The 72,089-nt window shown below is 30.6% G+C and overlaps 2 protein-coding genes across 10 annotated transcripts; both read right to left on the bottom strand.

Moving 5' to 3' along the window:
• Positions 1–7,954: 7,954 nt before the first annotated feature.
• LOC129302181 (TMV resistance protein N-like) lies at positions 7,955–11,627 on the bottom strand. Of its 9 annotated transcripts, XM_054940867.1 has the most exons (9): positions 11,479–11,621; positions 11,249–11,322; positions 10,633–11,138; positions 9,776–10,488; positions 9,627–9,682; positions 9,491–9,512; positions 9,097–9,161; positions 8,788–9,015; positions 8,300–8,656 (listed from the first exon to the last, which is right to left on the bottom strand). In XM_054940867.1, the coding sequence occupies exons 3-9, from the start codon at positions 11,121–11,123 to the stop codon at positions 8,468–8,470; spliced, it is 1,764 nt and encodes a 587-aa protein (XP_054796842.1). In that variant the 5' UTR covers positions 11,124–11,138; positions 11,249–11,322; positions 11,479–11,621; the 3' UTR covers positions 8,300–8,467. The 9 variants fall into 9 exon arrangements, with proteins under 9 accessions (XP_054796843.1, XP_054796842.1, XP_054796840.1 ...); XM_054940865.1 differs by lacking the exon at positions 11,249–11,322 and having other exon boundaries at positions 10,633–11,204; positions 11,479–11,627; XM_054940864.1 differs by having other exon boundaries at positions 10,633–11,322; positions 11,479–11,620.
• A 27,666-nt stretch (positions 11,628–39,293) lies between these two features.
• Positions 39,294–43,101, bottom strand: LOC129304066 (uncharacterized). The gene is made up of 3 exons (XM_054943698.1): positions 42,448–43,101; positions 42,049–42,112; positions 39,294–39,646 (listed from the first exon to the last, which is right to left on the bottom strand). Exons 1-3 carry the CDS (start codon positions 42,589–42,591, stop codon positions 39,516–39,518), a joined length of 339 nt encoding a protein of 112 aa, XP_054799673.1. The 5' UTR covers positions 42,592–43,101; the 3' UTR covers positions 39,294–39,515.
• Positions 43,102–72,089: the final 28,988 nt, after the last annotated feature.

Here is a 72,089-nt window from a genome sequence, read left to right on the forward strand (position 1 = left end):
CTATATTGACAGGTATATAATATGCAAATGACAAGTATTATTGTCATGTATTTTTGACAAGTATATAATCTAAAAGTGACAAGTATTGTTATATTTTTTTTACGAGTTTATAATCTAGAAATTAAATGACAAGTCCCCTAATTAATTTGGCAATGCAAGTATATAATGTTTACGATTTGTCTGAAGTTTTGATAAAGAATATAATATGAGAAAGACAAGTCCCGTTTCCATTTTGACAAGTATATAATGTGGAAATGACAAGTCCCATTATGTCCTACTAACAAGCATATAACGGGCATGATTTGAAGTTCTGGGTAAGCATATCATTTTGTAAAAACAAATCTAGTTGGTATTTTGACAAGTATTGAATCTAAAAATGATAAGTCCTATTATTATTTTAACAAGTATATAATCTACAAGATTTGGACAAGTATTCTGCAAAAGGCAAGTCCTATAACTATTTTGACAAGTACATAATTTAGAGATAACAAGTCCTGTTATTTTATTTTTGACAAGTATATAGTATACATGATTTCTTTAAGTCATGGAATTGTTAATATGTGCAGTGGTAGAAAAATGGCTGATAAAGATAATAAGGTTCACTTGACAAGATTTAAGTTATTTAAGAAGGATTTTTATGCAAACAAGAAAGAAAAGTTTAAGAGCTTCCAAGATGCAGAGAATGGTGTTAGACAAGCTTGGAAGAGAGTAAATGAGGAAGAGAAGAAGAAAGACAAAAAAATGGCATTAGAAGGAAGAGTAGAAATCCATAAAAAGTACACTTTACCATTCCTAACTAGATGCTTACTTAATAAATTTATAGAAGTTGCTGAATATGCGAAGAGGAATGAAAATTTAAATAAGAGAGTGGAGAAAATTAGGTTTGGGAGGTTGTTAGATATTGGTTGCAGGAGATTCCTCAAGAACTTGTTGCAAAGGTAATTAATGCATATGATCCACCTATTAAAAGGATTACCATAAGAGGGAAGACTATTAAAATCAAGCTGGTGGATGTTGAGCTCTTATTGGGGCTACCTAATAAAGGTAAAGAAGTAAAAATAGTTGCTAATAAGGAGGTTGTAAGAGAAATGAAGAGAGTTTATTCCCCTTTCTCTTATAATGAAATGAAAAGGAAGATAATGTTGGAGAACATGATGATTCCTTTGAGTTTTTGTTTGTGTTGTATAAATTAGTACATTATCGTGTTCAAGCGCATGTTTTGGTGTAAGTGATCATCTATTAAAAGTTATAACTTGCACCAACAATGCATGGGCATAATATGATTGGGTCACACCTGTTTTCAATGAACTAACAACTTAAATTGAAAAGTACAAAAAAGGCTATTAAGAAGGGAAAGGTTCATAGAACTAAAAATGTTGGAGGCTATGTGTCCTTCTTGCTGGTGCAATGTATTTGTCATTTTTATGAACTAAGTTAGCCTTTTTGAGTTATGTGCTATGTGTTTTGTTTTCAGATGCTATTCTTCCAATATTTCCCATTAGTTTATGGTAGCCTATCCTTAAGTAATGCTTTAAAGCACTAAAATGAGGAAAGAGTGAACAAAAGAGTAGACATAAAGAGAAAGAGCTACCACAAAATTGTATATGTTCCAGGTACTAGTGAGAATACTTCTTTAACAAAGTTGCCACCAATAAGATCATTTTATGACCAGGTTGGTATTAAAGTTAAAATTAATAATTTATGATCAAGTTGCTACCAATAACAGCATGTGTGTTTTGCAAGAGTTAAAAGAGGCTTATTTAAGGATTAACAACTTTTTTCATAAGGAAATGATGAAGGTACAAACATTTATTGATAAGAAGCTACTAAAGCTACAAGTATAGAGGGGTGCCTTAGAAGAAGAGGAGGATAGAGATGAGAAGAAAGGAGGGAGTGAGCAAGAAGAGGAAGAAGAGGATGAAGAACATAAATTTAGAGATAGTAAAGAGGAAGTAAACAATGAAGAAGAGGATGAAGGAGAACATAAATCTAAACATAGTAAAGAGAAAGTGGACAATGAAGAAGAGGAGAAGGGAGAACAAAAATCTAAACAAAATGAAGAGGAAGATGATATAAAAGATGAGAACAACTTAAAAGAAATACATAGCAATGAGGAGAAGGGAGGTTCAATCAAATCAGAACACAAGGTTGGAGGTACTTTAAGGAGATCAAAAAAGGTAAAAAAGCCTAGCACTAAATCTCCATGGTTGGCTTATATTACTGAGAAAAGGAAAATAAGTGAAAATGAATGTTTATTTGCTTTTTGCTCTAAATTCTATGGAGAAGACCAATGACAAAAGTAAGTTATAACCTCATGACATGTGCTAGTCAAATTTAGAGTCAATTAGTTACAAGCACTAATATATTATTTTCTACATATAGGGTGTTTGTCCAGATATTTGGATACCACCTCATAAAAGAAAAATTGAGAGATCTTGGTCCTAGGAAGTGGATTAATAATAAAGTAATTGTGTCTTAACTTGCATGACATATAATGACATATAATATATAGATCTAATATATTTGTATCATATGCAGATCATGTTAATGATAGCCATAACTTTGGTTGTCGAGCAAAAGGCACAATCTTTTATTGTCAAGCATCACATATTTGACTATGAGTTTATAGAGAAAATGATTGCTATTCCAAAAGCTTGGATAATGTCTAGCCACTTAAACAAAATAAATCCAAAAAGTATTGGTTATAACATAGGAGATTGTGATTTAATGTTTGCACCAATAATTGTTTCCTTCCATTAGTTCTGCATTATTATGGATACAAGGACATTAAAATTCTCTGTGTTGGATTTGTTGAAAGGAAGTAAGAGGAATCCATCGAAGAAGAAAGATATAATATCTTGTGGCAAGCATATGATGGCAAGTGATTGTGTAAAAATCTAATAATTACTAATAAATTCTTTTTTTATTTCTAATGACATACATGTAAGGTACTTATAATATGTTTGATGATGTAGAGGGATAACTTCATTGCAATTATGAGACATGTTAAGCTAGAGCTACTACCACTATCTGATAAGGATGCTGAGTCTGAAATCATTTATGTAGATGTTCATTTACAAGAAAATAAGTGAGCATGTTAACAAGTGTGTTGGAATATGTTACAAAATTAGCAATTGCTATGTCAATTGATAGGAATTACCTGTGTTAATGCAGGGATGATTATGAGCTTCATATAATCACATGGTTAAAATGGTGGCCCTATACAAAAGATAAGGATTGATCAGGCTGCACAATGCCAAAATATTCTAAAGAAGAGATACTTGCTATGAGGTTTAACCTAATATGAGGGTTAGTAGATCATCTTAACAATAAAGTATCCTTAAAGGTCCATTCACTGATCTCTGAAACCAAGGCACATGCTAAGAAGCAATAATAACTTGTGGAATGTTGTAGTGATGACAATAGCATACGCTTTTTTGAGGTAGGACAGTTGAAATAAACATATGTACATAACTGGTAGTATTCAAACAAATGACAATGACTTTGACTAGTGAACGAGTAACCATTCATGAAAACACAACTCCCCCTCCCTTTTTAACAAGTTATTCTATGTGGTAGATTTAATTCCTCATTTGCTGAATAAGACACCATTCATAAAAACACAACTCCCCCTCTATATTTAACAAGTTATTCCATATGGTATATTTAATTCCATTCTCAAGAAAAGGTGCAAAGGTTCAGGGCTGGTGAACAAGTCATCATTCCTAAAAACACAAGTCCCCACCCTATTTTAACAACAAGTTATTCCATGTGATAGATTTAATTCCATTTTCAAGAAAAGGTGCAAGGGTCTAGGGCTGATGAACAAGTTGGCATTCCTAAAAACATAAGTCCCCATCCTATTTTAATAACAAGTTATTCTGTGTGGTAGATTTAACTCCATTCACTAATATATAACTAATATTGATGCAGATAAAATGAAACTTTTGGTATACAACTTTTATTATAATAAGAACAAGTTAACATTAGTATGTAGACAGCATCAATTCCACCTAATTTCATATTGGTACTTGTCATGGTAGCATCAAGTACTCTCATAGCATCAAGTACTCTCATTTTTCATCCATTTATATCATATTGCTGCACAAACATATACAAAAGACATATATAGAAGACAATTAACCCATTTCTAAAAAAATAGTATATTGGGTTATTGGTTTATAAAAGCTACACTCCCCAAATTTCTAAAAAATACATGTTGGGTGACTTCTATATACAAAAGTAAGTGCAGTTGTATGTGAAACAAAAAAAATTAGCATGATCTCCCATTTTTTAAGCTGGATTTAGGTTTTTGCAAGTCTTGCGAGTGTGATTGGGCTCCTTGCATCTAGAACAATGATAAACTTTTTTGTTCTAGAATTGTGACTCTAACCTCTTACTTCATGGCCCCCCTAGACGTCAGGTGGTCAACAATGATTAGAGGAAGATTAATGAACATAAATTTGACATTGTGCTTGTATTAGGCCTAGGAATGTCATGTGTGTCTATTAGCTCCATGGTCCTACTATACATTCTCTCTTAGGCACTACCTCGATAGCACTCATCAATATATACATATATACTACAATGGTTTAATTTAATGGCAGCACATACATGGGCATAAGGCAAACTTGTCATTTTCCAAGCAAGGTAAGAGCACTCGTGCACTGTAACATTAACATGAACATCACCTCACACAATTGTCTCTCTAAATGTGTTAGTGCCATAATGTTGTACTTATAAAGTTTTAGCTCGTAGGACGTTTTGCATTAGCTTAGCCTTAATATTCGATCCAACTCCATTTCTCTAACTTCCAATAGCCATTTTGCTTTTATACAATTTATTTGCCAATTTTTCCCTATGCTCATGTATTAACATTGGAATATGGAACTTCCTCTCCTTAACAAGCCATGCATTGAATGACTCTACAATATTGTTCGTTGTGTTGTCCCACCTCTTGTAAGGGAACTTATTCCAAGCCCAATGATTAATGTCTCCATGTGTTTCAAGCCATAGTCCCAACTCTGGATAAAAATTAATTAAATTTCCCATTGATTCATTGAAGTCAACATTTAGTCTAGCATATGTGATAGCATCAAGTAGCTTGAATGCAATGTCTTTTGTGTGTTCAACCTTCCTTTTACCCCTTATGATTTTCAAATATTTCAAGCTAAAATTCTCCTTCACATGACGATAGCAAAAGGTAGTAGCAATAATTGAACGATGTCTATAAAAAACAATTGTGGTTTCCCTTGATGTAGTTATTTCTTTACATTATATAGAAACCATGACCATTCATCAAAAGTCTCCCCATTTATAATAGCATGTGCTAATGGGAACAACCTATTATTTACATCATAAGCACATGTACCAAGCAAAGTTCCTTTATATTATTCAAACAAAAGACATCTATCCACATATAGTATCGATCGCGTACCTTCATTAAAGCCTTTTATGCAACAACCATACACAATAAACAACTGCATAAATATATTATCTGGTCCTGCAACCTATTCAGCCATGGTATCTGGTTCACTCTTCTTTAGACTATTACAAATCCAGGGTATTAACATGTAAGACTCCTCTAGATGACCATGCATATCAATCAATGCTTTCTCTTTCTATCTATATGCTTGGTCATATAAAAGCCTTACACCATATTCTCTATGCATGTCTACTCTAATTTCATTAGCAGACTTATTAATGCTTGGCCTTAGCTCATCTAACAAAATAGATGATGTCAAATATGCTCTAGTCTTATGGGATACTATGAGGTTGTCTTATGTAAAATGTGAATGTTCATTAATGAAACTTCTAATAGACAAGAATCAGTTTTATTTCCTCGCCCCTTTATATGCTCCAACTTTCTACAAATACCCTTTAGCCACACACTCTATAATGACTTTGTCCCCATCATTCTTTTAGAATTTGTATCCAAACTTGTTGGCAAGGCTATATTTGTGTAATGCTTGTCTGAAAGTCATTGCATCAAGGAATGTCTATCCTATACTAATAAGCAAATCATTGCATTCATCTTTGGCATTGGAACTAGAATTCTTTCCATAGCTAAAGTTTACTCAACAAAGAATGCTCTCAAGGTTTGAATCGGAGGTGGTAAGCTTAACATATCAAATTTCCATTCAGTTTCATAAGTGGAAGGTGCTTCATAAATTTCTTAGACATTACCTATGCTGCATTCAAACAATTAAGGCTCTATATTAAATGTCACGAGGCTTAAAGCAATAAAATTGATTTTGAAAATTAGTATTTATTACTTACTCTTGAGGACAGTCAATTAGTGATGATTGTGTAATGTCACTTGACCTTACACCAACATAAACATGACCACTATTGCCATTAAACTCAATAAGTTGTGCCACTCCAACATCATCTACAAGGTCTATCATTATGGTTGTGGAAGTTTTGATATTCACTTTAAACTTTAGGTCTATCTCTTTAATTCTAAGACACATTTTAGCTAATATCAATCTTTTAAATTCATTATATGTCATACCCTCTGTTATTATTCTAGCAATTACATTCCCTCCATCATATTTGACATTTCCTTCACAAACTCCCCCATACTGGATGAAACCAAATAATCCCTTTCTACTATTGCTTCCCATCTATCATGTCACCCTGCAACCATATCAAACAAATTTTACTCTATTTTTGAATTTACAATTACAATTCAAATATCAATAATATTTTATTACTATCTTAACAACACAGAGTTCAATAGTCCCAGATTTTAACTAAATTTTATTCTACTTTTTAATTTACAACTACAATTCTAATATTAACCACATATTATTACTATTTTATAAAAAAAAGTTTCTTACCTCTACAATTTTCTTTCGAGCTATCACAATAGCTTAACAAGAAAAACATAACCAAATCATAAAATAACAACTACAATCACCATTTTAACAACAACATGCTATTGTATTTATAACACAACATTCCACATCAGACTAGAAAGCTGCTATGATTGCCAAGAGAGACCCACATTAAATGAGATAGATTAATGCTACTGGATGCCATTATTTATGCCAGACTCCTAGCTACTTTTTTCCCACCTTAAATGCATTTCTTCGATTTCATAAGTATATATTGTAATCAAGAATGTCATAGCTAACATTATTCAGGGCTAAATCATTTATACTAATGACACCATAGACTTTAGATTTAACTGCCTATCTCTTCAAGTATCTCAACAACAAGCCTATGATACGTAGAAAACAGAACCAAATACAAGTTAGGTAAAAGAAATGATGCAAAACTAGTTCAATAAGGAAGACAGGGATGGAGGAAGGAAATTTACAATTTTTAACTTATTAGCTCACACTAGCTGAGCCTCTGAATGTCTTTGCATGAACAGTAAAGTTTCAGCTAAGTTCCATGATTCATTTTCTTTCCATTACAGGGGCGTTTTCATCTTTTCTCAGTGCGAATTAATTTTAGTTAGGGCTTCCCAAATTGCAGTGCAATTTCAAATTCAATTGGTCCTCAACTGTGAATATCTTTATCCAACAATCCTTGGTTGTAATTTTTCCATAGGAGAATTGAAAGCTATTGTTTTTTTTTGTTGCTATTTTTTGAGTCTATTTGTCTTTTCCTTTAGGTTACTTTAGTCCATGTTTAAGCCTTCTAGATTGTAGTGGCTATGTTCTTGCCCCACTGGCTGTCTATGTTGGTCTCCCTTTTTCAATTAAGGCTAGGTGTCAACCAAACTCTCTGGTTAATGTCTTGGTATTGGCTCATGTGGATCAAAATCATGTTTTTAATTCTAATTACTTATTTGATATATCATTGGCCACTTTGATTTGGTGTTTATTGGCTTTTCACACTACCTAACTTGATTCCCAAAGAATATGTGGCTTGTGAGTTCTTTTTTCAGCGCATGAATTCAACATTATAATAATTCCATTAGTATCATTACGTAAATAGTGGCAACTCTAAATTCTGAAGTCTTTGAATATATATAAAGATAAGGCATGCGTATTCAGTGTAAGCATATTTGGGAAATAAAATTGTAGTCATAAAAAAGAAAATTGCTTATTTGGACTGCCCTGCCCAATTTTAGTTTTTGGTCTCAATAAACGTGCCTTTATTAAATATAGCCTATCATCACATCCATTTAGAAGTGATGTAAGTGACTTTTTTTTTTTAATTTTAAAATTATGATACCATTTCTTCCATCGACACTGTTACTAGTGAGATCAAGGAAGTAGTCTGTGCTCCCCAATAGTGCTAGTTGTAATGCAAATCATGTGAATAAGGTTTCTGCATGAAACAATTTTCAGTGAATTAAAATGAGCCAAATCTTAACTAATTTGCCATCAAAACATGAGGAAATCAAAACCATTACAAAAGTCCAGAGCCTAGAATTTATATCTAACAAAGGAGTTCAAATTAAAGAGTCCAATGATAATTCATTTTAGTTTCTTGTAATGGAGAAATATGATTAAGAAGAAGAACAGAGCGAGGCTACGAAAGTCAATAGATTAAAACACAAAAACCATGGATGATCTCTTCTCTGCTCATGTGGATCCTTATTATTATTATGACTTATTTCTTCATATTCACATTCCATTGGATCCCATGTCATGCTGCTTTTGCTATTTGAGTCATATACGTAGTCTTGTCCGATCATCTAAACATGCAATGAGGGGAAAAAAAGTTAATCAACTAGTAGTATTTCCTAATCCCTCACCTGAAAAAATACCTGTAAAAAAATTTCCTGATTAGTCTTCAACATAATATGTAATTAATTACAATGTATACCTTTGTTATATTGTTGCCATTAATGGGATCATTTTTGTAGAGTACCATGTCTTTTCCTCTGCCACTTATGACATTTTCAAAGCTCTCCGTGATTTGATCATTGATTGAAGCTTCATCTTGTTGATGTGTCATATTCTTACTTGGCCTCCTTACTCGAACTGATTCTTCATTTTCTGTACTTGGAGATTGAATGTCTATTGTTTGCTTTTGGCTTTCGTATTCAATTTCCTACATAATATTTGTGAAAAGTCAACAACATTTATAGACTAATCCACTAAAAATCTAATAAATCTAAATGAGCTTAATTACTTGTAGTAGTAGAGTATTGCCATGGAAATCCTTCTTACTTGAAACATGGGTTTCTTCTTCTGTTTCTGTTAAATATTAAAAGAACTAAATATCATTGTTTTCAAAAATATGTGAAAGATAAATTGGAATATACACATACATTCACAACATTCTAGAATTTGATCAACACTGCAAGAAATTTACTTGAAATAAAAGGATGGATATGGTTGTTCCATTAAATTTTTTGGAAGTTGGATGCATCCTAATCATAATTTTCGGAAAAATAAAGAGAACTAGAGCATCACCTTGGTTCTCCTTTTTTTTTTTTTGTGTGTGGGATGAAAAAGAATATTATATTAGCTAATCAAGAAAGACTTTGAAAGGAAATTGGCAAGGAACTTGACAAGAGCATCACCTTGGTCAACACCGATGGAATCCTGAATGTAAAATATCAAATAAATTGAAATATAGTTAATTAATTAATATGGAAGGTAAAGGCTATGTAAAGTAATTTAACAAAATACAAATTCAAAAAAATTATAAGAACTTACTGAAATAATATGGTTATCTTCCACCAACCGCCTCTTTTTTAGCATTGGTTGCTCTTCTGTAGAAGGACCATCATTATTGAGATGCATGCATGCATATATAATTAAGTGGATAGAAAATTAGAATGTATAATAATTAAAATCCTTCTTACTTGAAATCGGGGGTTCTGGTTCTGTTTTTGCTAATAAAAGACCATGGGCATAGGGTATCACACGATCCATGACTTCATTATAACTTGGACCTACTTGTGTATTTTTGAAGGCATTCCAAATTAATAATTGAAGAGATTCTTCATCAGTGCGTGCCTCCATCTCATATGTTCTTTCAACCCCATGTCTTTTAAGTAAATGTTTGTCCCTTGTTGTTATAATGATTATACTCCCAGAACCAAACCAGCCACAATGGCCAGCAAATTTTTGTAATTGCTCTTGTTCATCAACATTATCAAGAATCAACAAAATTGTCTTTCGTCTAAATCTCTCTTTAATTATTGCAACTCCTTCATTAACGTCATCAATTTTTATGTCCACTCCTAAAATCTTTGAAAGCATTCTCTCTTGCATTCTTTCTAATCCATATTTCCTTGAATTTTCTTTGATATCATGGAGAAAACACAAACCTTCAAAACTATGTGCTATTGAGTTGTATAATTTGCGTGCTAATGTGGTTTTACCTATTCCCCCAATTCCATAAATTCCTACCATAATGGCCTGATCATTAGTCCCACGTTGTAATAGAGAGTATAATTCATCCATATGATTATCTAATCCAATTGGATATTCTGCAACATGTAAAGGAACCTTATTGATTCTGCACAGTATTTCTTTCACAATCACTTCAATGATTTCATATTCATAATCGTGCCTGGAGAAGTACAAAAATCTATGTCACGTCAAATTAAATTCATCCTTTATATGCAAAAAATTTGTAATATATATATATATATATATAAAGCTAGCTAGGTAAAAATGAAGAAGGAAAATAAGGTATATAAGTTGTGAGAATTACCTAGGATCGAGACATATGCCAGAAAGATTGGCTACTTCAAATAGTGCAACCTTCCACATTTGTATCCTCTCTTCACAAGTCCTTAAATTATGTTCATGCATAGTCATTGCTTGTCCGTAATTCCCTTTTTGACGTCTCACTTCAGAAGGATCCACATCATAAAAAATGGGAAAAACTAGTTGTCCCTTTTCCTTCATATTCTGACAGATCAGAATGAGTTCGTCGAGGCAATATCTTGAGAAAGCATAGTTCTTAGAAAATACACAAATGACAATCCTAGATTCTTCGATTGCTTGGAGGAGTGTTGGTGTAATTTTATTTCCTTTTCTTATTTCCTCATCATCAAAGAAGGTGTAAACTCCCTTTTGAGTTAGAGCATGATAAAGACTTCCTGTAAAACCATGACGAGTATCTTCACCTCTAAAATTGAGAAAAACATCATAGGTGAAATGATATTGGAATGAAGAAGAGGTTGATGCTCGTCCTGTCATGACGGCTAGCTTGTGCTGGCAATAGAAAACATTGACATCTGAGTTACAGTGTGAAATGTGAGGAGAGATGATATACGTACCCTGTAGAAGAATAAAATGATAAAGATCTGAATGAGTTGACTAACAGCAAAATCTAAAGAAGGTCGAAGCGAAGCAACTAAGAGGAAGAAAGGAGGCGGCTAGATTTGCTTTTCTGCGTCTGGATGATATCATGTGGAAAGGATGAAAATGGAAGGCAGAGAATAATGAAGGGGTGTTAGAAAAGTAACGAACATCTTTAATTGATTATAGAAAGTATGAATCATTTACAAGAATGTTCTCAGAAATAACAAAACACAAGGGCTGTAAAACGAACCCGTATAAGTTCAGAACATGTAGATCAATCATCCTAACAAGTGGAAATTAATTGCAACGTAGCATTAATTGACTGAAGAATGGAAGTTTGGTAGCTAGCATGTTTGAATTTTCTGAAGAATTATACTAGAAAAATGAGTTCGTTTTTTTTTTTTTTAGGCATAAGAAATATACTACACTAGAGTTCATTCTTTTGTGGAATATATGGAGCAAATTTAATGGTCGAATTTTTTTTTTTAAACCAACTGCTAGATAGGTTGCTATGTAAATAAAAATAGCTAGCTAGTAGTTTACACAAATATATATATATATATATATATATATTAGCTTGGTAGTACGTTTGATTTCACTTTGCAAGAAAATTCTGGGAAAGTGAGGAATATACGAAATAGTTGTAAACAGCTGTAAAGATAAGTGGGAAAGGAAAAAGTACAATCATTTGCCATGCACCCACGGTCTCAACAGACCCACGCGTAAAATACACGCATTTAATTACAGTTTTTTTAAGAAGACATTTGTTTGCTTATCTTTATATGTTTAATATATTTCTATCTAATTAAATTAAAATAAATAAATTTTAATGTACTAATAATATTAATAATAAAATATTATCATAAAATAAATAATATATAAAAAATTCATATATGAACGTTAAAAATACTGTACAATGTTTAAAAAAATTATGTACATTTTTATTCAATCAAATTAAAACAAATAAATTTTAATATATTAATAATAGAAACAAATAAATAATGAAGTCATCTAGAATGGATGAAGATTGAAGGCAGAGAATGAAGGGGTCGTCTCATAAAGTTGCTGGAGGAATACTAGAGAAGTAACGAAGAACTTCTAATATTTACAATAAATCATAGAAACAAATAGCAACTTGTTGGACAATAAAACTTGATTCTGGGTGCAAGTGCATTCAATCCATTATTCAAATTTATGTAAATGAAGGGAAACGTGAAAAATTATTAACCATGTCCTATATTAGTCCACCAAATTAGAAGATGATAAATATTTTTCCTAAAATATCCTGCAGATTTTTTTCTTTCTTTCTTTGTTTTTTTTTTTTTTTTTTGAAAAAGAAAGTGAGGTTCTCTGACTTTTCACATACGCATTGCTCATCAACGCTAGTAAACAAACCAACAAGAAAAGTAGGTCTTAGGCAAAACAAAAGGAGTGGAAAAGAAAAAAAAAATACAATTGTGAACACCCCATTTTGTCTGGGCACTCACAAAAAATCAAGGAATAAAAAAAATTAAAGAGCCTTTTTTGAATAAAATAATAAAAAAACGAAATTAATAAATAAGAATTAAATGAAAAATCCCCAAATTTGTCACTTAATATGAGTCTTCAATTAGGGGAAGTCAAATAGAAATTCAATCCTCAAAATTGTGCCTTAATTTAAAATAGTAAAGTCAAATAAAATTAATCACAAATTGAAATTTGATGTGATTCAACCATTAAAATGGGAAGCCCTAATTTTCATCTATAAAAGGATGGTGATTAAGGCAAAAGAGGAGAAGAAAAAAGAGGAGGCAACAAATAAAAGAGTTTGAGAGAGTTTGTTGTAAAGATTGAGAATATTTGTCCTCTTGCATCATCTCCACTCATTATAATATAATGTTAGGATTGGGCAGGGATGCTTTAGATAAAATAATACTAATTGCTCATTATTCTAATACCCTAAGGAAAGCCAATCCTCTAGATAAAATAATACTAATTGTTCATTATTCTAATACCCTAAGGAAAACCAATTCTCTCATTTGAGATCACATGTATGATCTTTAAAAATATTGAAGGCTGAAAGGTATAAGATTAATAATGATTTTGATGATCTTTTTTATTTCCATTTTTCCCCTTCGAAAATTGCTGTGTGTGTGTTCATATATATTCATATGGGTCCCCTGCGTCGCATTCCCTTTCTCCTCTTCCTGACTCACTCTTTTTTTTTTTCCCCTTCTTTCCTTCACCACCTTATTCTAAATCTCATTTTCGAAAGTGTATCAATTTTTTTTATGTCTTGTGTGTCCTGTACGTGAAGCATCCTTTTGACATGGATATATGTATGTTTTTCATTCTTCTCTCTTTTTGATTTTAAGTCAACATGGCCCTCTTTAACTCCATTCCTTTATTTATTTTTCTCTTGTTTCCTTTTCTTTTTTTTTTATTTTTCTTCTTCTTTCTCCTCTCAATTATGTGAACCATCAGTATCATTTTTTTATTTTTTTTATCCCAAGTATGGCTTTTCATTCGTGTAAATAAAATATATGTGTGTGTGATTTTGTTCTAACAAGCAAACACATACACTTAAACACATGTGTTGGTTGGTTATTTCTTTTGTTAGAAGATGGAGATGATTGGAATAATTATCTAAGTTGTGACAAGTGGTAAATCTCCAAAGGTTTGATCTCTTGGTTAGTTTTTTTTTTTTTTACAAACCATTTATATTATTATGCCTTTCTCTAGCACACATTACACCATATGATTTTGCGACTTTTGTGTTTATATTGTATTTTTTTTTATTTATACCATGTGAGATTTTTAGAGTTTTCGCAAGTAACTAGTTTATTGGTATGCCGTGTGTGGCAATGGACCATCACAAGAACAATAATCATGATTCTTAATTGATTTGTTTCTTAAAAAAAAGACAGAGCCTTTTTTTTTCATAAATATAGATAGGTCAAAAAATGATTTCTATGCTATGTGAGATTTTGAAATCTTCATAAATATAAAATAAATTAATTTTCATGTGAGATTTTTGTAAATCTCTACTAGAATTTCAATCTATTTTTTGAAAAAAAAATCCTTTATCAAATAAAGGAATAAGTTTTTTTTTCTTTAATTAAAAGATACCAATGTAATTAAAAATCTTTTTTAAATAAAAAATTATTTTTCTAAAAAATACTAACAAACCAACACACATTTTTATTCTCGAACTACGTGGGTTTTGATCCCTATAAAGGGTACATAGGCCTTAGATTCTAGGTCAAGTCCAACTTGTAAATAAATAATTTTTTAAATTATAATTTTCTTCTTTTTCCTTTTTTATTAATTAATGGTAACTAAATTTCATTTAAGGCTATATTAATTTTGTTTAGTCAATTAGGATAACCGTTCTCATGAACAGGTGATATGGGGTGCCTAACACCTTCTCCATACATAACCAACTCCCGAATCCTATTCTAAGCATTTTATTTTTTAAAAGGTTTTCAAAATTATCTTTTAAAATTTTGATGGCGACTCCTATATTTATTGATTTTCTTTTCTTGAGAGATCACAATATGGGTGCGACAATAATTGATGGTCACGGTTAGGACGTTATACGTATAACACGAAGTTTAAGAGGGTCAAATATATGTGAAAAAAACTAAAATTTAAGATATATAATTAATGGTTAGGCAGTATTCATGGAGATTTGAAAATTTAGGAGTTCATTTTTAAGTTTTAAAGATTAAAGGGTTGCTTGTACGTCTGGTTCATGGGTGTCTTGTGTAGTTTAGCCAAAATAAATAAAAAAAATTGAAATTGAATTTAGATGCAAGTTCATTCAATAATGTTATTAGGATCTATTCAACAAATATTAGTTTGTTTTTGGTATAATATACAATGAGGCTCAATGGCTAAAAATAAGAAAAAACAGACGTAGCTGAAACAAAAGAAGACAGCACAATGTGTTTTTTAAAATTAAGTATGATGGAGTCATAAAATAATCCACTTCGATCGAGTAACTTAATATAGAACTTGTGGTTTTGGAGATGAACATAAAATTGTCAAATTAGATAACTTATGCCTATAATATATACACAAATAAAAAATTCTCCAAATATTATGCTGTATAAATGTAAAATTTAACACATTTAATGTTTTTTTCCCCTCCAAACAGACAAGTATCCATCCTTAACTTTAGTTATAGCATCTTTGTCAGAGATGGATGTGTAGATGATTTAATTAGAAATCAAATTGTAGATTATATGCATGACTAGTCATATAGTATTATAAAACTCATGTTTAATATCTTCACTATCAGGTTTTTTTTCCCTATTTTTTAATTTCGTCAATTTGAACATCATGATCAAACTTAATGTAATGTAACTATTCACATGTATAGGATTCATCTTTTATTTCAACAAAACGCTTCTCACGAAGATTTCCTTATTTCTTTATAATTTGAAAAGCAACTGTTCCTTTAATTTTCCATGGGCAACACGTATTATTTACAATAGGGGATCTGTGAGTGACTAATTAGCAAAAAATTAAATTTTCCACAACTAAATTAACAAGGGATATGTAAGTTAACGCGTAGAATAAATAAAAATGATTGGAATTTTAAAGTACATAGCAGAACTAGTAATTTGAGCAGACTAGGGTTATTAGGGCTGGGCTCGATTCCAACCGAGCTATTCACATCAGGCTTAACGTATTTCACCTTTTCAAAGAAGCTCATATGTCAAGCCTAGCCCTAACCAGCTCAATTCAAGCCTAATTTAAAATATCTTATTTTTTGATAAAGTTCATAAGTCAAACTCAATCTTTTTTTTTTTGATGAATTCGAGCTAATTCATAAAGCTTGGTCCAAATTATTAGGTCTACTACATGACAATAACCTCAAGTCGCAGCATAAAACAAATTTGTAGCATAGGATACGTTTAGCGTGAAATATAATTAATAAAAAATGGTTTTAAAGGACATATCAATACGTTGGATGAATAAAATAAATAAATTATTCACCCCACCCCAAGTGGCAGCATTAAACAAATTTGTGGCATTATTGACTTCAACTCAATTATCGAAGAAGAGGTGATGTTAGCGCGTGAAATATAATAAAGCAATAATGGTTGCAATTTTGAAATAATACACCTCAAATGGCGACATACCTAACATAATTTGTGTCCAAAACAATAAACAAATTGCAACAATCTGATTAGAGAAACCACAAAGAAACTGAAATAATCCACCTCAATATGTATTAATCGCTCAATACTCCAAAACTTAATTCAAGTTTTCAACAATATGACGAAGATTTTTAGTTTTGCATATAAACTGGAAAGCAAAAGGTGCTATTTTCAATTGGCAAATCGTGTTGTTTACGTTAAAGAATGAAAAAACAAGGAAAGGACGAGGGCCGTGATTGTTTTAGAAAGCGATGGAGCAGCCAAATAATGCACCACAAAGTGGCAATATATTTATATACATAATTTTTGACGTCGTAAACATAATGTATTTGGTATAATATAGAATAAGATATAATTAGGGTTTAATTTAACATAACAAAGTTATCTATTAGGGATATTTAAATAAAGATATTTATCCATTAAAATCAAATTTATTATTTATTTTAGTGTTATCTTAGATATCAGTGTCTCTAAAATTAGATTTAAATTTGGGATTTAGAATTTGAATTTAAATTATTATTATTTTATTATTTTAGGAATCTATAAATAGAGTTAGGATTGAATAGTGAATAATAAGAGTTTCTATTTTTTTGGCTTCCTTTCTCTCTTTCTCTCTCCCTTCTCCCTTCTTTTTCTCTCTCTTCCCCTTCCCTTTTACATTAGTATTCATATGATTCTATTTATAAGTTTCTTTCAATATATTTTATCAGAATCAAAGAAAACCTTAAAACTTATTAAATCTATTTAAAAATATAGTAAGTTATAAGCTTTATCCTTATTAAATATATATATTTTAACAACATATCTTTTCTCTCTAACATTCAATGGATGGTAAATGAGAAAATTTGTAGTGAAAATTTATTGTGACTTATAAATATGATAAAAAGAATCTCCTCTCTCCACCTCTAATTAAGATCAGAGGGAGTAGCAACTTACACAGAAAAAAAACACAAAGAAATGGAGACCTGGAGATTGGCAACACATGATTTTTCTCAAGGGTTAAAAACCATTTTTCCCTTACCTTATTTTAAAAATGGTACCGGGTATCTTGTATTAATAAGTGGGGCAATTTCTCTTAAACTAATTTTTTGAGAAGCAATTTTATCCTTTCTTAAGAACCCATCAATTTCACCATGATTTGCCTACCTGTATTATGTGTAGGCCTTGTTAGACATAATAACTTATGATATTATATTTAGTATAAGTTTTAACGGTGACAAATATTAGAGAAGTTGATTATATTTATGCCTAATTTTTTTCATAAATATATAGTTAGCTATAACTATGGAACAAGTATTTTAAAATATTTTTATTTTTACCTATATATTATTCCACATTACATGAGATTTGGAAAAAAAAATATGTGCATAACTTTACTATATTATAGTTTTCTTTATCATAAAATGATTATATATCCAAAAGAATTAAAGTGTTATTTTTTATAACTTAGATATTTACAAAATAATCCTCTGGTCCTATAAATAGGATAGAGAAAGAAAATGAATTTTTGTTCTATTTATAGGGCAATTCACTATTTTTTTATATTCATTTTTACCTTTATGCCCTTATTAAATACCAGAAAAAAATATTAAAAATAGTTCTTTTTGTCTTTATTGGGGATAAATCAGATGTGAAAACTTATTAAATTTTAAGATAAAGTTAATAAGATTTAAAGTTTTCCTTAGTTTTTGGTAAAACATGTTGTAAATAACTTGAAAATAGGATTAAAGAGTATAAGACTTTTATATGCTTAACATAATAACCTTTATATTTACTTTTATGCATATTAATACTTAGAATAATTTCTTTGTTCACAACATATTATTAAAAGTTGTTCAAAATTTAAAAAAATGAGCGTGAGCATAAAGCGTAAGAAATGAAAATTATGATTACCTGGAAGTTGGTAGCTAGTATGTTTGAATTTTTTGAAGAATCTATATATATAAAAGTAGAATCGTAAGTAACATCTAATGATGACATGTGTCCTTGATTATATTATTTATTTATTTATTTATTTTTTATTTTTTAATATTTAAAAATAGATAAAACTACCTCACCCTCAAATATCTACCCATTATCTCAACTTCTTCAAGTGAAGTTATTTGTATTAATTTTAAATTTTAAAAATAAATAAAACCACCTCACCTCCAAATATTTTTATATTATCCCAACTTCTTATTAACTTATCTATATATCTATTTATCTATATGTAAATAGAACTGTAAGCAACATTTTGGAGATGACATGTGTCCCTTATGCAATTTTCATTTATTTATTTTTTAAATTTTAAACATAAATAAAGCTACCTTCCCCAAATATCTCTATATTATCCCAACTCCTCATTAATTTATTTATTTATAATCTCAAAATTTCTAACTTTAAAATAATAAAAAATTATCTAAACCTTCCTCATCTCGAAAAATCCCTCCATCATCCAAACTTTACAACTTCTTACACATAATTATAAATTTTAATTGTAAAATTTCCATTTCAAAAATTATTGAAAATTAGATATTTTAATTTTTAATATTTGTTGAAATTACAACTATATTTATATTTAAATTTTAAAAACATTGGTAGAACTACGAGCAGCATCCTCTCAATGACTTGTTTTTGATGTAATTTTGCTTTATTATTTTGATTGTTAATTTTTAGATATAAATAAAACTACCTAACCTTTCTAATATCTCTACATTATCTCAACTTCTCATTAATTTATTTATTTTTCTAATATAAAAGAATAACGAAATTAAGTATATCCTCCTCATCTCCAAAAAAATCTATTCATTATCCAAACAGACCAACTTCTAACCCATAGTTTTAAATTTTAATTTTAAAATTTTTGATTTTTAATTTTTTTGTGAAATTTTAATTTTATTTTAAAATTTCACAAAATTACTCATAATTTAAAATTTAATTTTTCAAAATATTAGTATAATTTTAATTTTAATTCTATTCATAATTTAAAATAAATATAAAACTACCTCTCTATATTATCTCAACTTGTCAAGCCACATTAGCTTTAAATTTAAAGTTAAATTTAAATTTTTTAATTAAAACCAACATGTCTAACGTGGGTAGTGTAGTTATACGAGATAAGGTGGTTGCAGAATAAAGTGTTCAATGGTGTTCAATTTTTCCTAACATGGATTGGTTGCACTAATTTTCACTTATTATGCAAATTATAAATTTATAACTACCATCTTCATTTTATAACTCTTGCAGTTTGAAGGTTACTTCCTTTTCGTGACCATCGATGAAGACTAGCCATCTTCTATACATTCAAAGGTAAAATCATCTGTTTGAATTCTCAAAATTCTCTCTCATTTTATCAAACAAGGTTTGTTTTTTTTTTTATTCTTGGTGACTTTGCTTTCTTGTACAAATAAAGTTTGTTCTGGGATCTCATCCTTTACCATAAAAACTAAATTAAAGATGCCACAGTCATAATTTCTAAAACTTTATTGTGAATTTCCACCATTTTCCTTTGAAATATATACAAAAATTTCCTAATTATAGTTAATGTTGATGCATTGAAGGTGGAGATAAAGATGATGGAGAAAGTGCTTAGGCTCTATATCATGTGAGCATGAGTCTATCTTATTCTATGACTTTGGTTTTGTTTCCATTCAACTATAAGTTTAATAGATTTGGATTGGATCATATTATTCTTACAAACCCTCTTCATATGCTTATTTTGTTGATTTGCATTTATTCAAGTGATTGTTTGCTTTGAAATTTTGGTCATTAACATAGAAATACAAATAAAGAAATTTTCATATTTTGCCATAAATGAAAATAAAGAAATGGATTTTTTTATATTAGAAATATGTTTTACTTTATTGTCTCTTTTTAAAATCATCTTTTTAAACATTTTTTTTTTATAATCGATTCCTTCAAGTTCATCAAATCATCTATAATTACTTTTTTCATAACCATATTTCAATGTTTGTTGTTCCTTCCTTTTGGTTCGAGGTTCAATGTCAACACATTAATGCATTTGGGATATATTATAATTAATTTGATTGTTTTTTTATTGTGAAATCTATAGCTTGATGAAATGTAATGCTACTTGAGTTAAATAATGTATCTCTTTAAACTAATTGTATGTTTTCAACTTTTTATTGAAAAATTGAATTAAGCGACGTTGAATATGAGAATGTAATATTTTTTTTTTTTTCGATATCAACCAAAACATCAACACCTTCTAGAGTCCATATATCTTTAAAAAGTTCATAGGTAAGGAACAATTGTTCAATGTAGCCTTTTTTAGGGAGGCTACTTCATCGTACCTTATGATCAACATAAACATTCTCTATCTATAAAAATCTATAATAGTATTTGTTTTAATATTCTCACAATCTTTCTTTAACTATTAGTATTTGGTTCATCAGATCTAACTAAAATACTTTTTTGATGCTTTCATTTCTTATTTACATTATACCTTGTCATTCATGTTAATGGTCCGTTAGTTGTAGGTTCTCATGAATTAATAACACATGACTTTGATTATGAATGGACACCACTACTTACTAATCTCTTATCTTTTACATGCAGATGTTACATTGCTTCATGATGTCCTCCTCTTTTTGAAAGTGAATTTCGCATGTGCTTTAAAATGTGTAGTACCTAGGAATTTTTGCATTTTGAATTTGAAGGTGCAAATTTTTTCTAGCTTATTAATAAGAGACAAGCATAGATAAGCCATCCCATTTGAAGAAAATGAGCATGCATTTGCCGCTACAAATATTTCCACCAATGCTAAAAAGACAATTCAGATGGAGTTGGTGGATTAGTAATGGTGTTTCCCTGTTTACATGTTTTTGTGTTTAACTAATATTTATTTATTTTTAGGAATTTAAAATTAAGTTTATGACTCTTGTTTTTTTTCTTTTTGGCTGCCAACAAAGTTCAAGATTTAAACATTTTTTTATTTCTACGGTTTGTTGCTGGCGCATGCATTAATAATATTTCCTTTTATAATATATTTACAATTATGTTCTTCCTTACTTTGTGCCACTCATTTCCATGTTATGCAATAGTCATGGAAAATCTAATTTACCCATATTTTTTTTAATTGCAAGCTATTTTATTAGAACATGGGTGGTGCTTTTCATTTCAAATATCAATAAAGTTACAACACCTTTTCCAAAAAAATTATTTATATTATTGATAAGTTTTAATCAATTTATAAGTTTTAAATATTAAGAGATCCCTCTCCCTCTCTCCCTCCCTCCCCCGTGCGCACACGCAGGTTATAGTAAAAACAATTAGTAGGAGTAAAGTGACCATAAAGAACATACAGCAACAATAACAATTTCTATGATATATATATATATATATATTAAAATTTATTTAAAAATTAGTAAAAAATTATTTTCACATAATAACATTTTAGATTTTTAATTTTTTAATTATTATTATTTATTTAAATTATTTTTATTTTTTCAGATTTCATACATTGCACGAGCCACATACTAGTTATATTAAAAAAGCAAGTTCATTTTTTTATTAGGCTTAAGAAATAAGAAAAATTATATATAGGTCCTGTATAGGGGATTTATTTATTAGAGTTGGAAATATAAGTCAGGTTATATGGGTTGATTTAGGTAATTGCAATATCACTCAACGAAGTTTCAAAAAAAATGCTGTCACTGATTGAAAGGCTTTTGGTGATCCGTATGCATGTTTTATAAAATTTCCTGCTTTTATATTCTATTTAAAATTTAGAAATTTATTATTGCTACAAAGAAAGATATTTCCTGTAATATTTCAAAATGCTTATCATATAAATATTTCTAAGAGCATTAATAAATAAATACTTAAATATTTGACAAAAAATGATATATAAAATATAATTGACATAGACTTAAAATCCAACTCAAAGCTATCAGTTAAACTGTTAAATCGGTTTATACCAGTTTGATCCGATTTGATTATGATTTTAGTTATTAACTCTTAAATCAATATTTTAACCAATTTAATAATATATTGAGTTTTTAGTGCCTTAGTCCTCTTAATGCCAAACTTTTCACTAACCTTCTCTGCATTTGTGACGTGCGTGCATCACCACTGGTTTTTGTAGGTGCTATGTTATTTCTCGAAACTTCGATGAAAATTAATGTAAAATTTTGACAAGACTGGAGTCAAGTCATTAGGGGACAGCCTCAAGTGAAGCTGCTTCATGCAGTGTTCCCCATGTTCGTGCAATTTAATTAATAAGTAATAAAGAAGCAATATTACATTCTACATCTTACTATTTCCTCCGTTTCCTCTTCTTTTTAATGTTGTGTGTGGTGTATATCTCAGAAGGTGCCCGTTTCCTAAGATATAAATCATTTAGTGGTTTTTAAGAGTAATTAATAATAAAAGAATACATGTTTTCAAAACTATTCGTGTAAAGTTCAAAAAAACTATATATATATATATATATATATATATTAAATTACTTCAAAATAAAGTGTCACAGAAAACTTGTCCAATATGCCTGCCTTCTATGAGAATTGCCTCCAATGGGGGATAGTTACAGAAAACCAAAATATAAAATAAGTATATAAAAATGATTTTATATAATTAAACTTATTTTTTTCTCTCAATTCTTTTTTTTTTTTTGCCAACATTTTGTTCTTTTAATTCTGTGCAAGCGTCAAACATAAAATTATTGCCTGGAAGTAGTAACTTAACTTCATGGTTTCATATTTAATCCCATAGACATGTTGACATAGCTCGAGCTGATCAATGCTATCCTTCCGTGGACTAAATAGAAACTGAGACTTTCTTAATGCAATTAAAAAAAAAAAAACTATCCGTGTACTGAAAGATGAATGGATATGAGAATCAATTTAGAAAGTAAAATTTTATGTGGATTTCACTTTGAAAGAAAATAAAAGGAATAATTACTTATGGCATAGAAGAGAAATGTCGGAGGTAGAGTAAATTTGGGATTATATCCACTTGATGGTAATTTATTACTTCGTCTTGTTTCAATTATAATATAATTTTAGACAAAATTACACATATCAATAAAATTTATTAAATAAATTGTACAACTTTATTTTTTTAAAAGAAAAATATAAACTTTAAAAATACCCTTAATTATACTCCATTTAAAGAGATCTAATATAATGAAAATTGTAATATTAGAAAATCATTGTTAATGAAATCTTGCTTTTGTCAAAGTGTTTTATATTTTAGAACACCAAATTTTTCCCACAAGCATCTTATAAATTAAGATGGAGGTAATATTAATTATAATATCTCCCTTCAGTCTTCTACTTGTTTATATATATATATATATATCTCTCTCTCTCTCTATATGTCTATATACTTCATCTTCTAGAAGGAATTCATAATATTTTTTGAGTCACTTTGCATAAAAATGTATATAACTAATAACTTTTATTTTTCTAATTTTACCTTTTCACAATCTCTATTAAGAGTATTGCCAAATGGAAAGAAATCATATGACAAAAATTTTGATGGATTGGTCACTATTACATCTACTAAAATAACATTTTTTTCTCACTTTAGACTACTAGATGTCCTTAGTTGATGAATTTGTGAGTATTTTTGCCCTCTTTTTTAGTCCACATCAATCAAAAAATGGTCAACATTTGTTTGGGTGTCAGCTAGACAATTAATGTTTAAGAGATGTAATGAATTAGTCATTCTTGCACTAATATATATGGATATTTCCCCTTTCCTCAATATATTAGGCTATTGAATGTTTCTGGCTGATGACTTCATGACTATATTTTACCTCTTTGCCCTTCAAAAAATTAGTGATCGAGCTATATATCACGGGATGTGGACCAAAGTAATTGAGCTAGGGCCCTCTAACATATTCTTTTTTAATGCCTCTTGTCATCCCAACTTTTCAATTTCTCAACAATTGTTAGGATTAGCCCTACTTGTTTCAAGGCTCTACTATACTAACAGTAGACTCTTTCTAGACAAATTGGTAGGTACATGAGAATTGTTAATACATTTGATTTTGTACTTCGCATTGAAATCCTGGGAAGTGAGGAAACAAAAGAGTACTTATGCACTAAATCATGACTAGTACAAAATATGAAATTTATGGGGTACTTTTTACATCGGTTGGAAGGCAAACAGTGTAAAAAATAAAGGCGATGATATTTTATAATTATATTTAATTATTTGACACTTTTTACACTGGGTGCCTTGCCACCTAGTGCAAAAAATTGACTTTTTACACCCGATGAGTCCACCCGGTGTAAAAAGATATCTTTTTACACCGTATGAGTCCACTTGATGTAAAAAGTCAAGTTTTTTACACCAGGTGGCTAGGCACCCAGTGTAGAAAATTTGTTAAATTTCCTCCTTTACTCTCCTTTCTCCATTCAGTTCCTCTCCTCCCTCTCGCCGCCCTCCCCTTCGTCTCCCCCTCCCTCACCTCCCCCTGCTCCTCATCTCCCACCCCTCGCCGTCCCCTTCCTCACCGGCCCCCCCTCGTCCGCCCCGCCCATTCCCCTCCCCCTCCCTCGGCTACCCCCTCCCTCTCCCCCTCGTCCCCGCCCCCTCCCCCTCCCCCTCCCTCACCCGCCCCCTCCCCCTCTCCCTCCCTCTCTTGCCCGCCCCACTCCTCAGTGCCTCTACCCTGCCACCACTCCTTCTCCCCTTGTCACTCTCTTAGTGTTGAGCCGTTGCTGTAGCTGCTGCCACTCAGGTATGTGTTGAATATGAATTTTTAAATTTTATAATGCTTAAATTTAGTTTTTAAAGATATTGATTGTCGTTGGGAGTGCTGTTAGTGGCTTCATAAGGTCTCAAGTTATTGCATGTGATCATTTATTTGGTTTAAAATTGTTAATTTTCTCGTGTAAAATTTTCTAAAACTTTTGGGAAGTCCAATGTTTAGGGGAGACTCTATCAAAATTTTTTTTGAATTCATTCTTTCCTCTAAATTGCTTAAATTTAGTTTTTAATGATATTGATTGTTGCTGAGAGTGCTGTTAGTGGCTTTGTTGCTAGAAGATATTTTTAGAAGATCCTAATAAATGCTTGGTTTCTCTTAGTAGCATCTACAACTAGGGGTCAACCATCCACCATAAGAAAATTCAAGATGATCAAGTAAGAGTGGTGGTTGCAGATCCAAAAGTGCCAGATGCTTTGGTTCTATTCCGTATTGATGAGGTGGAGACTGTGGTTGAAGCTGTTGGCAATTTTATCTTATGGCCCAAGAGACTTGCAAATCTGGTTCAAGCTATGGTATGAAATTTTATGAATTTTTATTATATAGCAACTTCCTAATATATATTTTTTATTAACTATTTCTTGCCTTTTTATTATGTAGAAGCTTTCCTTACTGAATCTCCCGAAACTTTCACAACCCTCGTTGACTCTGCATTAGTGAATGATCTTAATGGTGTATGATTTATCATTTGAATTCAAGAGTTAGAAATGGATCCGGAGGTTGTGGGTAAGAAAGACATGATAGTGACAATTGAATGAAAAGATTTGGTTTGACTTCTGTCGAATAATCAGCTTACCACACCACACATTGAACTATTTATGATGTAAGTATATTTTTCTTTAATATAATTGCATTGTTATAAGTAAACTTAATCATCAAGTTTAGTAAACTAATATAATTGCATTGTTGTAGGTATCTTCATCATTTGTGTATTACATCGGGCAAAGGTGATAAGTTTGGATTCCTTTGCCTTCATCACATGACAGAGAAAGGTAATACTCTAGAGTTAAGGGCCAAAGGCCACATACCTCCAACAGAGAATATGTGAAGTCAAAAAGGACATTTTTATGGCTCCATATGTGTACTCATAAGGATTAATTTATATTAATAGTTTTTTTAATATGGATTTACTTTAACTTGTATTATATTTAGCAGGAACCATTGGCGGTTATTTGTTCTTTTAATGAAGAGTAACACTGTCATCTTTTTATGCTCCCTCTATTACAAACTTAGGAAAGAAATGAAGAAGACGATAGACTTGTAAAAATACTTTTACTAAACTATTTAATTTATCTTTTTTGAATATTTTTACTAACTCAGTGATCTTGATCATAGGGCAATGAGAATATATCAAAATGTAATCTTACAAAAGTATGGACATGAGCTCAAGGATCTCACACGGATTGAGCTAAAGGTGATGCTATACTTTATTAATATGTTCAATTATTAAGATTTCTTACTAATTTTTTATGATTTGTTCTTATATAGAGTTATGGACAACCGGTGAGGACGAACTTGTACGATCTATATGTCATGAGACACATGCTCAATATTATCACATTAGGCATGACCGAATTTACAAAAAAGGTAAATATATTTTTAAAAGTTTTATTTTATTATGTTATTTGAGATTGAGTAATACGCCTATTTTATGAATCAAATTTTAGATGCTCAACAATTCGGATGCATTTTCTGAAGCTAAAATTGAAGACATCCGCATACGTTGGGCAACCTATTTTGTGAAGAACTTGTGAGGTTTTTTGTTACTTTTAGACATGTTTTAATTTTGATAGTTGACACAATTTAGACAATTGTTAGTTTTTTTAATAGTTAAATAGTTTTGTATAGTTGATAAATACTTGATAAATAATTGTAAGTGAATTGAGCAGTCTGATTTGGCAATTTTTATGCACAGGAATGACAATTTTGACAATTTAGACAATTATTAGTTTTTTTAATAGTTAAATAGCTTTGTATAGTTGATAAATACTGATAAATAATTATAAATGAATTGAGTTGTCTGATTTGGCAATTTTTATGCACAAGAATAGGTAAAATCAATAAAATAAATATAGTATTAAAAAAATACTTTTTACACCGGTTATTACCATAACCGTTGTAGAATATAATATTTTTTACATCGGTTATGGTAATAACCAGTGTTAAAAGTAGACTTTTAACACCAAGGTACTTTTAAACACTGGGTGGGCTCTAACCGGTGTTAAAAGTTAAAGTAAATTTTTTTTATTTTCTTGTATATAATTTTTAACATCGACTTTATAACCGATGTAAAAAGGTAGACTTTCTACATCCTCTGGAACAACATCGCCTCTTTAACTGCTGTAAAAAATCATTTTTAACCACTGTAAAAAGTTATTTTTGTATTAGTGTATAAGGGGCCTTTGATATTGGTTTGGTTCCAAGAACCAAATTGATTAAGAACTTAACTTCCCTTTCAGGAAGTAATCCAGTCATTTCTTTTGAAAATACCTCTGGGAACTCACTTATTACCCCAATCTTCTCGATCCCACCATCATACACCATGTTGGTTGTAAAGAATACCATATAGGCATTACAACCTTACCGGATCAACTTCTCAGTACTTACTACTGATAGAAACTTAGGTTGCTCTAAGGATTCCTTAGCTGTACACAATACTGGTAGTGAAACCACCCTTTTGGCACAATTAAGCGTAGCATTATTTGCTGCTAGCCAATCCATGCCAATTATCACATCTATTCCTCTCATAGGAATACAAATCAGATCGATCTTGGACACTCTGTCCTCAAATTGAATTTTCACATTCTGATAAACTTGACTTGTAATACTAGACAATCCAGAAGGTGTTGTCACTTTAATGAGCATAGGCAATTCTTGTAAAAATAATTTCAATCTATACACACATTCCTTAGACACAAAAGAATAGGTGGCACCCGAATCAAACAATGCCTTTACTTTGTGACCATTAACAGAAATCATACAAGAATTAAAGGTACAAGAATTGCCAGTCTACCTTCACACACTCATAATTTTGCCCCCTTTATGTGCTCATTTAATTTCATGCTTTTAGATTTTTTTTTACTTCCTATCTTGGCTATTTTGTGAGAGAACTTTCACAATCAAGACGGAAATCAGTTGATCAATAATGAGTTACCAGTGTTACAGACTTACAGTAAAGAAATTATAAGCAGCGGGCATTGGTTTTCTAGCTATATATAACTGAAGCAGGTAGTGCTAAGATGTTAAGTTTATCTAAGTGAACATGTGGAGAATACATATATGTGTTGCACCTGGAAAATGCAACGTGGACAGCGTGCGAGCCGGGGTTCCGACCTTCACGACAGGAACCGGAGAAATGGGAGTCGCCACCAAAATTTTGAGAAATATCTTGGAAAACCATTTAAAGGAGAATAAAGGTGGTCTGTGAAAATAGAAAATAGGTTTGGGAGTCAATTGAGTATGGGGAAGGTGTATCGCACCCCACAACACCCGTTCGTAAGAACGGTTACCTAAAATTTGTTGTGCTATATAAATATGGTTTTAAAATTATTTGAATTATTTCTTTTATATTCATGTGTTTGATATAAAAATGATAAGAATTAAGTAAGAAATATTTATTTATTTATTTATGAGGGAGGACTTGACTCAAAATCTAACTTTGAAGCCTACGTACCCTATGATAGGGATCAAAGTCCATGTAGTTTGGGCTTATAAGTTTGTTGGTGAAAATATATTATTTTTTTTGAAGAAAAATTAAGCAGAAATAATTCACCATTTTGCAAATAAAATAATTTTCTAAAATTTTGAGATGTGTGTTTTAAATTGCAAAAAGTGATTTAATTTCAATTATTTTCTCTATTTTTTAAATTTTTTGAATAAGAAAAAGGTAAAGGGTTTAAATTATTTTTTTATTCTATGATTGAAAATTTAACTGCTATACCTGCAGAGCCTTATTGGCTCACACGGTAATACAATTATTCTATATATCTGCGAAGAATCCAAACTCTCATACGATAAAAGAGTTTAACAACTTAGTTTATTTACTTAAATTTTTAAATATTAATAATGTCATTATTTTTTTAGTACGTTCATACATATATAGTTTTTTTAAAAAAACTCTTAATCATCATACCTGCAAAGCCTTATTAACTTTTACAGTCATACAATTACCCTAAATATCTTTAGAGATTCAAAATCCTCACACAATAAAGGATTAAGTAATATATATATATTTTAAATATATTTTAATGCATAATTGTACAATTTACATTTTTAAACATAGAAATCTTAATCGCTATACTTGCGAATTCTTATTGACTTTCACAGTAAGATGATTATTCTAGAGGTCTATAAACATTCAAAAATCTCATATGATCAAAAGATTTAATACATTAATTTAATTAATTAATTTTATTATTAAAAAATTTATAATTTTATTTATAAAATTTATTTATTTATTTACAATATAAATTGAGAATCACAAAATCTGCAAGAATTTATTATCTCACATGATAATGCACTTAATTTAAATCTCTATAGAGAGTCTTGAAATCTCGCATGAGACATAAATATTTTTTTTAAATTAAAAAAATAATTAGTTTTAATGATGGGACTTTGAAACCTATATTATTATATGCAAAATTAATCCTCACACCTGCAAAATCTTATTGATTTTCACGATATGAGATTATCCTAAATATCTGCAGAGATTCAAAGTCTCTCACAATAAAAGAATTAAATAATATTTACTTTAAATATATTTAATTATATAATACATATTTTAAATATAGAAATTTTAATCATCATACCTGTGAAGCCTTATTGACTCACACGGTAGTACGATTATCTTAAATGTCTAGGGAGTTTCAAAAAATCTCACGTGACCAAAAGATCTAATTAGAAAATATAATTATAATTTAAATTTATTAATTTAATTAATTATTATTATAAAAAATTGTTTATTACTTTATTTACAAATATTTGTTTATGTATTTACCATACAAATTGTGAATTACGATATCTGCGATGATTTATTATCCTACACGATAAGACAATTAATTTAATTCTCTACAAAGATTATTGAAATCTCACATGACACTCAAATATTTATTATATTAGATTATAAAAAGAGAATTAATTTTAGTGGTGGGCCATTGGAATCTATTTTTAATATATATATATATATATATATATAAGTTGGATTTTCATACCTGCAAAATCTTATTAATTTACACGATAGATAATCATTTTAAGTGCCTATGGAGATTTTAAATTTCTCTTGCAATATTGGTTATTTAAAAATATCCCTCTTTTATTGTCTATCATCCAAAAATTATTGTATTTCACTCTACAAATGAATTTTAAGAATGATAATTTAAAGTTTTATATATCAAATTGCACATGTAGAGAAACATGGATATAAAAATTCAGCTCAAGAATGTCTCTGTACAGGAAGAGAAAAATTCATCAATTAAGCTATAGGTTGTAATGAACCAATAGAGGAAAAATAAAAGCCAGTATATTTGACCGTGTAAATGGGCTCCAAAAATCATAAAAATTCTAGGGATTAAACTAAACAAGAAAGGGAATATCTGTGCAAAATATCAAGTACCATGCAAATGCAGATATAGAAAAAAATCAATAAGGTAGGCTGTATTTCAGTGGTAAAATTAAAATAAAGAATCTCAAGACAGCACTTGATATTAACTCACATCAATACATTTTCAAACTTCCCATGTTGACATATGATCTTAAGGTGATACATGAAGAGCCATTCAATCTTGAATTTTCAGCAAACAAAAGGAAGGCAGAGCAATACAAGTTGGCTTACTGGGCATTATTAAGACATTGTGTTCAAGCATTGCACTGAGAGGAAACCACACCTTTAAGCTTTCCTATGGTAAATGCTCCAGAGAATATCAGTTCCATGACTGCACCATTATCCCTGAATCTTGCTCTAAACTCTTCTCAGTTCTCTCTCTTATTCGTTGTCGCATCCCATGCTCTGTTTTTTTGCATTTTCATTTCTCTCCCTCTGTGCTCCATTTTCTCATCCGTTCCCAGCTCTCTCATTCCTCCAGTTTTCCTCTTCTTTTTTCTAGTTTTTTTTCTTCTCCCACTCTTAGTCTCTTTTTTTTTTTCAGAAAACACTCCCTCTCGGACTTTCGGTCGTCTCCCCTTTTCAACCAAATTCTTCAGCCTTATATAGAGAATAAAAGGGATGAATGATTACTCACCTGCTCTGCTTCTTACTTTTTCCTTCTCTTCCGCTGCATTTTCTGTGTATGTGCTGAAAGCTCTCGTCTCTAGCTTTGCCGTCTCTTCTTTGCCTCTGTGACTTTGGTTTTATGTGTTCATTGTGCACGCTTGTTCTTCATTTTTCTGGCATTTTGTGTTTGCTTCTCTCTCTCTCTCATTCTCCATCTCTCTTTCTTTGTCTTTGTTTCTCTGCGTTTTCGGCGTCTGTCTCTTTTTTTTTTTTTTTTTTTTTTGCGTGTGGCATCTGACTTCTTCATTCTTACATGTGTGGCTGTGTGTTTTACTTCCCTTTCTTTTTTTCTTTTCCTTCCCTTAGTACCTCTCCTCTCCAGTTTTTTTTTTGCCCTCTTTTCGTCTTTTGTCTGTCTCCGTTCTCGCCTCTCTTCTCCATCTCTGTTTCGTGCTTCTATTTTTCTGCTCTCTTTTTGTCTTTTGTCTATCTCCGTTTTTGCCTCTCTCCTCCTTCTCTGTTTTGTGCTTCTGATCTTAGTCTCCTCTCTCCTCCAATCTCTGTTTTTTTCTTCTGCTGTGATGTGCATTTGCATGGTTGTGTTTGGCAGGTTCTTTTTTTCTGGCATTCTCTGCTCGTGTGTCTTTTTTTTTTTTTTCTGCGCCTGGCCGAGGAGCTCATTTCTTTTGGTTGTGCTGGAAGAAATCTTCAGCTGGGTGAGAATTTCACCCACCCTATTTCTATATTTTTTTTATTTTAATGCCTTTTTTTGTGTTAATCAAATTAAGGGAGAGAGGGAAAAATTTAATTTTGACATATATATTTATTTTATTTTATTTTTATGAAAAACAATCAGATCTAAAAAGTTGACTTTCAAAAATTGATTCCCAATATTTTGAATAGTTGGAATGATTTGAGAGAGATTTTTAAAGATTTAAGCAAGATTTTTTTTTAAATTTTGTTAGATTATTATTATTTTTTTAAAAAAATATAATCCTTAGAAGGATTAACTTTTATTTTTGTATTTTTATATTTTTTGGGTTATTTTTTAATGAACTAAAGGAAATAAGATCTTAAGCAACAAAAGATTATCTAGGTTAAAATAAAATTAAACCTATTAATTAAAGATCTTTTTTTTGTTTGAAAATATAATCCTAAAAAGGATTAAATTTCATTTTTGTTGTTTTTATTATTATTTTGGTTATTTATTGTTATTTTTATTAAATTTTAAAAAAATGTTCGGATAAAATACAGTATTCACAGTTACCCCTATTTACTTGTTTCTTATGTTAGTATATAAAAAGTATGTTTTTGAATTCTTACATAAGTGGCAAGTAAAGATAGAACATGTATTTTGGTACGCCATGCAATACATATAAAAACACCTAATTGCCCCTAACACGATAAGATATGATTAAATGCAAGACTATTGGATAACAAACATAATGACATAATTGTTTTTTTTTTGGCAATATGATGAGGTGATATGATGCAAATGAAAATGATCAATTGACAAAGATCCAAACACAATGCATGACTATTATATAATAAACACAGTAAAATAATTTTTTTTTACTTTTTGTTTTTGTTTTAGCAATGTGATGCAATAAAAATAACCAAATAATATAAAAGAATGCAAGACTATTGGATAACAAACACAATAGAATGATGATTTTTTTTTGTTGTTTTAGCAATGTGATGCGAAAGAAAATGACTAAATAACATAAAAGAATGCAAGACTATTGGATAACAAACACAATAGAATGATGAATTTTTTTTGTTTTGGCAATGTGATGCAAATCAAAATGACCAAATGATGCAAGATTATTGGATAACAAACATAATAGAATGATTTTTTTTAGCAATGTGATGCGAATGAAAATGACTAAATGACAACGATCCAAACAAAATATATGTTGACTAGATGCCCCATCTTCATTTGATTTCTAAGTGAGAATTTCATGAGATGATATTCTTATCTTAGAAATGAATGAAGGGAGAAATATGTATTTTGTTTAGAGGCACAAGACTCTTAGGTACCTACAACTAAACAAAAAAACAAAACAAAAACAAAATAAAACAAAGGGTTTAAAATGAAATGTGATTTAGGAAATAAACAAAACAAAACCTCAATGGAGATAAATTGTTTATGTTCCAAGGGACTTGGTTGGATGCCTACCTTTACAAGGTTTTAAAGAATTATGCTAGCCGGTACTGGGCTTTGAGGGTGCCTGCCATTACAGGGCTTTAAAAAATTATGCCAACCGATATTGAGTTTTGAGGGTGCCTGTCTTTACAGGGCTTTAAATGGTAAAGAAGTGCCTACCCAAGTAAGGCTTTAGTGAATGCCTGTCTTTATATGGCTAGGTACCTACTATTATAGGGCTTTAAAGAATTGTGCCAGCTGGTATTGGGTTTTGAGGGTGTCTATCTTTACAGGGCTTTAAATAGTAAGGAAGTGCCTACCCAAGTAGGGCTTTGGTGGGTGCCTATCTTTACAGGGCTTTAAATGATAAGGAAGTGCCTACCCAAGTAGGGCTTTGGTGGGTGCCTCTCTTTACAGGGCTTTAAATGATAAGAAAGTACCTACCCATGTAGGGCTTTTGGTGGGTGCCTGTCTTTACAGGGCTTTAAACGGTAAGAAACCCTGTAAGGCTTTTGGTAGGTACCTGTGTTTACAGGGCTTTGAATGGTAAGAAAGTGCCTACCCATATAGGGCTTTTAGTGACTGCCTGTCTTTATAGGGCTTTAAATGGTAAGAAAGTACCTACCCATGTAGGGCTTTTGGTAGGTGCCTGTCTTTACAGGCTTTGAACGGTAAGAAAGTGCCTACCTTGTAGGGCTTTTGGTGGGTGCCTGTTTTTACAGAGCTTTAAACGGTAAAAAAGTGCCTACCCATGTAAGGCATTTGGTGACTTTCTATCTTTATAGAGTTTTGAATGGTAAGAAAGTGCCTACCCATATAAGGCTTTTGGTGGGTGCCTGTCTTTATAGGGCTTTGAATGGTAGGGAAATGCCTACCTATGTAGGGCTTTTGGTGGGTGCATATTTTTACAGGGCTTTGAACAGTAAGGGAATGTTTACCCATGTAGGGCTTTTGGTGGTGCCTATGTTTACAGAGCTTTGAACGGTAAGAAAATGCCTACCCATGTAGGACTTTTGGTGGGTGCCTATCTTTACAGGGATTTGAATGGTAAGAAAGTGCCTACCTTATAGGGCTTTTGGTGGGTGCCTGTTTTTACAGGGTTTTGAATGGTAAGAAAGTGCCTACCCATGTAGGGCTTTTGGTGATTTCCTGTCTTTAGAGGGCTTTGAATTGTAAGAAAGTGCCTATCCATGTAGGGTTTTTGGTGGGTGCCTATCTTTACAAGGCTTTAAATGGTAAGAAAATGCCTACCCATGTAGGGCTTTTGGTATGTGCTTATTTTTACAGGGCTTTGAATGGTAAGAAAATGCCTACCTGTGTAAGAGTTTTGGTGGGTGCCTGTCTTTACAGGGCTTTGAACAGTAAGGGAATGCCTACCTATGCAAGGCTTTTTGGTGGATGCCTGTCTTTATAGGACTTTGAACGATAAGACAGTGCCTACGCATGTAGGACTTTTGGTGGGTGCCTGTCTTTATAGGGATTTAAAAAGGGGTGTGAGAATGGGTTTCATCTCATGTGGAAAATATGAGAAACTCACATGCGAGGTTTGTTATTTCTTCTCTTACTTCCTTAGGTTTTGTGGTTTTTGTTTTGCCCCTATCCAAATGGGACATACTTTCTATGGCAATGTATGTAATGGGGTGATGTGCAATGCATATATATATATATATATATATTTGCCCCAATATAAATGGAGGCAAATTTTTGTGTTGAGCATGTAATGGATGGATAATGCATAATGCATGATTTTTTTTATCAAAAGTTCAATTCTTTTTCTACCTCCAATTTAAATTGTGGCAATTTTGATGCAATGTATGCCATGGAAGACTAAATGATTTTCTTTTGATTTGCCCCCATCTAAATTGTGGCAATTTTTATGTGAAGTATGCAATGGGTGGATATGATGCAATATTGACTATTTTTTTAAAAAAAAATTCAACTCCTCATTTGCCCTAATCTAAATTAAGGCTTACTTTGATGTGAAAGATGTAATTTTTTTCAATTTATGTGAAGATGTGGAATGCTCAATGCATTTAAAACTGTAAAATGTATTTCTTTTTATTTGCAGGATTTTGATGCAAGAGGGAAACAAAACTTGAAATTAATGAAATGCCAAGGTCTTCTTGGTCATTTACAATAGAAAAGTTGTTGGTCTCCCTAATAAAATTACAAGTCAATGACTTAACAACTTTTTCCACAAGAATTGGGCATTAAGGGGTCACACTTTCAGATATTTAAAACTATTTATTCCACCCATATTGAAAATTTTCAAGACAATTTGTTTGCCTATATGAAATGCTTGTTAGACATGGATGTTTCATCTTATCTATCTCTATCATCAATGCTTATATAGCCAATAAGTGAAATTAGTACTGATTTTTATTTAACAATGTTAATGTAGACAATCATTGTAAACAAAAGGTGATATTTGAAAAGGAAATGGAGTGGCCAATCAATGAAATGTTGGGAATGTTTAGAGGCATCTCTATTTGGGTGCAGGAAATGTGTGAAGAACAGGCATCATGTGGATAAGATAAAGTGTGAAGTGGAAAATGATGGAATGGTAAAATTGAGGACTACTCAAAATTTATATGATGTATCTTTAGATAGTATAGAGATGAAAGGGAATGAATATGGAAATTAAAAGGAAGGTCCCTCTTTGTTTGGTATGTCCCTTTGAAAATAACACAATTTTTGAGTAAAAGATCTTATGTTGAGCTATAAGCTTGCTCCAATTTCAACATTTTGCATCTTGGAATGATCTCCAATAAGAAAAATGCTCCAATTATATTCGAGCAAGTCAAATCTCAATAAGAACTTATGGGGTTTGTAATGTGACTTGGGTAAATTGGCTTATAAAATAAAAGGATATTCAGTTCAAAAGTTATATGCCCCTATGTAAATTTTTCCTTCAACCTTTTTCTTCTTCTACTCTAACATAAAATTATGTTAAAATTCACCTAACAAGAGAGGATATTCAAGGATTGTGATGTAACAAAATAGGATAAAATTGCAGATTGAAAATAGAAAGGATGTGATGGTCTAAACATAGGTGCAAAATCACAATGGAATTTATTTTTTGGACATGTGATCTTGCAAGGCTTGGCATTTCTATAGAGTTATCATTGGAAAAGGAAGAAAAATTCTCTTCTATTTCTTCTTCTTCTTCTTCTTCTTTTTTCTTCCTTCCCTTTTTAATTTTCCTCTTCATGTCCCATTCAATGAGTGAATGCTAGTGGAGCGATAATCTCCTTTTTTTTCATCTACAGTAGTGCTTTTTTTTTCTTGTTTCTCTTTTTTTATTTATTCTTAGCTCTTGAGATTTTCTTTCATGAGCTTGGAAATAGAAAGAAATTATTTGAATGGATAAATCTGGAGGGTAAAAAAAAAAGCTTCAATTAGATGAAAGAAAGTCTTGATCCTCTCTTGAAATTTGAAAATTTAGTACAAACATATGTTTGAGTACCCTACCCCAATGATATTTGTAAACAGGTGAATGAAAGAAACACTACTCCAGGCTCAATGTGGGTGACTAAGGGGAACTCCTTCGAGATTTAAGAAAAAAGAAAAAAAATGCCTCATATCTTTGACTTAACTTGCTAATGGCACAAGCTATCTTATCTCTCTAATCAGTCTCTTTTTATCTTTAATTTCTTTTTCTCTTTTTTTTAATCAATTCATTCATTCTTTTTCTTTCCTTTTTTTTCATTTTTATATTTTCATGAAATAGGGGTATTTTCCTCAAGTTAATCTTTTCCATATCCAATGTGATTTTTTTCATTGAGAATACCAAACATTAAGTGAGTAATGCATAGGATAAGAGAAGTTTTATGGTCAAGGGGTAGAACAAGCAAATAGGGGTGTCAAATGGAGAAGTATGATTACGACATTGACAAAGTTAAACAAAATCATTTTCAATGATAGAGTTTGACCATACAAACATTACATAATGAAGATATGACACGTTAGAAACAATATCTTTGAATTCTCTCTTTAATGGTGAATGATTTTATTGACGAATGTGACATTTGGACTTGATTTCTTTATCTCCCCTCTTTATTTTTTTTTTAACCTCACAACTTGATTAGGAAAACTATGCGCCCCAAGTGAATGCTAGCATTCACACCTACTATATCATTTTTGATGGTCAAGGTAAGGGTATGAAAGTATATTGTGAAATGTTAATTTGCTTTAAATGGATGAAATAATGACAATAGGCAAGGAGTGAGAAAATGATTGGCATTGTGGCAAGTAAGGTGAGGGACCATGACCTTCCCATGTAAAGGACTTAAAAAAAAATTCAATATTTTAAAAATATCAAAGTCTTTTGATGCAAATGCATTTGTTTGCTATATATGGCCTTGCTCTAATGAATGATTATTGTGAAATTAAGTGGGGGGTCGAGATGGGAAGATGTAAAGTATAGTATTAATTTATTTATAACCTTGCGCTGGTGCAAGGGACAAATTGAGAGGAAAAAAAATTGAATATCACTTAGAGATGTGGGGTTCGTGATTGAATTAGGAGAATTTTGAATATCATTTTCGCTGCTTGTCTATAAACAAGGGTTAAATAAGTAAGTGTGCTTACTTATGCTTACTTGTGTCTTAAACCTTTATGCTAAGGAAAGCACAAGATGATTCGGCAATCCCTATAAAAGGGTTTGGATATCCAAAAAAAATATATTGTAATTTTTCACACTGTCTTAAGTAATTACAAGGCTACCTCATTTATGCCAAACAAAATTTCCTTTCCTCCATATGCTTATTGCATCATAGGGAAATAGAAAGAACTATTAACCTATAAGGGACCCAAATCCCTACATGATTAAAGTTATGAGAGTAATAGCCTTATGATTTGTTTTTATTTTTCTTTTTTAGGAAGAAAAAAAAATAAGGATAGTTGGTTTTCAGACATTCATGCACAAGAGTTAACTAATTTTTGTTAAATAAAGTTTAATTTGTCATTCGGGTAAATGAGAGGTTTCCAATCTCCTCCAAGTGCTTATTGCACTATAGGAAGAAATGATTAATAATTAGCCTATGAACAGTGAAAACTAATACATGGTTAATGTTTAACTTTCAAAATGAAACGTGTTATTTTACCCTACAACAAGAAAAGCTATTTAATAGGAGTTTGTTGACAAAATGCCTCAACTCTTCAATGTTATGAAATGAATTTATAGTCACTGGGGTCAAAGACCCATGGGCAAAGCTTAGTTGTTTAATGCTAGCACCATCTTTATAACACATTAACATTGATTAGTGTAATGACATTCAATACCCGCTCTAGCATAAGGTACCCAACAGCTGTTTTCCTTAAGGTAGCATGCACAAATGATATGTCATGGTGATGATAATGATGCAATAAAACATGCTCTCACTTTATGTCCTATTTAGGAAGCTTAAGTCTATTTATCTTTATAATCATCAGGTATGAGCTAAAATGGTTGGCTACTAACTCTCATCTAAAATGTGTAACTCTAAGGTAGATTTATAGTCCTGATAGATAGAAGGTTCCCAAGATGCCCTCACCACATGGTAAAGACCTTACTTAGTAAATTTGACCCTCTGAGAACATAAGCTCTTCAGGGACTGAATTTACTGAGTAAGTAACAGCTTGAGTGAGGTATTCACAGTAACCTCCGAGACTTCAAAAACTCTTCAAGGAAACCACTATTAACCTCCACTAACCTATGATATTCACAGACCCAGGTATAGGGCCCAAAATGTGTGTGTTAAATTGTGTGAGTGCACAATGTGTGATAAGAGCATGCAAGCATGTTATCTTATTTCCACATGCTATCCAACCCTCATCTGTTAATCAAATCAAACAAAGAGGCAATTATATGTACAAATAAAAATCTTCTATCCTAGGATTTATTCTACATGTTATCTATCCCAAGACATGTTATAAAAAATGGAGAGAAAAGAGGAAAAGAGAGTAAAAAGGCACACACAAATTAAAAGGGATAATAATAATAATAATAATATGTTATATTTGGATCACAACAAACTTATATAGGCTTGACTCTCTAACTTGTTCCCAGTAGAGTCGCCAACTGTCGCACTCAAAAAATGCTATGTGGACAGCGCGCTAGCGAGGGTTTCAACCTTCGTGGTAGGAAGTGAAGAAATAGGAGTTGCCACCAAAATTTTGAGGAAAATCTTGAGAAACTGTTTAAAGGAGGATAAGGGTAGTCTGCAAAAATAGAAAATAGGTTCAAGAGTCAATTGAGTGTAGGAAAGGTGTTTTGAACCCCACAACACCCGTTCGTAAGAACGGTTACTTGAAATTTGCTGTGCTATATAAATATAATTTTAAAATTATTTTAATTATTCCTTTTATATTCATGTGTTTGATATAAAAATGATAAGAATTAAGTGAGAAATATTTATTTATTTATTTACGAGGGAGGACTTGACTCAATATCTGACTCTAAGGCCTACGTACCCTGTGATGGGATAAAAGTCCACGTAGTTCGGGCTTATAAGTTTGTTAGTGAAAATATTTTTTTTTTTGAAGAGAAATTAACCAGAAATAATTCACCATTTTGCAAATAAAATAATTTTTTAAAATTTTGAGATGTGTGTTTTAAATTGAAAAAAGTGATTTAATTTCAATTATTTTCTCTATTTTTTAAATTTTTTGAATAAGAAAAAGGTAAAGGGTTTAAATTATTTTTTATTTTATGATTGAAAATTTAACTGCTATACCTGCAGAGCTTTATTGGTTCATACGGTAATACAATTATTCTATATATCTGCAGAGAATCCAAACTCTCACATGATAGAAGAGTTTAACAACTTAATTTATTTATTTAAATTTTAAATATTAATAATGTCATTATTTTTTTAGTACGTTCATACATATATAGTTTTTTTTAAAAGACTCTTAATCATCATACCTACAAAGCCTTATTAACTTTTACAGTTGTATGATTATCCTAAATATCTATGGAGATTCAAAATCCTCACACAATAAAGGATTAAGTATATATATATATTTAAATATATTTTAACGCGTAATTGTATAATTTATATTTTAAAACATAGAAATCTTAATCGCTATACCTACAAAGTCTTATTGACTTTTACGGTAAGATGATTATTCTAGAGGTCTATAGACATTCAAAAATATCATATGATCGAAAGATTTAATACATTAATTTAATTAATTAATTTTATTATTAAAAAACATTTATAATTTTATTTACAAAATTTATTTATTTATTTACCATATAAATTGAGAATCACAAAATCTATAAGAATTTATTATCTCACACGATAATGTACTTAACTTAAACCTCTATAAAGAGTCTTGAAATCTCACATGAGACATAAATATTTTATTATTTTAAATTAAAAGAAAGAATTAGTTTTAATGATGGGACTTTGAAACCCATATTATTATATGCAAAATTAATCCTCACACCTGCAAAATTTTATTAATTTTTATGATATGAAATTATCGTAAATATCTGCAGAGATTCAAAGTCTCCCACAATAAAAAAATTAAATAATATTCACTTTAAATATATTTTAATGCGTGACATTTTTTTAAATATAGAAATCTTAATCGTCATACCTACGAAGACTTATTAACTCACACGGTAGTACGATTGTCTTAAAGATCTATGGAGTTTTAAAAAATCTCACGTGATCAAAAGATCTAATTAGAAAATATAATTATAATTTAAATTTATTAATTTAGTTAAGTAGTATTATAAAAAATGTTTATTACTTTATTTACAAAAATTTGTTTATGTATTTACCATACAAATTGTAAATTACGATATCTGCGAGGATTTATTATCCTATATGATAAGGCAATTAATTTAATTCTCTATAAAGATTATTGAAATCTCACATAAGACTCAAATATTTATTATATTATATTATAAAAAGAGAATTAATTTTAATGGTGGGCCATTGGGATCCATTTTTAATATATATATATATATAAGTTGGATTTTCATACCTGCAAAATCTTATTAATTTACACGGTAGATAATCATTTTAAGTGCCTATGGAGATTTTAAATTTCTCTTGCGATATTGGTTATTTAAAAATATCCCTCTTTTATTGTCTATCATCCAAAAATTATTGTATTTCACTCTACAAATGAATTTTAAGAATGATAATTTAAAGTTTTATATATCAAATTGCACATATAGAGAAACATGGATATAAAAATTCAGCTCAAGAATGTCTCTGTACAGGAAGAGAAAAATTCATCAATTAAGCTATAGGTTGTAATGAACCAATAGAGGAAAAATAAAAGCCAGTATATTTGACCGTGTAAATGGGCTCCAAAAATCATGAAAATTCTAGGGATTAAACTAAACAAGAAAGGGAATATCTGTGCAAAATATCAAGTACCATGCAAATGCAGATATAGAAAAACAAATCAACAAAGTAGGCTGTATTTTAGTGATAAAATTAAAGTGAAGAATCTCAAGACAACACTTGATATTAACGCACATCAATTACATTTCCAAAGTTCTCATGTTCACATATGATCTTAAGGTGACACATGAAGAGCCATTCAATCTTGAATTTTCAGCAAACAAAAGGAAGGGAGAGCAATACAAGTTGGCTTACCAGGCATTATTAAGACATTGTGTTCAAGCATTGCACTGAGAGGAAACCACACCTTTAAGTTTTCCTATAGTAAACATGCCAGAGAATATCAGTTCCATGACTGCACCATTATCCCTGAATCTTGCTCCAAACTCTTCTCAATTCTCTCTCTTGTTCGTTCTCACATCCCATGCTCTGTTTTTCTGCATTTTCATTTCTCTCCCTCTGTGCTCCATTTTCTCATCCGTTCCCAGCTCTCTCCTTCCTCCAGTTTTCCTCTTCTTTTTTCTAGTTTTCTTCTCCCACTCTCAGTCTCTTTTTTTCTAGAAAACACTCCCTTTCGGACTCTCGGTCATCTCCTCTTTTCAGCCAAATTCTCCAGCCTTGTATAGAGAACAGAAGGGACGAATGATTTCTCACCTGCTCTGCTTCTTGGTTTTTCCTTCTCTTCCACTGCATTTTTTGCGTGTGTGCTGAAAGCTCTCCCGCCTCTGGCTTTGTCGTCTCTTCTCTGCCTCTGTGACTTTGGTTTTGTGTGTTCACTGTGCACGCTTGCTTCTTCATTTTTCTAGCATTCTGTGTTTGCTTCTCTCTCTCGTTCTCCACCTCTCTTTCTTTGTCTCTGTTTCTCTGCGTTTTCGGCGTCTATCTCTGTTTTTTTTATTGCGCGTGTGGCATCTGACTTCTTCAGTCTTGCGTGTGTGGCTGTGTGTTTTACTTCCCTTTCATTTTTTCTTTTCCTTCCCTTTATGCCTCTCCTCTCCAGTTTTTTCTGCCCTCTTTTCGTCTTTTGTTTGTCTCAATTCTCGCCTCTCTTCTCCATCTCTATTTCATGCTTCTGTTTTTCTGCCCTCTTTTCATCTTTTTTCTATCTCCATTCTTGCCTCTCTCCTCCATCTCTGTTTCATGCTTCTGATCTCAGTCTCCTCTCTCCTCCAGTCTCTATTTTTTCTTCTGCTATGACGTGCGTTTGCATGGTTGTGTTTGGCAGGTTCTTTTTTTTTTTTTCTAGCGTTCTATGCTCATGTGTTTGTTTTTTTTTTTTTTTCTACGCTCGGCCAAGGAGCTCCTTTCTTTTGGCTGTGCTGGAAGCAATCTTGGATGGGTGAGAATTTCACCCACCTCATTTCTATATTTTTTTTTGTTATAATGCCTTTTTTTGTGTTAATCAAATTAAGGGAAAGAGGGAAAATTTTAATTTTGATATATATATTTATTTTATTTTATTTTTATGAAAAACAATCAGATTTGAAAAGTTGACTTTTAAAAATTGATTCCCAATATTTTGAGTAGTTGGAGTGATTTGGGAGAGATTTTTAAAGATTTAAGCAAGATTATTTTTTTTAAAATTTTGTTAGATTATTATTTTTTAAAAAAAATATAATCTTTAGAAGCATTAAATTTTATTTTTATATTTTATTTTTTTTGTTATTTTTTAATGAACTAAAGGAAATAAGATCTTAAGCAACAAAAGATTATCTAGATTAAAATAAAATTAAACCTATTAATTAAAGATTTTTTTTGTTTGAAAATATAATCCTAAAAAGGATTAAAATTTATTTTTGTTGTTTTTATTTTTTTTGGTTATTGATTATTATTTTTATTAAATTTAAAAAAATGTCCAGATAAAATATAGTGTTCACAATATGTGTGTGTGTGTGTGTGTAAATTCTTTTAATTAGTCTTCTGTAGACTACATATATAAATAAGGAAGAAAATTAATTAGTAATTAACCCTCGAAGCAATTTAATTTTATAAAAACACTGCTGATAAATTAACATAACAAGTGAAGTTCTTGTTTCAATAAATATCTAATTTATCCAGATCTTTTATTGATATTCTTCTAATAACTACTTGAGAACTCGTCATCCACTCCACTGGGGTTTGAAATTAGAAGGAATTTGAATAAAAACCTCTTGACTAAACTTATTTAAATTCAAAACCTTTAAATTTTTAAAATTACATTGCAGTTGAGGGGCATTAATTTGATATTAAATTTTTTTAAAAATAATAAAATTACCTCTCACTTAAATTAATATTCAAACTTCTTTACTTGACTTGTTTATTGTCCTACTTCACTAGTTAATTTACTTATAAAATATTATTAATTATCCTATTTAACTATATAAAAAACCTTAAAAATATTTATTTTAACAAGTATCTAATTTATCTATGTCATTATCAGATATTAAATTCTTTATCTTTTATTGATATTGTCCCTGTAAATAATTGAGAACTTGTCATCCACTCCACTAGGGTTTGAAATTAACAAGGGGACTCAATCGTCAAGGGCTTTTAAAGTCAAAAGGAGTGGTTGAGGAAAAAAGATTAAACACTGAAATCTGCTGTCATGCACAGCCTCAGCGCCCTGAACCACGCGGAAAAAAGTTTAGGGATAGAAGCATCTAATTATATATCACATTGTTTAAAAACAAATATATAATAAAAGAAAATGTTTGATAAATTTGATCTTTTAAATTTTGAGTTAAAATTTGATATCCTTCCATTATTTATTCTCTCTTCATTTTTCGGCAGTCGCTTTCTTCTTAAAAACTTGCATTGTGCACGTGTCTGATAAATTATAAATTACTTAGTATGTGACAAAAAGTGTAATTCACGTACCAATACAAAATTGCCAATTTTTTCACATAACCTTCCATATATACACTCTCGACATGCCTGCATTCTATGAGAATTGCTAATTGCCATAATTATATTCAGGCAGGAGGCAACCAGTGTCTAGTGCAGTGTGATTATCGTGGAGCTGTGAAAAAATAAATAAAAATGAAAGATGAAGAGAATGTATCATAGATATTAGTTAATGAATTTCAATAAAATTTGATTAATAATAAATATAATAACCTAGCTCTCCTAATTTTTATCTTTCTTATTGCAAAATTAAAAAGAAAAAAAAACTATGCGAGTACTAAAAGATGAAAGGACATGATAATTAATTTAAAAGGTGAAATAGCATGTAATTCTAATCAACCCATGTTGACTCTCTGTTTTTTTTTTTTTCTTTTTGACCAACCATGTTGACTCTATGTCGAGAATTTGAAAATTTTTGTGGATTTTCTATGAAAATGAGCAACACACCCACCGTGACCCGCACGTAAAATTAAAACATGAGAATTAATTAATTGCAACGTAACGTACAACTTATCAGGAAAACAGAAAGCACAAATAAAGTGAGTTGTTGTTGGATATTTATAACATTTAATGGTATTGCCAAAAATATTATTATTTGAATAATAATATTAATAATTATTTAAATATATTTATTTCTTATTTTATTTTTTTCTTTAATTTTATAAAGTATATTTTTAATCCTATAACCATAAAACTATTAATTTTATCAACAATAAATTCCCACATTGAACTTTTTAATATTGATAATCCATTATCAAATGTTAACATATTAAATTTAATTTTTTTAAAATAAAAATAATTGGTACAAAGAGTAATTGTTTAAAACTAACGGTGTTAGGATTAAAATATTAAAAAAATACTTTATAAAATTAAAGAATTAAACTGAAAATTTATGTAAAGTTAAAGGATTAAAAATGCAGTTTAACCTTTCTCAACTATTTTTTAATGGTATTAAGGTGTCATTAATTGGTGTTTTATTGCCTCATGAAATCTCTCCTATAAAAGACAAGCAGACCACATATATAGTTGGACAAACCGTCCTGAGCTTTCAGGCACTCTGCTATCCTCCCCACCTTGTGCTTCTCGTAAGTTATTATGTGATTTCCTCTACCCTACAACCCTTCTTTCTTGAAGAAGGGTTCGTTAAAACTTGAGGCGCTGCCGCTGTTAATTGTGTACTGTAGCATAATAGCCTTTAAAGATGGTGCCTTGGGTATGACTTGAACTATATTCTTTAACGGATTTTCCTGCACTCTTAAGAGCTATTTTAAGTATGTTGCTATCGAGAGATTTCTCACGAGTTTTTCTTGACTCACACTCATCATATATTTCAAAGGGATTGCATGAGCGTTCTGGTAATTGGGCACAACCATCCAACGTGGTGATTCAGATTGGTGGTGGATGTGAATATTTGTCATTATTGTACACCAATGAGATAATGGACTTGTCATGATAATACTCCCTCTTGTTCTAATTACAAGACAAATTAAAGTTAATTAATTTCATAGTTATTAAAGAAACATAGCTAATATTTTTAATCGTAAAAAGTTTTTTTCTCATAAAAACTAATGACTTCAATAAAGTGAATTTAACAAAGTTTGCTAATAACATGGTGCAATTAAGGAGGGGTAATGTTGAAAAAAAATTAACTACCATGTCTTTATTCTATGTGAAGGACCAAGTAAGACTTTACTCCCTCTATTTTCAACTACAGAAAAAAATAACCAATTCACACAATTTAAAAAAAATTGTTTAAGTATAATAATTATAACTGAAATTAAAAAATTAAACTAATTATCTTGGAAATTAATGAAACAAATTTGTTTAGTAGCAATAAACATTGACTTTGTGAGAGATAATTTGGGACAAATGTAATAAATGATTTTGAAATCTATAGGTTTGCTTATGAATAAAATAAAGAAATACATGATAGTTTCTTTTATATTCAAAAGAGGAGTAGTAAAACTTTACACTATATCTAAATTTAGATGTGAGTGATCAATTTAACATTAAATTAAATTGACTTCAACTTAGAGAAAATGTTAGCTTGTGGAATAAATAAATAAAAAATGATTGGAATATTAAAACAGGCATAGCAATACATTTAGGTAGCATTTGGATGGTGGATTTAGGTTTAAAATCTCATATTTTAAATTTCACATTTCAAATTCATGTATTTAAAATTATTTGTTTGGGTAGTTTAAAAAATTTTAAATGGAGAATAGAGATGAGCTGAAATTTGAAATGAAAATAGAATATTAAGAGTGGTGAATTTACCTCTATTTTTCAATTGATGAGAGATAATAATTAAAAATGAGAAACCATATGAGAGTCACATAAATGTCAATAGTGAAAATGCGAAGACATTAAAAGAGTTGAAGTTACTAGAATTTCAAATGATTAGAGAATAAAAATAATTTTAAATTATAAAGGAGTTATAATTAGATGGATTTATATTTAATTAAAATCCATAAATTATTATATATTCATATGAGAGATTTGATTCAAATCCAAATTCAAGTTTAAATTTTTATTAATCCACCTCAAGTGGCAACAGAAAGTAAATTTATAGCCTTATTGACATCAACTCAATTATCGGGGGATAGGTTACGTTGTTAGTGAGATGAATAAATAAAAAGTGGTTGGAATTTTAAAGTACATAGCAATATATTGGAATGAATAAAATAAATAAACAAACAATTTTATCAAAAAAAAAAAAAACAATCCACCTCAAGTGGCAGCACAAACAAATTTGTAGCATTATTGACTTCAATTCAATTATCGGAGATAGGTTAGGTTAATCAGCGCGTGAAATATAATAATAAAACAATAATGGTTGAAATTTTGGAATAATACACCTCAAGTGGCATCGTCATAGATAATCTAGTTTGTGTCCAAAACAATAAACAAATTGCAACAATCTGATTGGAGAAAGCACAAAGAAGCTGAAATAATCCACCTCAATATGTATTAAGTATTAACCGACGATCAACACTCCAAATTCTTAATTCAAGTTTTCAACAACATGACGAAGATTTCTATTTTACATATAAGTTGGAAAGCGAAAGTTGCAATTTTCAATTGGTAACTTGTATTATTTACAATAAAGAATGAAAAAGCAAAGAAAGGATGAAGGCTGTGATTGTTTTGTTGCATTAATCAAATCAAATCTAATCTAATTGACTCCAAGTAGCGTGTAGACTAATGCATAATTTCAAAACAAATAAATTGACTTAGTAATTAACCAAATAATCCTTATCCACCACAAAGTGGCAATATAATATATGTAATTATTACCTTATAGAATTTCATGTCATCTAAGCATATTCTATGAGATTTTAATATATTTTGACACAATTATACATATTTTGAATACTCAAATTAAGAAAATGTGAATCTTGTTTGGGTTTGTACACTTAAGATTAATTATATATTTTTAGGATTTGGTCGGAAGCATTTCTAAACCTTTGTTGATATTTTTCGAAGTTTTATGATGAAGAAATTAGGTGCAAAGGTGATTAATCACACTAAATGAGACATATAATAACCCAGAAATTTTGGTAAAAATATAGTTTATGGTTAGCTATTTTAATTATATTTTTGTTAATTTTAGAACAAATTTAATAAGAGGGATTTGTGATCTAGTGCAGTTTATGTGAGCTATATAATTATCTGGCCTGGCCTACGTTTCGAATCCTCTCAATGCAAGAAACGGATTTATTTCTCTATTAGCTTAATAGTCTAATTAAAATTACCATTTTGCCCTATCAGAAAAAAGAAAGAGAATCAGACCCCAAAAAAAAAAAAGTGCATTCATTCATTCTGTTTTTTTTTTTTTTTAATTCATCTCCGTCCACCATTTTCTGCTCATCCCTCCTGTTCTAAGTGGGTCGCCGGCCTGGGTCACTTACATAGAAGGAACCAAAAAAAAAAAAAAAGGAATACGAACATAAATGAAGCCAATATTGATTCCAAAAATGAATTCTTACATGGATGGCTCTAATGCCATTTAATATATTCTTAGTTAAATATTCCAGTTTCTTATGGTCTATTCAACTTGACCGAATTTCATTTAATTAAAGTACATAAACAGTTATACTCAATATTCATTGATTTCAATATAATGAAAATAAAATATTTTTAATTGATTTTAATTCTAATCCCAAAAAGATTCCAACAGTATTAATACACCAGAGAATGAGTGTTGCTAGGAACAACACCACAAGTAGTTTTACGAGTATTATGAATGATGATCTCACATTCACAAGAAGGAAAAGAAGTATTTTGATCCTACTACTAGTGACTACAACAAGAAGATGTAAGGGGCATGCATTATTGCATTTGAAATGTGTAGAAACATTCCAGGTCCTGACGTATCAAAATATTGGAGCAGAGTGTGGCTGGAAATTTGCATAGCGTATGCTTGTTATATTTTATAGCAATCTTGACTTCTCAGTAGATAGTGTAAATTTATCATATTCATATTGGCACAATGAATTCAACACCTGTAATTCGGAGACATATCAAATATTCCCAGTTGCTTACACTTGATATAAATGCATGAGAACCCTTGAGGTTTGAGCTACTGGTTCTACCCACCTTCTCCAGTGACATTTGTTTACAATTATATATTTGTGCCTTCTGCAGTTAAATATGGTTAATTAATGAAGTCTTTGAAGCAGGTATCAATGGTGAAGTTTAATTAAGGTATGATGAAGTTAAGGAATTAATTTAAATACACGTGGGCTTTATGTACGTTCGATAATCATGCTCATGTTTCCTTCTCCTTTATATGATTCTGTAAATTCTAGTATATCTCCGCATCGTATATGTAACTGTTATCTCATGACAATTGAATGGCCTGATGTAGAGTGATAAATATTTCAGAAGTTCCTTAAAATTAAACAAAGGTCAACATAACTCCCAGTCTAATGTTTATATTATATACTTTTACGTTATCTACTTTCACAGTTCTACCTTGTATCACCTTCTCTGCTTGTAACATGTTCTGTTTTTTTTTTTTTAATCCCTATTACGCGTTTATGAAATTTCTAAACTCAACAAGCTTACATGGTTCCAAGTTGGAAAAATAGATTCACAAACTGAGAGCATAAAATTGTGCAATAGCATATAATTGGATTTTGGATCAGCCCACCTTAATTGATTTTGCCTGGTTCAAGCTGTTGAGGAGCGGCACAGTCTTAGTTTGAACAGAGAAAGATGGAGAATAAGAGGGAATTGATGGTTTGGAGGCGAGGTTGCGGAAGCTGAAGCGAAAACACCAGAGGTGGAGGACGCCATGGATTCTTTGTGCTTTGATACCAAAATAGATTTACTGAATGGAATAGGGGAGCCAAAGACGTTACCTCCCTCATTTGGAAGAGATCTTGCATTTGAATCCAATGCTAATATGTTTGTGTGGGTGCATGGTTCTCTCTTTCTTGTGGGAAAATATCTAAGTTAGAGCAATTTTGTTTTTTGTTTTTTGTTTTTTTTTTTGTTTTTTAATGAATCATTCAAACACACAGATACTCTAGATACCGTTACGACAGAAGGCCACTTGGAGATTCTACAAGCTTCAAAAGAAGGAAAAGGATCAACGAATAAAACTAGCCTACAGAATACAAGATATTTACATCAGAAAAAGATAACATGGGCCTATGACTTGGGTGTGGTCTTGGCTGTCTTCAACCGTGGGCTGGGCTTAGCATTCCTACTGGGCTTAAGTGATTTGATGGCTGTGTCACGCAAGGGTTGATTTCAAGTTGATACAGTGAACATTAAGGGCCCAACCTATATGGAGATCTGGATTAGTTTGAAATAGGATGGGTGGGAAACCAAAAAAAAAGTTGATGCAGTGAAGACAGAAGATGCAACAGATCCCAGTTCAGTCCCTAAAGACGGAGAACGTGATATTTCAGGTTCTTCCCTAAAGTGGTATTGTGATGGCCAATGAGTTCCTAAGAACATAAAATAATTATATCAGGAAAATCCTTTTTCAAGTTTTTCTTAACTAATGAATAATGATCTTCGATGGCATATATATGATGAATTTATTGACCTCTATTAAAAGATAAAAAAAGTCTCATATCTAAATATTAAAAGAAAGATAATAAATATATAAGTTTAAGAAGTATCTAACTAATGGTTTAATATATTTTGATAGAGTATACTATCTTTAAACATACTTAATATTACAAAATTTAACATGGTATTATAAGCCGTTTGATTAGGGACTTTAAAAAAAGAAAAAAAAGAATGAAAGAATGAAAGATAAAAAAAAGATTAAAAATCAGAGAAGAAGAGCAGAAGAAGAAGAAATTGAATGAACCTAAAGTATTTGAGACTAAAAAAAGTACAAGCTAGGGCAAGAAGAAGAAGAAACTGAAAAAACAAGAAAAAAAAATAGTTGAGAGAATATTAGAAAATAAAATAAGTTCCACATTTAAAAAATTAGATGATAAATCATAAATATATAAGTTTGGAAGCATAACTAATGACTTAAGCTATTTTGATAAAATATAATATCTTTAAACGTACTTAATATAAGAAAATTAACAACCTCTATAACATTGAATTCAATATACCTATTTTTCTCTGTTAGAAATTCTTGATGAGGAAGAATTTGGTGGGGAAGCTGCTAATTTATATATATATATATATATATATATATAATATCTATAGCAATGTAATGATCAATTAAATTTGTAAGTGGGGACCTTATGCAGAATGTGGCTAGAATATAAAGTTGTAAAGTAAATCGTATGACTGAAAATTCTGCATCAAGCACAATTCTCAGTGGATTCAAATGATCCGAATACTAATTATTTTGCAGTCAAAAGCAGAGGAAACAGGAACAACTACAAAAGAGTCCAAGGCCCAGAATTTATATCCAATAAAAGAATTCAAAAAGAGTCGAATGATTATTCAATCTAGTTTCTTGTAAAGAATGAGGATGATTAAGAAGAACATGTTGGAATATTAATTGGTTAATCATGGTTTTGTCAGCGTAAGCCTTTATAAAGGTTAAAGGTTAGGCATTTAGGTAGAGAAATTCATTATAATCTCTCATGGCTAGTCCCCGTTGCTTGGGGTTGGTTCACCCTTAAAGATAGAGTCATGTTGCTCTGTAAATCACCTTAATTGGCTTTGTTTCTCGTTGCCATTTGTAGAAGATTAATCAAGGTTTATCATTTTGTGTTTAATATTATTCTTCTTTCAACTTTCTTAACAGAACAGACAGAGGCAACCTAAAGTGAAGAGATTAAAACGCAGAAGTGCCAGCTATATGGATGATCTCTTCTTTGTTCACGTGAATATATCCTTATTATTATTATTAGCATGACTTGTTCCTTCAAATTCACATTCCATTGGATCCCATGTCATGCCGTGTTTTTGCTATTTGAGTCATATATGTAATTCTGTTTCGTCATTTCATAATGCAATCAAGTCAAAAAAAAAAAAAAAAAGCTAATCAACTAGTGGTATTTCAAACTTCAAGCTCTACCATTTATATATTCTAAATATTTTCCCTATATTTGCGTCTGTGTGTGGTTGTATAAAAAACTCAAAAATTATTTACCTCTAAATCTCCTCAAAATTAAAGAAAGAAAAAAAAAAAAACTAATCATACCCACCAAAGAAGGGCAAATATCTAAAACTACTGCATGGCAATGGTGACAGCAATGATTAATTGAATATCCTAAATCATTGATTAATGCTTTGGATCGGATATATTTATATATATGACCTTCCATGGCTGAAAATATTATATTTTCCATATCATAAAAATAATATATACGATTCAATTTCAATCAGAAAAACAATTTATCTTATTTTTAATGTGTGTGTGTGTGTGTGTACATTGGTGGACCGAGAACCATTGATCAGTGGGCACATTATTCAAAAAACATTACAAAAAAATTGAAAATTTATTATATAAATACAATATGTTTAACTTCAAGATTAACTAGATTTTGACCCATGTGATGCGGGAGAATTTATTTTTTTTTACTTGTTTATAAGTATTGTAAAAGCTTATTCGAGATATTTTTTGAATATTTGTAAGGATTTTTTATCATGTGAAGTGTGAGCATAAAATAAAAAATAAAATTTTCTAAATGATTTATTTTGTGTATTTGTGATATTATTTTATGCAGATTTAAATTCAAAAAAATTGTTCTATTTTAAAATTTATTATATTATTCATTTAATTGTAGATGAAGGCTAATTTAAAAGATAAAAAATTTTAAAATATAAAAATAAAAAATGATTTATTTTTTGTGTACTCAAAATAACATATTTTGTTATTTACATAAATGAAAATTTAATTAATAATTTACTCTATAGTAAAAATTGGGTTTGACCATACAAATTATAGCTTTGACTATACATGTTAATTGTGATGATATTAAGAGTAAAACTGAAAAATTATTATGATATTATCTTATACATATAAAAAAATACAATTAACTCATGAGTAGGTTTTTTATATATCATTTTTACTATAAGTCATGCATAATTTTTCAATGTGCAATTTGTTTTAAACAATAAGCCAGTATTTATCCCATATAAGTTTAATTTATTTTATAATTTATTATCATGTATATTTTAAAAATAAAATTAAAAAGTATTTTATACAGAATTTCGTATTTCATGTGAGTTAAGATTTGAGATTAAAAAGATTATCCATCAAATTATACACATATTTTTTATAATTTATATAAATTAAGTTTGTAATTTCATTACAATAAAACATGGGAAAATTACAAATAGGTCTCGTAGAGTAGATTTATTCACAAATAAGTCTCAAAAAATTTGAAACCCATACCCAAGTCTCTTAGAACTTGAATATAATTTAAAATTAGGCTACTGATAACCTATTGAAATTGACACCAATTTAGTGCTTTTTCCTATACTTTCTTTGATGAATTGGTTCTATTGTGAATATTTTGGGTTTAAATATAAGAAAATGAGCTTTAGTTGAGGTTGCCATTGAAAATAGAATTTATTGGCAATTTTTGCATAGAATCTTGCCCTTGATTTTAAACTTTGAAAGATCTCATAGCTGTATCTATTGTTCTAGGTAACTTCTTTTAGCTAATTATAATGATGGAGGGCCAAATGATGTTTGAAGATGCAATGGAAACATAAAAGCAGCAAAACTTAGGCCATAAATGAAGATTGAAGGCTCTGTGCCATGTGTCATAGCGCATGCACAGTGAGCCATGACATGTGGCACAAAGATGAACTTCTTGAAGATGCACAAGCGTCGCAGTGTACTTCCACATTTTTGCACGTGTGCCACAATGCATTAACAACATGCTGTGATGCATATCTTAAATTTTGCTGTGTATTTTGAAATGCAGAATGCAAAATTAGTGCTAGATAAACCATGATCATGCCTCTAGATAGTATGTGATGAATTCTAGAGGTTTCTTGAGGCTTGCTCTGCTAGGGTTTAAGGTTCTTAAAAGAGATTTGGCTAAGGATTGAAGATTTGAAGAGATTTAAGTGGATTTCTATTAGTTTTTCTACTTCCTTTCCCTTTAGACTTTATGTTTTTGATATGGGTGTTGAACAAACCATTGTGTTGCTCTTTTTCTGAACATATGTAGTTAGTTTTCTTGTTTTAGAATTATTTCAAACCTTTATATGAATTAAGACTTGATTACTCCTCTCTTTTGATATTTAATGATATCTGTGTGTGTGTGTGTGTTTTTTTTTTTTTTAATCATTTGCTTAATGCTTTTAAGTACTTGATCACTATTTAGATTGTTGTGTTCACTTGTATTGTGGTTGAAAAACCCAATTTAAGTGTAGAACTTGAATAAAATGGTGTTGGACTTGAAATTTACAAAGATAAATGAATGGTTTGTTAGTAAAATAGAGATATTTTATAAACTGTTTACAGTCACATTAAGGGTGGAGCTTAAACATTGTTTTCACTAACCATTTTCAAGAGATTGAGAAATTCTTGTCTTGGCAAATATATTTGATTTTGACTTGAGGAAGCTTTTTTCAAATAAAATAGAATCTTAAACTAACACTTATTTTCATTACAAGTCATTTTGAGAGAAAATAATTAAAGTTTTATAAAGTACAAAGGGGAGAGATAATCCTAGATTCTTATCTCTTGAATTCATAGTATTAGCTAAATTTGTTCTAAATTATCATTTTAATTTAATTTTCATCTTTTCATGCAACAGTATACTTGATTTTGCTTAAACCTAATCCAAAGCTTAATAGTGATTTTTTAACCATCAGTTGTCTAAATTCCCGTGGAAACAATGTCTTTGGAATATTTTGCACTTGTAACATCTCATATGCTTGCAGTAATGCTTGATGGTGAATAGTTGCAAAGACAATAATATCCTTATTAAACATACATTAAATCAATTTATAATTATAATTTTAACTTTTTATAATTGTAATTTCATAAATTCAATAGTTAAATAATCATGTGTTACTAACAAAGTTTAATATTAATTATTTAGAACTATTTTATTAATAATTCATAACTATAATTTTAATTTTTTACAACTAAAACTTCATATATTTAATAATTAAACTAATCAATTTAATTTAATTACTAAATATATAAAGTTATAGCTATAAAAAGTTATAGTTATAGTTATAAATTTTGATAAAGTAGTTATAAATTAATTATTTAATTAATGTAATATATGTTTAATAGGGATATTATTATCTTTACAGTCTAATTGCAAATTGCACTTAGGTTCCAATGGACCTGATTGTGGTTTCTAAAGTTTGTGAGATTTATTTGTAAATAAGTCAACTTCACGGGACCTATATATAATTTTCTCATAAAACATTCTATTTTATGATTTATTATTTAAATTCATATTTTATAATACAATTAATTATATTATACATACATACATACATACATATATATATATATATATAATACAAGAAATAAATAATAAGTAGAGTTCCTACATTTACCAAAAATATTATGCCTTATATTATTTTTTTATTACGGGTCCCACATGAGATTTTTTTTTGGACAACCCACATTATATTTAGTTTAGAAGAATTATTTTTAAAAAATATAAATGGTTACTGTTCATTCAACTGTAGATGAACAGTGCCATATACACCTTATATATATTTTTAAATAAAATTAATTAATTAATTATATTTGCACTCCTCTATTCAAAATATAGAAATATATTTCAATTTTAGTACTGCATTGAAACAATGTTTTTTTTCTAAGTGAGTTAGATTGATATTTTAGTGGGTTTAAAATCCTAACTTTTACAGGGGAAAATTGTTGTAAAATTTTCTTATACCCAACATGCAATTTTTTCAAGTGAATGGAGGCATTTGCATACCTCACGTCCACATAGGCCCGCCAGTGTGTGTGCATGTTCCTCAGTTGACAAAATAGCCTGTAAAGAAATTTCCTAATCAATTTTCATCACAATATAATTAGATACAACACCTTCGTATGTTATGACGGCATTTTCAAAGCACTATGTGAAGAAGTTCCATCTTGCTGCTGTGTAAAAGATTTGATCATCTTCAGCAATACTTGTAAAATATCCACCAAAACTCTTATAAATGTCTCAAAATCTAAAATACTAAATGATCTTAATTACCTCCAGCTGTACGAGATTGACATGTAGGTCTTTTTTACTTGTAACAGAGGGTCCAAGTCCTTCATGAAATTAATTGATTCTAATTCCAGTTTAAATTGTCAGGTATTCAATTTTAATTTCAAGTACTCCATGAAATAATTCCATATATTCAATCAAGTTCTATAGCATGTACGTACATCTCAATCCCTATATTAATTACCTGGAGTTCTTAGCTACATGCCTGTCCTAGGTTAACTATCTGAATAGTTCAATTAAAATCCTCTTTCCCAATACCATGCATGGCAAATTCACAAGACCCCTAAAGCCTTAGGGAAAACAAAATTGGCCCAAAAGATTAAGGCCCAAATGCAGAAGAATATTTTTTTTAATTACTTGCCAATATTGTCATAAGAAAGGTAGTTAGTCATCTGATTGCCTGACAAAGTTGCTAATTAAAATGATGTTTTAATCTTTTACTAGGGTAAAAAAAAATAACATTAATCCCTTAGTATTTACTTGTAATTTTTGAGATTTTATTGGTTTTAATTTTCTCACAAAGTACTAATTTATAATTTTCTGAGACCTATTTGGTCAATTTTCTATTAACTAACAGGCTAAATAATAAAATTAAGGAAGATTATCTGTCATTCCCAACTTATATATATATTGATAAACTTTCCCAACTCATTTATCCCAACAGTTCATAGAGAATCTCTATCATTCCCTGATGCCCTGAAGCAATTTGGCCCAAAGAAACTGAGGCCCAATTGCAAAAGCATGGAGTGAACAAAAAAAGAGAAGGAAGAGTTCAAGGTCATTTGGAATTTTGAGAAATCGGATTCAATAGTGCAGTTCATACTCGTGTTACCAATTCGATTAAACGAAAGCTAATTGAAGCCATAAACAAGATTTAAGAAGGAAAATTGAAGATTTCATGGAGCTAGCTGGCTAGGGATCGAGTTTAAGAACGAACAACAAGTTTTAAGTAGATCGAATTTCTCCCACTACAATATGGATCGATTTTTTTAGCATACAATACGTTTGAACAAAGCTTGAGATGCAGAGTAATTAAACTCCTAATCTATCTTCCATAAGTGAAGCTAATATTACTCTGAAAATAAATACTTACATGAATGGCTCTAATGCCGTTTGATATATTCTTAATTAAATATTCTAGTCTCTTATGGTCTTTTGAACTTGACCAAATTTCATTTAATTCAAGTACATAGACAATTATACTTAATATTCATTGATTTCAATATAATGTAAATAAAACATGTTTAATTGATTATAACTCTAATCCCAAAAAATTCCAACAATATTAACACACCTGAGAATCAGTGTTGCTCAGTAACAACAACACAAGTAGTTTTATATATGAATATTATGAATGATGATCAAACATTCACAAGAAGGAAAAGAAGTATTTCGATCCTATAAGACCTGGACCAAACCAAAGCATGATTTGAACGCAACTTTTTTTTTTTTTTTACAGTATTCATAAGCATTTACCAAAAACATTTGACATATAGACGCATGGTGAATTTTCAAAGAAAAGGATAATTCCCACCTGTACGAATTTATTCAAACCATGCAACAGTAAGAGCCATGGTCTCCACACACACACACACACATATTAAGTTATAGAGCTTAGCTCCGTCTTCAATAAACAGTGGTTTCAAATAAAAGACAAACACTTTGCTCAAAAAAAAATAAATAAATAAAAGACAAACACATTTTCATGTGATTGCAAATCTTGTCCACCCATCGTTTATGTGCTTTGTAGACTGATGGAGAAGTGGAGCTAGTAATATGGGTTGAACCTCCAACCTACAAAATTTTGACAGATTAGGTTGAAAAAAAAAAAGCTCATTTAAATATGGGTCAAGTTAGGCCTACATCGTATAGCTTGGACCCATAGCGGCTTAACTTGTGGGTTGGCAGGTTAGCTTGCTTATTATTAAAAAAGAAAAAAAAAGGACAAATGACTTCTCAGTTAAGAACACATTCTGTTAAAATGCATAAACCCTCGCTCGCACAGTGCCTCAGAGTCAGTCTGGATAGTGGCTCGCTCGCTCGACTTCTCAGTTCTCAATGTTGCTTCTCGCATTTAAGAATTGCTTTCTGAACAATATTCTCTTGTTATTGGTGGTATAATTTGCACATTAGACTTTTGCCTGGATGTGATTTCACCCATGTCGACGAGTCTCACTTGTTTACTTTTGATTGTATATAATGAGAAATGGAACTTATTAGAAGGAGCCTTTTTCGGGTTTAGGCGGTGATGATGCACATGATAATTCCTAAGAATCTAGTGTATGCATCGTCATAATATTTTTATTTTCTCATCTACCTTTTAGATTTCTAAATGTTAATTATATTTTCATATTTAATCATGTTTTATTTTTTGTTTGTGGTAGATGAAGCTTTGAAGAAATTCACTCAAATTATGTTATCATAGCTTTTGATAAAGCTTGTAACATTATAATTAAAAAACAACAACAGGCCTTTATCCCATTAGGTGGGGTCGGCTACATGGATTGCAAGACACCATTGTGCTCTATCATTTATCAAGCTTTTAGGAATATTATCAATTAAGAGATCGCGTTCAACAACTTCCAAGAGTGTTCTCTTAGGCCTTCCTCTACCTCTCTTAATCGGATTCAAAGTTATATGTTTCACTCTTCTCACTGGTGCCTCCCTTGGTCTTCTTTGTATATGCCCAAACCATCTCAACCGATTTTCTATCATTTTTTCCTCAATAGGTGCCACCCTCACTTTTTCGCGTACGTGCTCATTTCGAATTTTATCTTTACGTGTATTTCCGCACATCCATCGTAACATTCTCATATCTGCTACTCCAACTTTATGCTCTTGCTGTCCCGTTAGAGCCCAACATTCACTACTATATAACATTGCCGGTCTGATAACAGTGCGATAAAACTTTTCTTTAAGTTTATTAGGCATCTTACGGTTGCAAATAACTCCTTTAGCTTCGGATTGTATTTTAGACGTTTTAATATATTTGTTTGTGATGGAGTATACATTTATTTTGGATTGCATTGTATTTTAAAATTGTATTATGTTTTTTTAAATGATTTAGGTGTTTTATTGTTATTTAGATTATTAGTTTTTAGAAAGAAAATATGATTTTTTTACTACAAAAAACAATGAAAAGAGGAGTCACCGTATCTTAGATGGTTCATTCTTTCTGGTTACAAAAGCCTGAAGCACTTTCCAGAAATACTAGAGAAAGTGCAACTAATGACACTGTATTTGTGGAGAACTGGGGTAGAAAATTTTCCTTCAGCCATTTGCAATCTTACTCAGCTTTATTACATAGAAATTGGTGGGAAAATTGAGCCACCAAGTATGGAATTTCTGATGTGAAAATGTGAGAATTTTGATGAAGGTTGTGGAAAGTTGCTGAAGGAAGTGATTCTAGTTCCAAACTTATGTAGTGTTCACTTAAGAGAATGTAATATATCAAGCAGTAAGAGCCTTCAAATTTACCTTTCTTGGTTCTCCAACATGAAAGAGTTGGACTTGAGTAACAATGACTTTATTACAATTCTGCCAGCATGCATAAAAGAATGTTTCTTTTTGTGGAACCTAGTGTTACAAGGGTGCAGGCATCTGCAAGAAATGGAAGTGATTCAACCAAATATAAAACGGTCGATTGCTAGTGGTTGCATATCATTGAGTTCAAATTTGAGACACTTATTGTTGAGTGAGGTCATTAATTTTTCTGCCTTTGATTTTCTGGTATTCACATCCATGAAGTATTTATGTGACTCTATATATATCTCCCAACATTTTTTTTTGGTTTCACACAACAACTAATTGGGGCTGCAGTGATCACAGAAACTAGGTATAACGTATATCAATGGACATATTTTGTTTGCCGAGATCAAATATCCCAGAATGGTTCGATTACTGTAGCAACGGAGTTCTATTTCATTTTGGTTTCGTAACTCCTTTCCAAGTCTTTGTCTTTGTGCTCTTCTCGAATTAAACAATGATATATTGGATTATATAGTTGAAGATGAAGATGAAGATATAGGTTTATACCCTAATGTAGTAATTAGTGGAGAACCATGTAAGATATTTGATAAATATGATGATAGGCTTTGGGACATAAGTTCACAGCATTTATGAGATTAGGAACATATAATTATCTCTGATCTTCGAGGGAAAATATAATATGATGATGTGGCATTATGCGGAGGTCTTTTTATCAACTGACCCACCTAGTTGGATGTATGATGTAAAAGAAAGTGGAATCTATGTACTAAAACAACATTGTAACATGGAAGGTATCCGATTCATTCATTCTAAATTTAATTCGATTTCCAAGAATATTGCCTCAGGTACGTATTCTATTTAATAGACTAGATTGCACTTAAATTTTATGTTACTTGACTAAATTACTTTATTTCTTTTTTGTAAGCAAACATTTAAAATAAAATTAGAGAGATTTTGAAAATGAAGGGAGTTCACTATATATAAGAGCTTTTTTTCCCCCTTAAAAAGATAGAAGTCTTGTGTACCTTCAATCTAAGGGAAATTTGTAAATTTCATAAAGTTATAGGTTGTCTTAATTAACAACTTCATTGTTGATGATATACCTTGAAAAATGTACATCTATTTTCTGTTGCATACATGTGTGTGTATGCTTACCCCAACTAAATAAATCATTGAGCAGAGGAGCTCTGGTGGTAGTGAAAAAAGTAATGAGAATTAATTATTAGTAATTAATAATGATGGGTAATGATGGTCATGTTAGAAGAATTTTAATTATTTACATTATAATCTTCTATCCACTTATATATGCATGCATGTCAATAATGATGGTCTTTCCACATAAGAGCAACCAATGCTAAAAAAGAGGTGGTTAATGGAGGATGATCTCCAGGTTACTTCAATAAGTTCTCATAATTTTTTTAATTTGAATTTTTTAAACACTTTATATTTCATATAGCCTTTGCCCATCAATTAATTAACCACATTTTAATTTATGATATTTTACTTTCAGGATTCCATCAATGTTGACCAAGGTGATGCTCTAATCCTCTTTGTTTTTGAAAAAAAAAAAAAAATTCATTTGGATACATCCAACTTCCAAAAAATGTAATGGAATAATCATATCCATTCTTTTATTTCAAGTAAATTTGGCTATTGATCAAATTCTAGAATGTTGTGGATGTATATGTATATCCCAATGCATCTTTCACATAGTTTTCAAAACAATGATATTTAATTAGTTTACTTATTTAACAAAAACAGAACACGATCCCTTTGTTTCAAGTAAGAAGGATTTCCATGGCAATCTTCCACAACTGCAGATTTTGGTGGATCGCAATCTACAAGTCTTGTTGAGTTCTCAAAAATATTGTGTAGAAAATTGAATACGAAAGCAAAACACAAACAACAGACATTCAATCTCCTAGTAAAGCAAATGAAGAATCGGTTCAAGTAAGGAGACCAAATAACAATATGACACATCAACAATATGAAATTTCAACCAACAATCAAATCATAGAGAGCTTTGAAGATGTCATAAATGGCAGAAGAAAAGACACAGTACTCTAAAAAGATGCTCCCATTACTGGCAACAATATAACAAAAGTATATATTAATGAAATTAATTACATATTATTTTGAAGATTAATCAGGAAAATTTTTTACAAGTATTTTTTCAAGTGAGGAACGTACATATATTTTACATTAAGAATTATCATGAAATACTAGCAGTTGATTAACTTTTTCCCCCAATTGCATGATTTGATGATCGGACAAGACTGCCTATATGACTCAAATAGCAAAAGCAGCATGACATGGGATCCAATGGAATGTGAATATGAAGGAACAAGTCATAATAATAATAAGGATCCATGTGACCAGAGAAGATATCATCCATGGCTTTTGTGTTTTAATCTCTTCACTTACGTTGCCTCGCTCTGTTCTTCTTCTTAATCATATTTCTCCATTACAAGACACAAATGAATTATCATTGGACTCTTCAATTTGAACTCTTTTGTTAGATATAAATTCTGGGATTTGGACTCTTTTGTAATGGTTTTGGTTTCCTCATATTTTGACGGCAAATTAATTAAGATTGGGATCATTTGAATTCGCTGTAAATTGTTTGATGCAGAATTATTGTCCATCTGATTCGCATTATAGTTTTTCTTCTGACCACATTTAGTGTGTAAGGTCCCCACTTATAAATCCATTCCATCACATGAACACCACTATCTGAGAGTGGACTAGCAAATAACATTCATGCAGTGTTTCAGAGCATTTCTTAAAGTTTGTCATTAAGATAATTTATTTTCAAATCAGAATACACAAGCTTCATTTTTTTTTTTCGCTAGGGGGTTTACCGAGTTTATTTTCACAATCAAGTTGGTCCATCTTCCAAGAGTAGATTAACCAGACTGTGGGATTGTGCTAGTTTTTCCAAAATAAGATTTTAAATCTCTTTTTGAAACAGGGCACACTATTTATTTCTATCAGTGTGTGTTGCATGACTTTGTATTTTCAGGAAAAAAATTGTACACATGTGTCCTATTGAAACTCGAAAGTAGTCATGTTTGAAGTATTTAAACTTTAGTTCATTAGGGACTCACAAAAACACTAAACATTTATTATGTGCATAATCAAAAAAATGGAAACAAATTTAAAACAAGAATATATATGCATACATTAAGGGAAAGGTGGCCACATTTAATATTCGATCATGTTTGGAGGAGTTTGACTCCATTAGGAAAATATATATGCACAATCAAAAAATATTAAAATTTTACTTGTAAACATTAAATTGTTAATATTTGAATTAAAAAAGTATTAAAATATATATTTATCTGATCGCCAAGGCTGGTCAACGATCAACGTCCGATTAAATGGTCAAGATCAAGGGTATTGTGGAAAAAATATATATATATTTGTTTAATTATTTGGGTATTGTAACGACCTTAAAAAAAAAAAGAAAGAAAGTACAAAACAATAAGTAATAATAATAATTTAAAAATCTGGTGGGGTATTATGTTGTAATTTTCCCAACAAACTTTGGTCTGTTTTGTAATTGTTCTCATGGTCTTTTTATTCCAATTCTTCTTCCTCTGGTCGGTGAAGAATTGCAGAACAGAGTGAGAGATGGCGTTCGTGCTGTCTCTGTTTTTCCTTCTCCTTTCCCGTTGCATAAGTTTCATCTTGCCGTTGGTACGGGTGTCTCCTCACCACCAGTTAGAGCCCGTTCCTTTCCCTTGCTGTTCATATGTTTCTGTTAGGTGAAGTAGCTGAATCTCTCCCTCTCTTCTGCTGCGTTGCGTGGCTGACAGAGGTGTATGTGTATGTGCGTGATCAGTCTTTCTCCCTTCTTCATCCTTTTTCACTGCTGAAAGTTACGTATATGTGTGTATGGTAGCTTGATTCCTTATGTTTGCTGATTGAAATTTCTGACCTCCCTCCTTTTCGTCCATGTAGAAAACCGAAGCTTTTTCTCCTTTCCTTCTTCAACGCAGGATACGAGCTGATTTATAATTGTTGCCATTGAGTTTTGTTAAGGTGAGTTGCCATTTTTTCCTTCCTCTTTGAGTTCTATAACAGCACCAAATCATCCTTCCCTTCTCTGGCTGAATTATGGCATTTTGCTGTTATGATATTTTGAGTTTGAGTTGTAATTTTGCTTGAGGCTGTGTCTGATTTTAGTTAGTGACAAGCTGAGTTGGTTTTAGAATTAATGTTGGAAGTTGATTAATTGGTTGGATGATTGTTCTGTGTTAAATTTGGATGTACTCAAGATGTTTGTAGAACTGCCTGGAAGAGGAAGTTGATAGAAATAATGTTGCTAAATTGGTATAATATAATTTGAAAAAATATAGGTGCAAGAAGTGGCTTGAGTTATTGATTAAACTTTGAAGCTTAAAAAAAAAAAACAAAGAGAGGGAGAGAAAGAGATTTATATAGGATTCTTGTATAGTAATTTATTAAGCTTAAAGGAAACATAATAATAGTCGATGTGATTTATTATGTTTTATGCTTGAGGATGGGTTATAAGAAGGTATAAGGATGATTTAAAATGTGTCAAATAGCTTATTTAATTTAAGTTTATTTGGATTATTAAAATGTTGAGCTTGAGATTTATAAGAAAAGAACTAGGCAGGATGTAAGTTGTTCAATTTTATATATTAAATTTGAAGGAACATATAGAGGTAGTGATTTGAGTCATTAAATTAGAATCTTAAGATAGATTATGTTAAAGTAAATGATGATCGTAACATTTCATTAAGTTTTAAGAAAGTACAAAAGAAGTGAAAATATTTTCTCTTAGTTTAGTTGGGTTGTTAATAAGTTAGTTAATTGATAATGAGTTTATGGATTGTATAGTTTAGGTTGTGATGTTGTTTGGGAATCAAATTTGAATGTTCACCAAGTATTAGAAAATTACTTGATAAATGACTCAAAGATTGAAAATTTTGTCAAGAAGTTAAGAGCATCATTAGAATTAAAGTGAAAAGTAAGAGAAGCAAATTTTAAAATGTTGGAAAAACTTTTGGGTAAGTGGGTAGCGTTTCGAATCAATTTCTAGTAAAGTGTTTACAAATTTTTTTTATTTAAACTTTACTAGTATTGGTTTATAAATTGTACAAATATTCTTGTAATTATATTTTTTCTAACATTTGTTTTATTAATGTTAATGTGTTGATTTTACTGATTTATATTGTTGACGAGTAACAATTGAAATGAATATACAACAAATGGTATTATTTCTCAAAAGTAGTTTAATTATTTAATTCTATGTTGATATAAAATTTTTAATGCAATGATTCATGTATGAAGGAAATGTCAATAAATATGAGCAATGGAAAATGATAGTTGAACGTTGTTTGAAAATGATACTTTTGAAACTGTTTTCTTGCTCCATACAGGCTTGATTTTAATTAGGGGGACTGAGTTTAGAATATTGGTTGCTAATAATAGTTTCATTAGCCCTTGACATGCTATGGTATACCTCACTAGCATAGCGTTTGTAAGACGTGTCAACCCTATGCACAAGCCAACGTACGTGGAATGGAGGGATGGATATTCATGAGCATTATACTCAGGCTTGTTTCGTGGTTTTCAGTAGGGCTTGATTGGTTACTTACTCTCATGGACTATGTGTTTATACTTGTTTGTTATTTACCCTCGTGGATTGCATATCCACGCTTGTTATTCGTTCTTGTTGAATTATATGTTTTGATGATTATAAAACCAAGAGAAAAGGCAGTTGCTATGTGTGCAAATATATAGAGAATCATGGATGAAGACAAAACCTCAAGAGCATGATGAATCAAGAAAAGATGAAGATTTATAAGATAAGTTATTTAATTCTCTTAGATTCAATGTAAAAACTTTAAGAACTTAATCACGTTTATCATCCTTGAAATGAATGCATCATTCTTAGGCTTATAAGTCTCATTTGTGCATCTTAGAACTTATCTTAATCAATTCAAGCTTGTAAGTTGTGTCATTTTAGCTTGAATTGGATTATAGAAATTGAGCTTTTCTTAGTATGGTCCAATGTAGGATTCAGTATAGTCCCACACGTGATTTGTAATTCTAGGCACACCTACTAACATTTCATGCTTGAATCAGCTGTAATCCACGTGTGAGTTGTCACATATATTTGTACGATGCCTTGATGAAACTTCTGTGCTCCAATTCATGCAAGTTACCTGTGGGTATGCACACTTGAATTGTCACCTTGTGTTCTCTTGCATATTGTAAAGTGTCATTTCACGTTGGAAGTGAATGTATCCATATGTGATTTGTCACTAAGTCTTTTGAACACATTTTGTTTAAGTGAGTCTTAAGTCATTTCAAGCCTATTCCATATTATACACTTATGTGATTTGTCACTCATCATTCTAGGTCTTTTCAATCATGCAAATCTTACTTGAATGCACATGAGTTCCATATGTGATTTATCTTCCAAAATGATTGAGTTTTGCAACTAGTCATTTCACGCATGTGTGTTAGAGTGTTCCACACGTGATTTGTCTTCTAGAATGATTTGGATTTTACAACTAGCCATTCCACACATGATAATGTGTTAGTCCCATGCGTGATTCATCACACAAAATGGCTTTAACATTCTGCCAATTATTTCATGAGTGAGAGATTTAGGGTCACACGCCTATTTTGTCACATAAATTGGTTTGTCCATTCATATCCTTCAAAACACACGTGAGTCACCCTGGTGTGCATACTTGAATTGCCACATATGCTTGACTGGAACTTGACTAGCTTCATTTCATGCATGAATCATCTAGTTGCACACAAGAAATGTTACTAATAGCTATAAACACTGTTTCAACAATTTGTTAATTGTCAAAATTATATATGTGATACAATTCAAGTCCAAAACAAGAATTTTATTCTTTGAGTGAACTATCATATGAGCCTTCTAAAAAGTTTTTAATTGTGCATTAAAGTATTGCATTCATTCATTTTATCATTCTTAATAAAGTTTGTGAAAAAGCTCCTATAAGTTTCTAAACTTTCAATTGTAATCAATCTACTCTTTTAGGAGAGTTTTTTTTTAAAGTTTTATACTATAATTGAAATCTTGAAAATGTGTTTTTCAAGTAATTTGTAATAGCTTGCTGGTTGTAGCAAGGTTTGTTGTTGAATTAAGACTAGTTAAGTCTTGAGAGTTGTACTGTGGTTGCAAGCACCTATTAAAGCTTATGAGTTTAGTTGAAAATCTTAAGGGTGATCTTGAGGACTAGATGAAGGTTAAGTTTTAGGCTGAATTAGGATAAATCACTTGCGTCAAATCTCTTTATTCCTTGCATTTATCTTTTTCACTTTTGATTTCTCCAGACAAATTAAGTATCACCCAATTTACCCCTTCTTAGGTGCAGTCTATCCAACAATTCTAATATAGCCCTCCTAAATTTAAGTTAAAATTTATCATTCCTATGTTAATTCTTTAAAAAGCATTCTATTTAATTATACCATTAATTGAAATTTTTATATTTTATGCATATTACAAATTTTGATAAATTTATATTGTTCCAATAGTATTGTTTAAATGCCATGATTGTATTATTGAGAAACTTATTCTTCATTATTAGTTTATGTGTATGTTTCATTCTTCATTAAATCATTTTAAACTAGGTCTGTTAGTTCCATTTTGTTAAAATTTTCAAATTATAATTCTAATTAGAATGCTACTCATTGAAAATTTCTTTGGTATCAGATAATTGACCCTACATGTAACATCCTATGATTTCGAATTAAGAATTTTCAATGTTTTTAAGGGTAAATTGGACAATTTAGACAAATTATTGATTAATGAGGTTTATAGGAGACTAATATGGTTTTTGGATTCTTGGACAGCCTTAAAAGAGCATTAGATCGAGGTTTGAGTGGGTCATGACATGAAAGGAAGTTTAAATTGTGGTGGGACTTTCTACGCTATGTGCTGTAGCGGGCATGTCAATGCGTTGCAGCACACATGCAAAACTACACTTATCATGCAAACCAAATTGAAAATCAAAAGAGAAGAAAGAGTGATCGTGAGAGGAGCGGCAGAGAGGAGCTTGTGGCTGTTAGGGCTTGCTTCCAACGTGATTTTGGAGGCCTTACAAGCTTGATATACATTGGGTAAGCTTTTCTTTCTTTTCCCTCTCCCTTAATATGCAAAAATCTATACTTATAAGGAAATGGGGGGCTTGTATTCGATTTCCTTAGGTTTAGACCCAACCCATTGGCTTATTTAAGATCTTAGAGAGTTAAGTCAAGCCTCTGACTCTAAGTTTATCAGTTTTATGGTGATTGAGAATTTTTGTTAAGGGTTTAGACGAACCCTATATATAATTTAAAGATTTTGAGACAATATGGGGAATTAGATGATGAAATTGGTGTGTTGGGATGTTTAATAGAATGGTTAGAGTGTTTTGAAATGGTCGGTGTGGTTAGATAAGGAATTTGGGTGTTATAAGTATTTAGAACCTAGTGAATTCGGGGTAAACTAGAGTGATAATTAACGATTGTCACTTGATTGTGTAGATTAAGTATTGTTTGAGCATTATCGTGTGTATAGAATGTGTGGATCTAACATTGAACCACGGTAACCCTTTTGTGTGACAAAGGATTGAAGTAACGGAATAATTTACATTATTTGATTATATTGCTTAACTATCTGTGAGTAGATATGTTAAATTTATTATTTAGGATTTAATAACCTTGCATATTATGAGATGTGGTTTTGTACATGAAAAACTATTTGCAAATGATGAGAATGATGAAAGTTTTATATGGACTGGTTGAGAAATTTGAATTATATATGTGTTATATATGATGAATGTGAGCATGATCATGTTAGGCAGTGAGAGTTCACTCGTAAAAAGGAGTAATGGAAGTTCATATGGCATGTATCTTTTTGGTGCCTAGTGAGGCATGGCATTGGAGAAAGTCTCCTTATTATCCATACAGGATACAGTATTATAAAGTAACATTCCTTAGCATCAGTGATGCGATGTCGGAGTAACGATGCCCTGATTTATGTATGATAGGGGGAAACCATAGTTGAGAAGTGGGATAGGATGCCTTTGGCCAGGTGATCTTATCGCTAAAGGTGAGCTCGGACTATTGTGAATGTGTACTTAGTTTAAGAGCCTATGATTTTAGTCAAGGTGATATGGAGGCTTGGATGGTAGAACGATCATGCAAGTGATAAATGATTTGTGTTTGTGAAAAAGAGTATGTTATGATATGCTAAAATGTATTTTAGTGCATAATAACTTTTCTCCCTTATGGTTGTGTGTATTAATTAATAGTAGTAAATTATTCTGTTACTGATATTTTTATCTCACCCCGTGGTTATATTTTCCAAGTGAAGGATCTAGTAGGGGCAAGGGGAAGGAAGGGGTGATTGAAGAGTGAAGACATTATTGTATAGCTCTTCCCTTTTCTCTTTTAGGTTGGTAACAAATATTGTAATAATATTATGCCAACTTAGGATCATAACATTGCTTTAGTTATCACTTATATGAATTTGTGATAAGTGTGCGTATCTTGATTCAAGGTTGATGTTGTGGATTAAGTGTGTGTGTGCTTGGTCAAATTACAATTACAAGTGATATATTTGAAGTGATTTATATGCCAAAATGACCAAATTGATATGTGTGCTAAATTGTATCCACCCCTTTATACTATATTCAAATGGGGGTTTGGTGGTCATTTTGAGTGTGAATATTTATTTATGTGATATGGTTGATTTGTCGTGTTGTATGTGGTCCATTTGAGGTGATCAAAGTGTCTACAAGGCAAATGGCATTTGGGATTATGAGTTGGATACCTTTGAAAGTGTTTTGAGGTGAAAACAAATTATTTTAGATTTAGATATCCATCTTTTTAATAGATGATTATTTGAGTGTGAATTAGTGCCATTAGATAGAGGGTTCAAAGAGCTTAATGTGAATACTTGAACCACTGAAGTTGGATGTCGGATGGCGAAACAAAGGGCTCCAAAAGTTCAAAGTGCTGTCATGATAGCAATCTGCTGTCATAACAATAGGTGTGCGTCATGACGCAAATGCCTTTTAAGGGACTTGTCCCTCTATGCCATCCACCACGATGGATATGGCTTGCATCATGGCGGATGAGCTAGAATGTGGAAAATTTTTTGTTTCAGGTTGTTTCAATTGCTATTTTGATTTTCATGCTTTCATTTTCATATTTAATTAATTTTGAATTATGGTTTGAACTCAAATAATATTTTAAAAAAGGTTTTTTTGAGATCCCATTATTTTAACTTATTATCTTTTAAACCCTTAGGCTGTAATAACTTTCACTTAGGATTTTACCTAATCCTAGTTATTACAATGATGTATAAAAGTGTTATCCTGATAATGTTAAAGCGAACATTACACTACACCTCCTACTAATCATTGAGGGATAGTATTGCTTTTTAGATAGTGGAGCATTCTTTGACCATTCATTTTGATGTAACTATGTATTGTATTAAAATTATAAATTTAGCGTTGTACGTATATTAAGTCCTAGTCTTATTTTATTATTTTAAAATGTACTGCTCCTTTCTGGGTTGGTTGATAGGTTGTATTATTGTAGAAATTTTGGTAGGTCCTAATTACAAGGGAGACTTTGCTGAAATTTCTAAAGAATGGTTAAAACTTTACAAATTTTAAATTTAGACATAAATTATATATTGTTATCTTGAATAAATTTTTTAGTAAATTAAGGCTTATGAAATGTGAGTTATCTCATGTTTTGTTCTGGTCACATCCTTAATATCGGGTTGTGACAAGTAAAGCATCTCAAGCTTGAAGGTTCTTTAACATTTTGGTCCTAGAGCTATAACCTATGTATTAAAAACAAATCTATCATCTTTACGTTCCTTTTATTGTTAATCAATTTTAATTTGAATGGCATCTTTAAATGTTCTATTATCTCCTTTGACTTAAGGGCTAAGGTATATTTTTATCTTGAATTATTTTTTGATGAGCACCCAATGTCCTAAACTATTTGTCATAGTAATTTTATCCTTAAATTAATTAACATGTAGCATATTTGATCGTGACGTTAAATACTCTAACGTTGACTCTTAAAAATGTTGACTAGGACTTAATGTTTGACTGAAAATGCTATCTATCATACTAAGTAGATCCAAGGTACATTTTCACTACATTTGAATTATGTTAAAGGCAAAATTGCTATGATTCAAGTCAAAAATATAACTTTGTTCTTAGCTTCTTTGTTCAGTAATTTTTGGATGTGTCCCTAGACATGATCATGCCACATGTAAATTTCAAAGCCAAAAGTTTTAAAACTCACCTCAAACAAGTTCTCTTCTTAATTAACTGCTCCACTCTTATACACTAGCATTTTGTCCATGAAGCCACCAGACAATTCTTCCAGATTATTGCAGTCCTTTATGGAAGCTTATGATGTACCTACTTTCTCCTTCTCTTTTCCACTCGCTGACTGCTTAACCAACGGTAGAGCAGGGAGCTGAAACAAAAGCATTCGTTTTTCCTCCCATTCGTCCAGTTGAAATTTTGTCATGTATGCACACAGTAAAATGCACCACCCTACAAAATGTTAATGTTACTGTGATTACTAGCCAAGAGATCAAGTTCTGAAGCATTATTAACAGCATCCTCATCATACTTTATATTAGTAGCAGCTTCACCAAATTCTTCCTCATCAACAATTTCTAATAGGGAAAAACAAGTAATTGAATTCAATGTTACAAAGCTCAATAAATTCATCAGAAATGCCATTAAAGGTCATTAGTTCATATAATCATTTCATGTTCTCAGGATCTCACTAGCCATCACAATACCATTTTAAGAAAAAAAAAACTTGAATTTGAATTCTGTTGATGGATCCCCAGAATTAGGCTTCCTCAAAGGCAAAGTAGTAGGATAGTAAGATTGATGATCCTGTAGTTTAATAAAAAATGCATAGAGCTTACTCTTTTGAAGGAGAGTTGTAGTTTAGTCAAAAGATGAGTAATTAACGACCATTCCTCACCCATGGTTCCTAGTATTCTTGTTTTGTTTTCCTAGCTGATGCATCAGTGACAGCATTAGTAGCATTTATCATACAAACATCACTTTGATTCTCCACAGCAGTTGCAGGGAATGTTAAAACATCTTCCCCACTACCAGAAGACTGGGTTGATGAGCTTCCACATTTGCTGGAATTTTTAACAGAAAACATCAGCCGAATATTTTAATTAAAAAAATATGGACAAATACTAAGAAGTACAGATATGAAATATATGTTTAT

Source organism: Prosopis cineraria, unplaced genomic scaffold, assembly GCF_029017545.1.
Source record: "Prosopis cineraria cultivar Desert tree isolate PC_DT_omini unplaced genomic scaffold, ASM2901754v1 PC2, whole genome shotgun sequence".
In the NCBI taxonomy this organism is placed as follows: domain Eukaryota; kingdom Viridiplantae; phylum Streptophyta; class Magnoliopsida; order Fabales; family Fabaceae; genus Prosopis; species Prosopis cineraria.

Bases quoted from the DNA above. Each gene is read 5' to 3' on its own strand.
- LOC129302181 (XM_054940865.1), bottom strand. From the start codon at position 11,123: ATGACAGGACGAGCATCAACCTCTTCTTCATTCCAATATCATTTCACC. The intron at 9,513-9,626 runs GTAAGTTCTTAT...TTTTACATTCAG, and splicing joins AAGATAACCATATTATTTCA to GATTCCATCGGTGTTGACCA. The intron at 9,016-9,096 runs GTAATTAAGCTC...AATATTATGTAG, and splicing joins GCAATACTCTACTACTACAA to GAAATTGAATACGAAAGCCA.
- LOC129304066 (XM_054943698.1), bottom strand. From the start codon at position 42,591: ATGAAGAAGCAAGCGTGCACAGTGAACACACAAAACCAAAGTCACAGA. The intron at 42,113-42,447 runs GTGAGAAATCAT...TGTTTACTATAG, and splicing joins AAAACCAAGAAGCAGAGCAG to GAAAACTTAAAGGTGTGGTT. The intron at 39,647-42,048 runs GTAAGCCAACTT...CTATTTTTGCAG, and splicing joins CAATGTCTTAATAATGCCTG to ACTACCCTTATCCTCCTTTA.